Genomic DNA, 59,749 nt, shown 5'->3' on the forward strand with positions numbered 1-59,749 from the left:
AGCAGGGTTGGAAGAGAGAGGGAGAGGAAGAAAGGACGGTGGAGGGCCGTCGGAGACCGCGGTCGGATCCACTTAAAAATCACGAAATTTTTTTAGAGGTCGGACTCCTACTTTGAACGAAACAAGGGATCCAGACGCAGCCTCCGCCTACTGCCCGAGCGCATGCCTCCGACGGCCCTTTGCTACCTGTCGTCAGTCTCCCTTCCTTTATTTTCCTCTCTCTTTTATTCGCTCTCTTCCTTGCTTCCTCTATCATGTCAGTATTGACTCGGGACGGCATAGTGCGACCCCATATCAACCCGTGCTTGGGCAATCGGTCCGATGTCTGGTACCGGTACAGCAGATCATGGTATAATCTCTTGATTTCAAATAACATAGAAGTGTCAGATCGGCAAAAGCATGCAGCAGAGAGATACCTACCTATGAACAAATTACACCGTACGTTACATGCACCAACGTGGCCATGCACCCAACAATGACTACTCATTCTTTCTATGGTCTAATTATGGAGATGAGTACATGATGAATGAGATTAATGAAAAGAGACAGAGATGACTGGTATAGGACACGGTCATACAGTATATATGGTGTAGGGTGTAATTTCTCATACTTGTAGCTATCCTCTAAACTTTCTCTTGATGGAGGCTCTATGTTACTGCAAAGGTAACACGTGTAGATCCGACACCTTACCTCTTACTATACCCAAAAAAATTCGTGTAGATTAAGCAATGTTATTTTTTTGGTTTGAATTTAGAATTAGTTTTTAAAATATGACAAACCACCTAATCAATAGAAAACATTTTACGGATGGGAATGTGGCTGGGGATAGACTCCAACTCAATTATTAAAATACTGATATAATAATATATCCCTTGACAAAGCTATTTCGTCCATTCTTGCATGGGGTGCTCCACTAACATTGTAATAAGGTAGCAAAACCCCCTTTAATGCTCTTCTGTCTCCATCGGAACTCTACCTGCTAACATCGGCAATCAACACCCATCCATAAAGATTGCGGAGAAAGCAAATCTAACGCCCTATATTCTAATCTACTGTCATCCTGGGCCCTTAATGTTGTCTATCTAAGATAGGGAAGTTAGTTGTTCAATCCTAGGCATAATCTGAGCATGATTCATCGGGTCGGGTTGCATCTTTTGCACGAAAGAATGATTCATCTTTTTTTCACATTGCGAACAAAAAAGAAATTCGGATGCTTTTAAGTCTATGTAATGTGCCATCCGCTGATTAATGTCGTAAAAAAAAACCAATCATTTTTTCGCATGAAAGATACAACCTGAATCCCGATTCAGGCCGCTTTCTCTTGAGCATACCTATATAGGGCCCATTTGGTTCGCGGAAAAAGAAGGGGGAAAAGTGTGGTCAACATGAATGTAATGAGATGCTTCTTGTTTGGTTGGAGTTTTCAAATGAGAGAGGAGGAAAAGTTATATTCCAATAGGAATATGATTTCCACATTTTATGGAAAAGTTTTTTTCTTGAGAAACATGAGAAACAAGCAGTCTATGTGCCGGTGATTCAAAATTTATTGCCTTTACCTGTGCTCCCGGCTTACCTACCTTCGTTTTGATCTGGTTGAGATCTTACCAACCAGTGGGCCATAGAAGGAGGATTGAGTGCTATTAATGTCACTGGTGCGAAATTATTGAGCCTCCATCCAATAAATAAGTAACATGTTCTTTTTTCCCTTCGTTGCAAGAGGCCAACATGTAATAAATGTACAAGTGAAGATATGGACCCTCGTCAATTGCTGCAGTAACCATTCTTTCAATCCCTGCATTCATAACTTGTGTGCTGTGTCGCTCTCCGAATGCATGAGAAATCTGATGTATATGGAAACAAAAATGCTGCATGAAGCTATTTTATGTATTTAGAAATAAGTCTTGAAAATTTCACAACTCATCGATCAATTGGTCTCATCCTAAAGCACAAATCTGATACATATGGATCCATAATTGGATGTCAGGAAGGGGTCCAAGCGACCTTAAACCTCTCTTTTTTTAATTTTTCTTGTTCTATTTAGTCAGGAGGTTAATTTCACTGAGGAATAGAATGAGATTAGCATGGTAGTGGGTCATTAGCGACTTGGGCAGCATGTTGCTAGTCATATCCCCAAGTTAAATCATAATAGCCAATTGCTTCTAATTAGACTTTGATTTCCAACAGTTTTCTAAAGTTCAAGAACAAGCTGCTAATTTTTGGTTCAAATTTAAAAAACAAATGTTGCTTCTTAGTTTTGACATGAAAGTAGCTGGGTGCGAATCATAATTGCTACTCTATTGCCCCTAAAAGCAACCTTCTCTAGTGTAACATAAAACAACTCTTATCTACATTGTGAAGTGTTTCTACGCAGCTGCCTTCCTTTGGGATGACATGAAGCAAGGCTACATGTTTTACATTCTTTTTCAAGAATAGAAAGAACTATTTCCCACCTACGTACTATGCTGTACCTATTCCATATCCTGAATGCTAATTTCAACCAGAATCAAGTTCCTGTTCTTTGTTCAAGTAAAGATTATACCATCCGAATAAATACTACTCAAAAAAGAAAAACTAATAATACCGCAGATTAGATGGCAAGTTATGTAGCTGATTATTCTAAAACTACTCTTTAAAATTTTTGTAAAAAATATTTTATTTTTTGATTTTGATAGATATATTTATATTCGTATTACTTAATTAATTTATTTTTTTAATGAATGAAACATTATTTAATTTATTTGCCTTATTAAAAAAAAGGCATGGGAGCGATAGGTGGCGGTGCTCCCTAACGTCCGCACAAAAGGAGCGAGCCGTGGTGCCCTTTTATAATTGGTCCAAGGGCATGTTTCATGACGTGACGGGAAGAGAAAGGGCTACGCGATCAAAACCGGCCTCAAGGTGACACGTCCGACCTACGGACGCTTTTCGAGACGGACCAACCCCACAGGAAGCCATCATCTCATATATTTCTTTTTTTGGTCATCGTTACGTGTTCGTCATGGCCCTTTGGAGGCTACGTGTTACAAAAAACATGGAACTTTGGAGGCTACGTGTTACAAAAAACATGGAACTTTGTAGGCTACGTGTTACAAAAAAAAAAAAAAAATCAAGCATGCCCCCCTTTCTCGTCTTCTATATTTTTGCCTATTGTTTAAAAGTATATTATTGGAATGGATTGATGACAACAGGCAATGAGATTCTGGGGCTTGCAAAGGTCATTCTCCTTGATTTCTTGCGTTCAATTGAAGTATGGAATTTGACAGGGACATGTTTTTTTGTCCAAGGATATTTTGTCAAGATCAGACAAATTAAGGTTACCATACAAATGAAAATAGCTCATTTGCTAATCTAACCAATATAGTCAGTGGATCTTTAATAATTTAGATACTTGAAGCATTACTTAAGGAACATGAACATAAGCTTTTTTAAACATACATTTATACTAAGAAGCATATAGCCGATCTTTTTCCCGATAGAATAAATTAGCTTGTCCAACTTCCCTTTCTGGTCAAGAACAAACATCATCCTCTGTATAATGTATTTAACCACAAATAGTTTGAGCCTTTGAGGGCATATTCGAGACATTTCAAATAAACTCGAATATGATGCAATGCTTTAAACATGGCCAGGATCAGAGGTTCAGATGATTTATGAGTGACATCGCCCCGGAGTTGGGACTTCCCGTTAGTAGTAGAACATATACAAATCTCACCAGCTCTCATTCACTTTTTTTTTTTTTTTTTTTTTACTTCTATCTTTTGTTTCTCTAGAAATCTCTGTTAACAGGTTTTGCATTTTCTTTGTGGAATCTGAAGGCCTCGCAGCGTTTGCAGGATTAATGGCTTGTATCTAAACCTAATATATATCTGGTAGATTAAAACGTATTATTTTCTTAATCTTGTATATGTCTGTATAGGTCCTCACATACTCTTTTCATTTTAATTTCGGCTTTTTTACCATGCTAAAAATCCATATCCATTTAAATCTAATCATAAGCACTATGATCGACCCATGGCCAGCCTCAGCGAGCTCATGTTGCAGTGTTCTTAGTCTATATAAATTATAGGTTGAATCTGCTTCGATATTATTTGTAACAATCTATAATTTCATCCAAGAAAAATAGCCCGAATATATTATTTGGGTTTACAAATCCTACATAAGTATTCAAAATCTATCCAGCAAGTAACTGATATGGACTAAGGCCGCGTTTGGGGAAACTGTTGGCAGTAAAGCTTTTGGAAGTAGAGATTTTATAAAAAGCTGTTTGCTGTTTGGTAACTACATTTCTAAGGTGCTGTGTCACTTTAATATTTGTTTAGTAAACAAACTAAGAAAATACTTTTGCTATGACAAAATGGCCATAAAAGACATTGCATAGTATTATACAATAAAGCATAATAAAATATAATATGTATTAATATATAAATATATGATATACTATAATATTACTGTAATATAATATAATATTATTATATGATATACTATAGCATAATAATTTATTATAATATTATTATTATATTATTATTATGCTTTCTTATATAATACTATGCAATGTTCTTTATGATCATTTTGCCATACTAAAAGTATTTTCTTAGTTTGTTTAACAAATACATATTAAAGTGCTACAACTTTTTAGAAATGTAGTTATCAAATAGGAAACAATTTTTTATAAATGCTCTACTTCAAAAAAATTTATTTTAAAAGCTCTATTTCTAAAAGCTGTACTACTAGTAACTCTGTCAAAGGTAGTCTAAAGACATTCTCATAGAAGTTTTCGGTAAATATTACTGTTATTCGCTACACTGATGTATTTGCTTCCAAAATCTAGTTACTTGGGAATGGAAAATGGATCCTGTGAAACTGCTTAGGATAAAGTTCCCTTTGACTGTAGTCCAGCTAGAAGGTAACGTGTCCAATAGGTTAGGTGTTCTGACGCACGCAAGATGTTAATTTCTAGTCTTCTGGACTGCACCTTTGCCCCCTGTACTTCACTAAGAGTGAGGCTATGTGCATCTCCCCCAACCTAAAGTTGATTATAATGGAAGTAATGGTTCACCGCATCCGTGCTCATCCTTGAATGCGAATGAATGCTGGAGGAGTTGAAGTTAATATTTCAGAAAAAAACATACAAAATGCACGATAACAGAAGTAATATTTAGTAGCTTCTATACATAAAAAAATATTTTGTCGAAAACATAGTTCGGTCATTTGAAACTAGAGATTTTGGGTTCCAGCATGGATGATAATTCTCTCTTCTCGAGAGGAAAAAAAAGTTAATGACATAATTATCATCCATTAAAATTGCACACCTCTTTGTAAACTCATCATTTATGCAATAACAGCAAAAAAAAAAACAACACAATGGTCATATACAGCCATCTAGAATTACCTGTCATTCCTAAAAAGGATTCGAGCGACCATGCAAAGTCCTATTAATTGTTATAGAAATAGAACAAGGAAAAAAAGATTGGTTTTAGCTACCATATAAAATGAATATTTCACAACAAAATTATGTCACGGACCTTGGAAACATGCACATCACAAGAATCACATCCGAAAGTTACGTAGATGGCCTAGAAATAGGAAAAAGAGGTGCGGGTACATGGTGCCTGCATGCATGTAGCTGTTTGAAAGTTTGGCGCCGTGACTCCATTGCCGTCGCCGTGTCCCAACGATGACAAAAGTGAGAGTTAGCCACACGAATCCACCGCCCCCTTAAGGTGCGAGATTGAGAAGGCGGCATTCAGAACGCAAAGAACTCCCGTATCTCCTACCGTGGCAAGATCCATCAGGGTCGTCGCTAAAGGTCCACCGATCAGACGGATCCAACGGGCCATTCCCAATGTCCCGTCTTTTTTCCCGTTTGCTTGACGAGATTAACGGCGGGGATGTCGCACGAGAAGCTCCGTATCGGGACCAGCCCAGCCGGCCATCGTACCGCGCGACACGCGTCCACCTAAACCCGTCCGAAACATCCCACCGTTCTCCGTTCCGCTCACCACCCCGTGATTCCACGTGCCTCCACGTGTCCCGCCTTGCGAAACTCCTCCTCTGCGGGCCCCACACGCTCCTCGTTTTCCACATAAAATGTCCCTCATCTCTCTCCCCCACCCCTTTCCGCTCCTGGCTGGACCACCCGTGGGGGCCACGACCAAGTACCAAGCGCCCATCCGCCGAGCCACGTGTGGCCCGTCCTTGCATCTATACCGTCCACGTCTCCACCTCGAAGTATCCACGTCGAGATGCGCCTGGGGGTACGACCCTGCGCGAGGCGGACACAGGTGGCCCGCATCCGTCATCCGCGGACGATCCGACGGTTGTGCGCCCCACACCCGCGGGGGCCTTTGGTCCCAGTGCGGTGTTATTAATGATAATAGTAATAGAGAGGCCCGACCGGCCTTCTCTGTTCGTCTCCCACCGAGATCATGACCGACGAAACGGAGTCCGAATACCCTCCGACTAGAGGAAGAGAAGGAGATGTAGGAGGAAAGAAAGGGGACGGTGAGCGGGTTCTTTGTAAAGACGCTAAAATGGAGGGGGCTTCTGATAACAAGTACCGGACGGCCCGCCGACGGAAGCTGGAGATCCGGCGGTTGAGAGCCGAGGGGCGGGACGGCGTGATCAAGCGGATGCGGAACCGGGTGGAGAATTCGGACTCCTCCGAGCTCTCCGAGTCCACCTCGTCGTCGTCGGCTTCGGCGGCGTCGCCGCCGTCCGATCCCGACGCCGACTTGCCGGCAGCTGTCCTGACCGCCGGAGCCGAGGGCAAGAACGCTTGCGTGTGGCACGGGGCGGTGTCGCTGATCGGGAGGCGGAGGGAGATGGAGGACGCGGTGGTGGTGGCGCCGCCGGGGTTCGCGGTAGCGGCGAGAGGTTACGACTTCTTCGGGGTGTACGATGGGCACGGGGGGGCGTGGGTGGCGCAGGCGTGTAGAGAAAGGCTCCACGTGGTGCTGGCGGAGGTGGTGGCCGCCGCCGGGGAGGAGCGGGGGGAGGGGGAGGGGGAGGAGGGGGAGGAGGGGCGGCGGTGGAAGGAGGCGATGGCGACGAGCTTCTTGAGGGTGGACGGGGAGGTGTCGGAGGCGGCGGCGGGGTCGGGGGCGGAGGCGGCGGAGAGGACGGTGGGGTCGACGGCGGTGGTGGCGGTGGTGGGGTCGAGGCGGATCGTGGTGGCCAACTGCGGGGACTCGAGGGCGGTACTCTCTCGCGGCGGTGTGGCCGTGGCCCTATCCTCGGATCACAAGGTATACTATACTGTAACCCTAGGTTGATTTGCTCGCCTTAATCCATTATTAATTGTACCTAACAATTCCAGTTATGTTTTAAATTCCTTTAATTGCCTATGATTCCTACATGTGTCGCGCGTGGGAAGGTGGGATTCAAAGAAAAGAAGGGAAGAGCCTTGGGCTCCACAACCCACACCTATATTCTATTATTTCTATACCTCTCTAGGATAGCTTTAGTTTGGTCTCTGTGGAATCTTGTTAATTTGATTTACTCTTTCTATTCCCGGAATGCCCTCGCTTTTTTCAGGTTTCAGTTTAGAATTCTGAGAGTCTATTTATTTGGACCATCTCTTAGGTCTTCTGAACCTAATTTAACTTGACAGTCACATATTACAATCAGAGGATTTTTTTTAGAAAAATAATGATGGAATAACCTTTTGGACTGAGTTCAGTTTTAAACCTTTGACCCGTTTAATTTGTTTTGGCCTATTTAATAATTTGGTCGGGTTATGATCCGGCATGTTTAATTTGTTTAAAACCTATTTAACCTGTTTGAAACATGCTTAATCTATTTCTGATCTGTTTAACCCAACCCGCTTAACATGTTTCAATCCATTTAACCCGTTAAAAACATGTCTAACCTGTTTAACCGCTTAACCTGTCATTTAGTATAATGCTCTAAAACATAAATGATAACATATATTTTCTCAAACCGACCAAAGAAGGAAATAAAGAAGCAACTATTTAAACTTCACTAATAAGGATTGCATTGCATCGGAATGTAACATCAAGGTTGTAATTTAAAAAAATTTAGAGTGCAGCAGGTCTATGTGCAACAAGGGAAAAGTTGAAGGGATCAAAATGTAATTCTTTTTAAGTTTAGTTTATGACGTATGCACCTAAAACTGTAATCCAAATCTATTTATGAAAAGATAACAAAGCATGTCAAATTGAACTGAAACTGAGTTTCTCAAAAATATAGAAAAACTAACTAGTTTGTGGAATGATACAGATATAATACATGTATATGCATGATCGTGCGCGAGCATATGTATGCATGAATGCATGGACAGGTGGATGGATGGATGGATAGATGTACACATGCCTACCTGGCTGCCTGCCTCATGATTTTGAAGATTGTTGTCATGGAACTATTTGAGGGCTGATTGATGAAACCTTAAGGACTGCTTGCTTTCTCCCCCCTCCCTATCCTCCCTTTCAACCGCACGTTCCTTGCATCTGACTTCTCTTCTGATTCTAAACCCCGAGAAGAAGTTAGTATGGAACCTTGCTATATCGGATATAATGTTGATAGTGCTTCAAGGTCATTCCCATTGTAATTATTGTTAGGATCATTGTTTTCAAATGGCTCCTCCTCCTTCCTCATCCTCCCTGTCAACTTCTCTTTCCTTGCATCTTCACTTCTGATTTCTAAACACTGACTAAAAGTTAGTATAATGCCTTGTGATATCTGGTGTAATGTAGATAGGTCATCATGATCTTTTCCAAGAATTACTGTTAGGAGTATATCTTAAATTGTTTAGGAAGACATGTATTGGGTAGGAAGGATAAATCCTTATGGGTAGCTTGGATAACTACTGAAGTACTTGGACATCTTGTGTGCCAACAAAAAATTTAAGGAAAGTTATGGGTTTAGAGGAGAGCATTAAACCCAACAGCATCCCTCTGCAACCCTGTGTACACATCTACACCTTGTTAGTAACAATGCATGTGTTAGTGCCTTCATTTATAATGTCCATGGATCCACGATGATTGGCCTTTATTAGTTGCATTGAATATCAGAGATAAAGGTCATGCAGTGGTTGACAATTGTTCATGGAGATGGATAGCAATGAATATGATTTTCCAGTTTCTTAAAGAGATGCTGAACATTTACTGAGATTGAACATCTTTTTTTCTTGATGTTGCTATAATTTTTCTTTCATATGTTCCGCAATAAAATTTCGGCAGATGTTGACAAGCATCTTTTTTTGACAACATTCTTCCACAAGTGGTGGCTTTTTATGAATGGCATTTCCTCCTTAATTTGAAAACCACAAACCAATTAATCTCACATTATGCATAGACATGCAATCATTTGTAATATATAAATAGCAACTATCATGTCAGACTGCATCCTCAACCATCATCATAGATCCTTTCTTTATAACTTACAATTTAGCGAGCAAATCAGAATACATGCTTAACTGATTCTAGTTTGTGAAATGTATGCTCTGTCAGTTCTGCCTGGTTTGATTGTCCTAAGAAATCATGATTTATCACTGGGAAAGTTGCTACTTGCTACGCCCTTAACTGATTCTAGTTTGTGGAACGTGTGCTCCATCGGTTCTGTCTGGTTGGACTATATCCTAAGAAATCATGATTTATGACTGGCAGAGTTGCTACTTGCTAACATTTGAGAACTCGTCAGCAAGGGAAATTGCCTCAGATTGTAGAACGCATGCATCAACTCCTATCTAAGATTGGCAATCGCTGCTTGCAAGACCATATGGGTTGTTGAATATTGATCTGAAATTTTTTACTCACCTGTTAATGCTGAGTCATCTTGGATTTGATTAAATGCATCTTTCATAAAATATGCATGATATTAATTTTTGCAGTTTGTAGACACAGTGGCTTAACAGTGTGAAAATTCACAAGCTCCGTTTCTCATTAGGCTCCTGAATTTCCTGGCACGTGTGATGCAATGCTGGATGCTCTATTTTGATTCTTAACTAAGCTTCTTGTTGGGTTCTAAGACTTGTCTGCAATGTCTTTTGGTTGCTTGTGCATTTAATGTGTCTGCTTACATAGGTACGCTAAAATAATATTGGTGAGAATTTTCTGCTTGTACAGCCTGACAGGCCAGATGAGATGGAAAGAGTGGAAGCAGCTGGAGGGAGGGTCATCAACTGGAACGGTTACCGTGTCTTAGGAGTGCTGGCTACTTCTAGATCTATCGGTATGTGTCTCCTGTGGCAGCCACACTCACGTTGGATTTACTTAATGGTAGTTGGCAGTGATAGTTAAGATAACCTTCAATCAAAACTGAAACTTAGAGTTTACCAGGTTATCTGCAATTATGCTTTATAATGATACAGTAACAGTGATCTGTTGATTTCAATCCATTGTAGCTAATAGACCCAAATTTCATATATTTAAGCTCAGTCGTGTGCCTCCTGTAACTGAAATCACTGTGTAGAATGTAATGTACTTGGTACCGGGCAGACTGTCAATGGGGGGAAGACTTATAGAGTGACTTGTCAACTCGACATGTTTGGGGAACAATTTTAAATTTTCAAGGAATTGGGGTTTCTGAAATTCGTCATGTTTTTAGATCTTAGAGATTAGTTAAGACTCCATGCCTTGTGGGATGTAGTTTGATAAATGTGTTTTTGACATTCTGATAACTCTCATGTATGATGTTCTTGAAGTTGCAGGGTAACATGGTTTCTTTTTTTTTTTCATTAGTTTTAGTCATGCCAATTTAATGAATTAAAATACTGTGAATCAGTACAATATTAGGAATTATTGTTCTTTAATCTAGCACTGCATGAGCCTTTCAAATAGAGTGTATAGAAACTGAACATATATTCATTTCAGACAATGTTGAAGCTGCTTTCTGACTGACTTGTACACACTATGCTGTGTCAAGTCAGTTAGAATTTGAATCTCACTTACATACCCCATTGATCACATTTTGGACTGGAAGTTTCGAAAGTCCTTGTCTGTTCAGCGATCTTGCCTAACTAAATGCTCTTGTTTTGAAGCATTGGAATGAGGAGATTTTAGTGTGTCAGCAAGTGAAAGTGTTTTCTTATTTCATACATGTCTATAAAGGGGTCCATCAAATGAATGGCATGGCAGGAGATCAGTGAGTCACATCAACCATGAAGATCATGCCAGTGTATATTCTGTAATATGTGGTGTATTTGTTGAAGAAATTTTTTTGTGTTCTTATTTTGGCCATTTGTCCCACTGGTGCAGGTGACTACTACCTCAAACCATATGTGACCTCAGAACCAGAGGTCAACGTGATCGATCGAACAGAAAAGGACGAGTTCCTTATATTGGCTAGTGATGGATTGTGGGATGTTGTGTCCAATGAGGTGGCATGCAGGCTCACAAGACGATGTCTCAGTGGTCGGACCGCAAGAATGTTCCCCGAGGCGGTTACCGGGCGTTCTGCTGCCGAGGCTGCTGCTTTGTTGGCTGAGCTCGCAATCTCTCGGGGCAGTAAAGACAACATAAGCGTTGTTGTGGTAGACTTGAAAAGATAGGGGTAGTACCACCTATTTATGCTCGACACCCCTTGTCCCCTGGTCCTTCTTTAGAGTGGGAGCACACTTGCCACTTCTATCAGGGATTTGTTGATGGAGACGGAGACAGAGGGAAGCCAATATCAAATGCTACGGGACACGTGGCCTGGGACGCGTAAGCTGTAACAAATCTCAGATGTCGAAATCCCAGGAAATGTCAATCATGCAGGTGTACTAGTTTTCTGAGGATCTAAGAGATGTGCCCACCTTGTTTATATTAGCAAGCTTAGCTTTTCTTTTCTTTTGCTGGACCAAAAGAAGAGGGGGGAGGGAGGGAGGAAATCTCACCTATTTTTCACCAGAGAATGTTCGATGCCGGTGAAAAGTTTGCTCATATTCTTTTCGATTCGTAGGTTACTTCATGTGTGAATACGTCACTTTAGCATCATTTTAGTGCCAGTTGGATTAAAAGTGTTTCTACTGAATGTGTTCAAGCGGAAGGCATCTGGTCCTTATATTTAATCAAGGCTCTTACGTTTTGAACTTGGACCATTTTGGTGGAAGCAAAGCTCCGTGCTTCCACTTTGATGCAGCGAAAAGGACACAAACTGATCAAATATTGATGTTCGCGCATGTCAGGCTAACTCAAGCCTTCCGTAAAACACCACCTCTCTCAAGCCTGCAGGGGACTCTACATATTCACATCAATCACATGTAACCCTATGTTCGGCAACAGGTTAACTGTTCGACTCGGGAAGAACTAGAAATACAACAACTGAAAAAAAGAATACATTTATTAGATCATGTATGACAAACATCGTCTCCCACCATTGCTTGCAAGATTTCATATGCAAATAGTATCCTGACTACCAGCTTGGACTGTGGGTGATGGGCAGCATCACATTTGGACAATGCGATGAACTCAGAGCTTAAGCATCTTTTTTCCACCTTGAAAACTTAGGCGTCGCACCCAACAATCAATCTTACAGGGGGTCACGGGACCTAACACTTATTAAGGAACCCAATAACTGATGTTTTGCAAGTTATATGGAAACTCCACCGCTAACACATGGAGTCCCACAGGCTAAGCACATTTTCGTTAGTTTATCCCGATGAATAAGCATTGTCCTAATATTGAGAGAACATAATCCCTCATCTGAAAACCTGTTGCATGCTTTATTAAACAAATACTTAAAAGCCAAGATTAGCCAAGATTTACAGGATTTTCAAATAGGGTTGGCCGAATGTCTCCTGTGATGTGCCAGGTGTTGACTTATTGCTTGATATAACTAATCCCCAGCCCGACTTATTGCTTGATATAACTAATCCCCAGCCAGAATTGAAGATTGTGATCCTCAGTATTGATATGGTAATCATCACTTCTCCAAAGCGGATCTGTCCTCTCAATCCTGGGTTCGTTCTAGACCCCAACAACATTTCAGGTTAATTTATTAATAGACGAAACAAACCAAAATGCAATAACCTTCTAATGGCAAAAATTTAAGTTCCACATCTGTAAAGGGGAGACTGCAGAAACAGTAAGTGGTCTTGGTATAAAACATCAGCTTTGATATTCTAAAAGAAAAACCTCTAAAAGCAGATGTCATTAACTCAGCTTCCAGGATGCCTTCAAGTCACCGCACATCACCATACCTAAACATGAAAGAAAACAAGGTATTAGAATCCCAGCAATTGTGAGCATTTGCCATCACAAGAATGAGAACTATAAGGCAATGGGGCATTATGAGCATGGTGCGAATATCTTATACATAAGCAGAAACAGAAATAAAGGTTTGGATACAAAATGCTAGCCAGATACACTTGTATGTTTACATGACTTGGATATGTTGTATTCTAAAGAAAAGATTTGTACAATTCTACTTCTCATTTAAGCTTCCCCACCAGCCACATCACAATCAATTGGTCAAACTGCTATCTTGATCACTCACAGCCAGTTTATGTGACAAAAATATAAGGAACTTTTTGGAGCATTCTAACAAAATGAAAGAGAGCATCATAGCATATAAAAGCAATAATATATATATATATATATATATATATATATATATATATATATATATTACCCAAAAGAGTTAAAATATTGCCGTATAAGTTGCAGTTTACTATATATTACGCAAAAGAGTTGAAGCCATGGTCCCTGGAAATGGAAATCTACCATCATATCTAAGCATTTGAATTGAGAAAAAGAAAAGTTGCAACAAAGAACCTCCATATATGTTTCTGATAAAAGAACCGCTTAATGCCCATACAGGGTACATGCAGAGATTATTTATGTATGATAAAAGCCATATTCTGAATCAAGTCAATTATCTACCACAGTATTTACTGGTTTAACGCTTATCTATGAGTGGAATAAGAGCAAATTCTATTTCAATATCTCTTAACTTTGTGCATGCCATTCCCAAGCTTCTTTTTTTTTTCTTTCAAGTATAAACACCTCATGCGGAATGTGCAAGGACAAACATTATAAAGATAAAGTTTCACAAAATTTTCTGAAATTAAATCACTTCTCCAAAATTTCACAAAATTATGATGAGATCCCTTTCAACCATGATTAATTTTTAATGAAAAATTGAGATGTAAAGATAAAGTTGGAAGGTAATTTCTAAAAGTTACGAGATAGCCAATCCATGTCTATCAACAATGGTATCCAGAAGCCAAGGATATGAGAGTGTTTACCCTAAAATCCCATTCCAGTGCAATATATCATTGGCCCGATAGGAACCCTAAAATCTTTGGTACCAACCCCCAAAGACTTTATCTACTACAATAGTCAGCACTCTCAATAGGAACAACTTGATGTTTCCTTTCTTCTGTGTGCGCCTATGTTTGGTGCCAAGGATCAGATGCATCAAACCCTAAAAAGAACAGGTTAATAAATAAAGCACTAACCATGTATTATTTGAAAAATGTTACCTAGATTAATACACTTAAAAAATAAACATATGACTAGACGCTTGGTATAGCATATATTCAGAATCAACCAAGTATATTAAGTTCTTGATAACATCTTTATTAACATATTCACAATTAACAGAAAACGACTAAATGAATAGTGCATAATTAATAATTATAAAATCAGCCAACAAAATAACATAGCAAAGACCAGCTTCAAACCCTAATTAGCAAACGAGGGCAATTAGGTAATCAAAATGAACGTTCAAGAACAAAGAAGTAACGAAAATAATCACCACGGAAACCTAAACGGCATCTTGACGTAGATGTAGCAAACCTTAAACAATCAATAAAGTCTCATCAAAGCCAATCATCAAACAGAACAAACAAAAATAGCATCAAACGACTAATAATCTTCAAATAAATATGTTTTCAATAGTGAGGAAATCGACTGCCATTGAAAGCTAACCTTATATGTTGCTCGGGTACATGAAAACTCGAACCTTCCCACCCTGCAATCAGATAACAAAAACAGTGAGCAAAACACGATCATGCTTGCAAACAGCTTTTAATCCATCAAAGAAGGGGAAGAGAAAAACAAAGGCATCGATCGGATTCAAACCATGGACTTGGGCGGAAGGTTGGACTTAAACTTGGCGCGAACAACACCGCTGTTACCGTGGGGGCGTGTAACCTTGCCCCAGATGCACCGGTACCGGCTCCCGTCCGACTTGGTCTTGGCCTTATAGATATACGCCATCCTCTTGCCGCAGTACCAGGCGACCTCCTCTTTGGTGTTCACCCCCTCGATCTGGATCAACGACGTGTTCTCATACTGGTTCGACTTCGATCTGATCAAAATCCCATACAAAAATGTGAGAAAAGAAGCGACAAATTGGGGGAAAAGCGAAATTGGTTAAGCGAACGGAATCTTGCTTACCTCTTGTATCCAAGGATCGTTCCTCGAACATAGAGCCTGAAAGAGAGAGAGAGAAGATTGGAGGAGATGAGACGATGAGAACAGGAGAGAGGAATAGAGAGAACGAAAGGGGAAGAGGAGAGGAGAGAGTTCTCGAACCTGACACGCTCTCCTTGCCTGCCCTTCACCATTTCTGCCGACGGCTACGGGGTTTGGGGAGCGCGGCGCCGCTGGTGTCGAGTGGGAGAAACCCTAGCCGACGGGTGGGAATGGGGTTTAAGCACGCTTAGCGTCCGAACGCGCGTCAATGGGCTCTGGGATCGGAGGGTCGTCATCGCATCAGAGAACGAAGTTTCTCCCCTCTGCTGGCGCAGGCCGTACACCCAATTGGCCCAAGCCCAGGCCTGTTTCGTGTGGTTCACTTCATTCCTCAGGTTGTTTTTGTTTTCTTTTGGTGTTGTTTTTTGGGTAGTACCAAATGAGAAGAAGAAGAAAGGAAAAACAAGGTACAAATTAGGGAAAATTAATTCCCCACCCTCCGGATGACTCGGCTATAACAAACCGTCCATGTTGACCCAAAATGAATTATCCGGTCCAATGGCTCTCCAAAGTATAATTCGCGGTCTCTGGAAAAATTAATCATTCAAGTTTTTGTACCGAATATGCCCCGACTTTTGCCCACAGTAGTCTTTTGAAGGCAGAAAATTGAGTCTGTTGGAGTTCCATCCCGATATTCCCTGATCGTGTGGCAAACGGAAGGCTTTTGAAGGCGAGAGAATGTGTCCATTGGAATTCCATCCTGATATTCCCTGATCGCATGGCCAACAAAAGACTTTTGAAAGCGAGAAATTGAGTCCTCTCTTTTTTGAGATTCCAAACATTTGTTTCCCGTTCGATCCTTGTTTTTCTGTTTGAATTTGTGTCGTGCGGTTGAGATTCCAAGCGGAAAATTGAGTCCTCTCTTCTTTGATATTCCAAGCAGATTACGCATTTGTTTTCCGTTCGATCTCTGTTTTTCTGTTTAAACTTGTGTCGTGCGGTTGAGATTGCAAGCTGATTATATCCCATCTTCTTCCATTTTGCCTTATGCCGTGGGGAATTAAGATCAGGTTTTCTGTGTTTATGATTGCTCTGTTCTGCTCCACTCTTCCTCTGAGTATGTTATAATAGAGATATTTTGCTGAGCCGCCATTTGAGATCAACTTTTCTCTATTTATGGATGTTCTGTTCTTCTCCACTCTTCGCCTGACTCTATTATAACAGAGACTTTCTGCTAAGCTGCCATTTGGTGTCCAAATAAATTGTGCTGAATATGATTCAGAAGCACTTGTTGATCCCTTCTTTTTCCATTTTCATGGCTTCAAAGAACACTAGTAGGCCGGTTTTCATGGCCATTTGGTCTTATGGTAGCGAGGCTGTTATTATTTCCATCTCTGAGGACACAATTCTTAATCAAATTTTTAATAAAATAGTGGAAAGGTGGAGACATTTATCTTCTACAATAATAAAAGTTAAGTTTTATATTCCAAACAAATTTAGAATGCTTGTTACGCTCATGAGTGATAAGGATGTTCGTAACATGCATCAAATACACGTCAACTTAAATGCGACGGTGATCGAGATGATTGTTACTCATTCTCAAAGCTTGATTGAAGCTGCTGATGTGGTAATCGATACGAGGTATTCCATATTTGAAATTTTAGTTTGTGTATTTTAAGCTGAAAAGACATTATTAAGTGTGCTGAAATTATGTTTATCCTATTGTATGGACAATGGCTCATCCCATTGTGTTGAAATTAGTTGGAGATCTAAAAAATTTTCAAAGGGTAGCTCAAGTAATTTTGGTCAAGTTGTTGAAGAAACAAGAGCAGCAATTAAAGAAAAATGAAATCAAAGAAATTTCTTAGATGCTTGGAAAAGCTGTATAGAGGGCGTTGGTCAGAAATTCAAGGATGTCGAAACTCTTCGTGACACCATTTGCAATTTTTGTATTGTAAATTGCAGAGATTTTGTGTTCGTGAAGAATGATCGTGAGCGAGTTACTGTTGAATGTGCACATGAAGAATGTGAATGTTGTATCCATGCTTCTCGACTTGAGAATGGTGAAAAGTTTGCAATTAAAAAAATGAACGGTAACCATACATGTGGAGGAGGGTACAAGTCCGGTCTCATCTGAAGGCTTCAAAACATTAGGTTTCGAACATTGTTAAAGATAAACTTTAAGATATATCATTATATAAGCCGAGTGATATTGTAAAATATATTCGTCGGAAATATGGTGTTGAATTGTTGTATCATCAAGCTTGGCATGGTAAGGAGGTGGCTATGAAAGAGATTTATGATCGTAGATCACTATCTTATGACCGAATTCGGTAGTATTGCGACGCCATGCTTCAAACCAACCCCGACAGCATTGCAGAGTATGAAATAATTGAAGGTCGATTCAGACGTCTATTCATTTATTTTCATGCTTCACTATTGGGTTTCATAAAGGGATGTCGACCTCTAATTTTTATAGATGGAACATTTATAAATCATAAGAATGGAGGTGTATTGCTTGGCGCCACTTCTAAAGATGACAATGATGATATGTTTCCTATAGCTTATGGTGTGGTAGATATAAAAACTGATAAAAAATGGGATTGGTTTTGCCGGATTTTCAAAGAAGCTATTCATAGTTGCAATGACTATTGTGGTCAACAGTTCACATTTATGACGGATAGACATCAGAAAATTATTAAATCGGTGCCGAAGTACTTTTCTGGTTATTACCACTCATATTGTATCCGTCGTGTGAAAGAAAACTTTAAGAATCATGTTTGTATCATTATATTCTGAATAATTTAAAGTAGAAAGTATCTAAGTAATATAGCATGCGGTATATCTGATATTTAATTATCAATGCAGGTGCTTGTCCATTTTTGTGTAGTTGAGAGAAACAGGCTATTTGATTTACTAAATGTTGTTGCGTATACTCCAAGGCTTAATGTTTTCCAAAAGCTAATTACGAAGCTTACATCAGAAGTTCCTGATGCTACCACCTTTCTCCTACATGCAAACCCCGAGCATTGGGCAAATGCCATTTTTTCAGGTCCATGCTAGGGCACTATGACATATAACGTGGCAGAGTGTTATAATAGTTGGATCATGGAGGCTCGTCATCTGTCCGTCCCGAAGATGGTTGACCATATCAAGCTTCAAATAATGCAGATGATGCATGAACGGCGTAATCGAGGATATAACATTCAAACCCACCTATGTCTAGATGCTGAGAAAGTGTTACATAAAAATGGAGAAGACGGTCGGAGATTATCCATGTTTACGTCTAACATAAGGATATATGACGTAAAGGATACTAACTATTCATGCAAAGTTGACCTCCAGAATTGCAGCTGCTCTTGTGGCGAGTGGCGAATCTTTCACATGCCATGTAAGTAGAGCTGATCAAAACCCGGGCCGGGCCGGGCTCGGGCCGGGCTCTACAGCAGAAATTAGGCCTGATGGCTATGCCCAGACCCGGCCCGGCCCGACTGTCGGGCTTAAATTTTTGTCCAGGCCTGACCCGACCTTATAAATCTGGTCCCAGGCCCGACCCGACAGGCCCGACTCGACAGGCCCGACCCGACAGGCCCGACCCGATAGGCCCGACCCGACAGGCCCGATTTCTTTTTTTTTGGAAATCTAGAAATGGGCCAAAATGGCCTAACAGCTTAATGGGCTCTCTAAAACTGGATGTATTTTTCTATCTTTATTTTGTTTCTCCAATGGTTAATTGGTTAATGTTAACCATATAAGTAGCCTATTTCAAATAGATAGTGTTGGTGGTGGTTTCAAACTTTGTAATTTGGATATATCTACAAATATTAAAAAAGAAAAAATTTGCATCTTCAAGCCAATAGAAAGAAAATAAAATGTATGAAACAACACTATTGTCCAGCTGAGAATTACAACCCAACAATAAAAACTACAAACTTAGACAATTACATATTTAGACAAAATTCAAATTACATTGTCCCATTAACATTATAACAAACATGCATCTTTGTGCATTCAAAAGTAAATGTAATCATAATTCTTGAAGCCACTTCCATAATAGAAAACTGTAGAAGAACATCCTTGCATCTTCTAACTCTCAAAACCTACAAACATAAAATTGAAATATTAGCAATTGTTAATGATTGAACATGAATAATTATTAGAGTTATTAATAGAATATCTAAATGGCCGAACCATGTAATCCCTCTTCCATCTCTTCCTCGTCATCTTCATCCTCACTAGATTCTTCCATGAATAGGTGAACAATCCTCATGCTCATTATCCGCCATAGGAATAGGTGAACTTTCGCTTGCCATTGACATAAGCCTATCAAAAAATTATACAAATAATTATACAAAAAATTCAGTTCATAAGAATTATCCTATCAAAAAATTCAGGAATAGGTGAACTTTCGCTTGCCATTGACTAGGGTGCCCAGTTTTCTGGAGGAGGCAAAAACTTATGTACTTTAAACTAGCTTAAATACATTTTACAAGAAACAAGTTTCGCATAGCATGCTTTGAAACCTATAAGAAATTGGCAGCCTAAATTAGCATGTACCCACAAAAGTACACCTGATCAACCTACACCTCCCTGAGTGAATGGTTCATCCATAGGCCTAAATCCTTGACACTGAATTTGGTTGCTAGGCATTTTAAAATTCACATCCTACTCACGGGGAAGACTCGTAGCCACCTCGGCAGTCGGCACCTCCCTCTCCCCCCCACCTCAAAACCCGGCCCGATGGGAAGCTCCGAAGTCCCCACCTCCCTCCCTCTCCGAGTTCCGACTCGGAACTTCCGAGCTCTCCCGCTCCCCCCCCCCCCACCTCTCCCTCTCCGAGTTCCGACTCGGAAGATCCGGGCATCCGGGCTTGACTATAAAGGATTTGGGCAAAATTCATCCGGGATCAAAGAGGAGGAGGAGAAGGAGAAAAAGCTTACCGGTGACTCGGTGACCGGAGCCGCGGAGGTTGCCGTCCGGGGGAGAAGGACGCGAAGAGCTGCCGGTCGGTCGTTGAAGAGGCGACGACACCTAGAGGAGCGGCGGCTACAGGGAAACCGGCAGCAACCGGCTACAGGGGCGGCTATCAGGAAAGGGGGGGCGGCGGCTCTCGGCGAGGGAAGGGGGGGCGGCTCTCGGCGAGGGAAGGGGGGGGGGGGCGGCGGCTCTCAGCGAGGGAAGGGGGGGCGGCGGCTTTCAGCTAGGGAAGGGGTGGCGGCGGCTCTCAGCGACGGAAAGGGGGGGGGGGGGTTTGGGGGGGGGTCGCGGCGGCTCTCAGCGAGGGGAGGGGGAGGGGGGGTTTAGGATTTAGTTTTAGTTTTAGGGTTTCTTTTTTTTTTAAATATTATCAGTATTTTATATTCGGGCCGGGCCGAACCGGGCTTTTTTTAAAGTGTCCAGGCCCGGCCCGGTTTTTTTGGTCGGGCCGCTTTTCCTGCCCAGGCCCGACCAATGGGCCCTTTTTCAATGCCCAAGCCCGAAAAATTTCGGGCCGGGCCGGGCGGGCTGGGCGGGCCAGAAGGCCCGTGATCACCTCTACATGTAAGCATGCATGTGCATACATCGAGAAGGCCAGCAGATCGTTGTACCAATTCACTGACAATTAGTCCCAAGCTGAATTGTATAGAGAAACATATGCCCAAGCAATTAGTCCAATTCTTGAAATTGAGGAGAGATTCACATTCTACCCCTTATGACAAAGACAAGTCTTGGCAGGCCTAAAAAGTAGAGAAGACCTTCTCAAGTGGAGTCAGTACGTGATATGAAATGTGGACGATGCGGGAAGCTTGGGCACAACAGAAGGACTTGTAATGAGATCATAGTGTAAACAATATGGAGAATGTTTGTAATGTTTGGAGATCTGAAACTTCTATTTTTCTCTTAGTCATGTGGTTTGCATATTAAATGGAATTTCTTCTATTGATGTTAATGAAGTGAAATATGAACTTTATTTGACTTTGTGGTTCAATTTGCAATCGTCTATCTCTGATCCAATCCTCTCCATGAATTTCATTAACAGTTCAGTATGCCTCGAACACACTTAATAAATCCTGGGTGACATTTAATTATTCTATGCCCACACATAAATATGATTGGAAGACACTTAATGAAGCTCGACAGTCAATTAAGTCTTACATGGTGTAATATGATCCTTCGATCGGCATGCTAGAATTATTGAAGCTGTGTTTCGATAGAACCCTTGGCACACTTCAAAAGATTGCATATGTTCAAAAATTTGCATAAGTAACCCTTGGCACACCATGGCACATAGTTTCAATCCCATGGCACGCCATGACACTCACTTGTATTCTTATTATACATGGTATTTATAGGCAGGAGACCACATAATTCAGACAACATTACACTTTTTGATGTAGATGTGTGTATGCAGAGATTCATGTTTTTCTAACTGAAATCTAAAAAAGTAACAAAAAAAAATGTATTGTTTATGAAGTCATACATGGTGTAATTTGATCCTTCGACCGGTATGGCAGAATGTCTGAAGTTGTGCTCTGATAGAAATCTTTTTTGGAAGTTGTGGTCCATATGAGATGTCTTCTTTAGCTGAGTGTAGAATAACACTCATTTAATCAATATCTAAAAATAGTTATTTTCTCCACTCACCTGCGGTTGATCTCTAAAAGGTGAAATCATCCTACTGCTGCTTAGTGAAGTAACCCTTGGCATACTTCAGAATATTGGTTCAGTAACCCTACGCATGCATGTTCTTTTGTTCCCTTGCTGATGCACAGTTCATAACAGTGACATAATTTCTAGAACATGCAATATAGTATAGAATAGTGACATAATTTTGAAAAACCACATAATTAAGTAAAAATGGTATACTCTGAAATGAAACTAGCACGCTCTGAAATGAAACTGGAGGAAACTATATGATGTATAACATCAAATTAAGAAACACTATAGGATAAAATTAAAGAAAACAACAACCTTATATGATGTATTCGCAGAAAACTATGCCAATATATCACCTACCATAATTATTGGTTTATCTAATTAAATAATGTATAATTGTATCCTGATTTCAGAGGTCAGATAATTAAACCCTCCCTCACAGTTATAGGATTTTATTGTCCATATAAAACACGTTTCCTTCTTTCCTCTCCCCTTTTGCAAGGCAGGCCATAAAAATCTCCTCCAATATATGTCCATATCAATATATATAATTCATTCCATTATTTTGGTTGTCAAAAAATAAAAACAAATATTCCCTGGGCGAAATTAATAATTCATTTCATAACATTCAAAACCGAAATCAAAAATTTATTCGGAACAAAAAAATGGGAAGCGAGAGAGATTAGGGTTAATCAGAAGCTTAGGGTTTAGCTTTGATTATAGCCAACATTATGGTATCCAGTAGCATTGGGCGAGCAGAACCTTACCTGCGATTCGGTATGCTTATCAAGGCGGACTTGGTCAACAGGAAGAGGACTCCATCGACAGAAAGAGGACTCGGTCAAGAGAAAGAAGAAGGGTTTCTTCCTGAGTCGAGAGGAAGAGGAAGACGAAGAAGGGTTTCTTCATGGATCGAGAGAAAAAAGACAATGAGAGGAAGAGGAGTCGGGCAAGAGGAAAAGCAACAAAAGAAGCCGAATCGCCCAAGGGAGGAATAAAGGGCACTTTTATCTCCAGATACAAATCCAAAATTGCGAAGGACTGGAAACTAAAACACCGGTCAACATGGACTTTTCCTTATGCTCCAGTCCAACACTGGACCGGCCATCAATTTTTCCTACAAATTATGAACATAAAAAATAACTAAAGCCCATTGTACCTATTGAAGCGCCAAATCGGGAGGCACAACATCCCCATCCAAGTAGTCCAATATCATACTTTAACAAGCTGACCAATCTGACCAATCTGTAAGAAAGTTGGCTTTCTTGAGAGCATGTTCAGTATTTAAGTATTCCAAAGTGGCAAAAAAGTGTAGAATGTCCAACAATAAAGGATTATAAGTTATATAAGTTTTCCATTATATCCATCGAGTAATTGTATTAGAATCACCTTCAAGTATAAATCTTCTGCTCTTCGAAGTGATCTCAATTCCATCATACGAATGGAATTAGAGAGGAATTTTTTAGATATAGCATACAAGAGGCAGCTGATGTGGTCCTTAATCATAAAACTCATTGCAATAATATTTTCTCTAAATGAGCCATTAAAGTTGACTTTCGGTGCACCATGGAAAGGGAGCACCCAATGAACCCGTAACAGTGATAAAGAAAGAGAGCTACTAGAGCTATGGATGGCCTAGTGCCATAAAGAACTGATACTAGTTTATGTTGAGACTTTTACAAATTCAAGTGGTTTTATACTGGTATTAGGCATAAATGTTACATGTGCAAAGAAGCATCAAATGGTTTTACTGCATTCTGGAGCTGTAACGTTCCTCCTATGCCTTCTTTTAGAAAAAAATTACGGTTTAACCTCTTCCAGTTTGGGTGATATTCAGACACATCCTCTCATCTTTAAAAATTTTTAAAGTAGCGTTTTGAGTTTTCAAAGTGGTCCAAAGTGGTCCTCCGGCTTGCCCACTAAGAGATGGGAGTTGACTGGTGATGGCTCCGTCATGGGCGTCAATGAGGACTGTGACACAGCAACCGAGAGAGAGAGAAAGAGAGAGAGAGAGAGAGAGAGAGAGAGAGAGAGGTGGAGAGAGAGACTGAGAGAGAGAGAGAGAGAGAGAGAGAGAGGTGGCTTCATGAGGCCGAGACTTCGAGAAAACTAGAAAAGTCTTCAGAATTTAATAAGAATCCATTAAAAGTAATAAGAATAGGAACAAAGTATGTAAGAAGAAAAAAATAAAGCATGCGAACTATGAACACCATAGCTGTTATGGCAGTTGGAGAGAAGAAATATAGCTCAAAGAAACTATTAAGAAGAAAATGGAGCCAACTTTAATAGATTGAGATAAAGAGAGATTAAGGAGAAGGAGTAGTAGTTAATTGACCTCCTTCTTCTTCTCCTTTGGCTCGGGCTTCTCCTCTTTCTTTTTCTCCTGTCCGCCACTCTCCTTCTTCCCTCCTTTCCTCCTTTGCCGCTGTCATCCTTCTTCACTTCCTCCATCTTCACCTTCTCCTTATCTCCACCACCCTCTTCATTTCCTCCGTCTTCACCTCCTCCTCCCCACCATCCTTCTTTTCCCCTTCCATTCTCCTCCACCAACACTGTCATTAATTCTTCGCTTCCTCTATCTTCACTTCATCCTTCTTCCCCTCCCCACTGATAAAAAGTAGGGTGTAATTTAAATTTCGAATCCAAGCTGTTACGGATCTTTTGTTTGAACGGGTAGATAGTTGCGTAGTTACAATCTTTGGCAGAAACTTCTGCCGAGATTTCATCCTTTTAGTTATTTTTTAAAAGCCTTGTAGACCTTTTTTTTCAATATAAATAGAGGAGGTGACTGCAATCTTAAATGGCTGAGTACCTTCGACAGAAAAGTATTGTGAATTCATTTCTAACAGAATGGTATCAGAGCAAGGTTAGACGTGCAAACGGTCAGAGCAAAGGAAGAGATCATCTCCAAAGTTGATTAAAGAGAAGAGATCAAGTGATCTGGGAGTCAAAAAAACAAAAAGATGGCAGGTATTGGTGTAAGTCCACTTCTTCCTATTTTCAAAGGTGACAATTATCAGTTTTGGTCTGTTAAAATGAGGACTTTATTTGTTTTTCACAAGATCTATGGTGAGGATGATAATGTTATTTTGATGATTAACAAGCAATTATCTAGAGTATGCTATAAGTTAAATTGATACTTCATTTATAAGTTCATTACTCTCAGTATATTTGGTTAATTGAAAATAGATACATGACCTTGTTCATTTGAATGAATCTAACCTTGAGAATGCAGCAAAGTGTGGATTGAGTCGACCCAAAGGTTGATTGGGTCAACCTCGGCACATCAAGAAATCATTTGGCACACTCCTGCAAAAATGGCACAAATGAACAGTGAGTTGGGTCGACCCAAGGTAAGCATGAGTCGACCCAACCTTGAAGAACCTCAAAAACACAACTGAAGAATGCTCTCTGGATTTACTGAGAGGGTCGACCCAAACAGTGGTTGAGTCGACCCAAGCTTGAGTCGACCCAAACCCTGAGAGGGTCGACCCAAAGGCAAGACAGAAAGACAGACAGAAATTGGTTCTCTGGAATTACTGAGAGGGTCGACCCAAGAAGAAGTTGAGTCGACCCAAGTGGACTTTGAGTCGACCCAAAGAATGGTTGGGTCGACCCATGGGAAGGAAGGCTGAAATTGAAGTTTCTGTGGTTTCTGAGAGGGTCGACCCAAGGAATGTTTGAGTCGACCCAAGGCAAAGTTGGGTCGACCCAAGGACAGGTTGAGCCGACCCAAACACGGGCTGAACAGTAACGGCTAGTTCTGCAACTGTACTTTTTGTCCTTCCCAAGGTGAGTAACGGCTAGTTTTTCAAATCTAACCATTGGGACTTGTCCTAAGAAGGTGGGAAGCTATTTAAAGGGGCACTATTCATCAGAGAGAACAACTTTTGAGTGGAATATCAAAGAGTACCCAAGAATACAAAAGTGCCCTAATCTTCTTCATCAAGAGCTTCATTCAAGAATCAAAGAAAGGGATTGAGCAGATTCAAAGAGGCATCAAGAGCTCCATCCCCCTTAAAGAGTGAAGCATCCTTGACAAAGAAGAGCAAAGCGACTTCAAAGCGATAAATACTTTCTAACTCTTCCTTGTAGCTTATATTGTTTCATATGCTCATTTAGGAGTTTGAATCTTTCCTTTTGTTTATTAAACACTTTGTAAAGGTTCGTTGGTGAGCCCGCAAAACCAACAAAGGTTTTTGGTGAACCCGGAAAACCAAAGTGTAAAGGTTAGTTGGTGAGCCCGCAAAACCAACAAAGGTTTTTGGTGAACCCGGAAAACCAAAGTGTATAGGTTCGTTGGTGAGCCCGTAAAACCAACAAAGATTTTTGGATTGTGAGCCCGGAAAACAATCCAACTGTAATCCGCGAGATTATAGTGAATTCCCAAGGGGACGCTTGGGGAGTGGACGTAGGTGCTAAGGAGAGCACCGAACCACTATATATTGTTGTGTTTGTGTTGTGCTTGTGTTTTTCATTTACTCTTGCATCATCTTCTACTCTTGCGTTAGTTTAACTCACTCAAATAGCTTAAGAAAGCATCCACCGCACTTAATTAAGAAAACGTTTAAAGCATCAAAATTTAGAAGAAACCAATTCACCCCCCCCCCCCCTCTTGGCTTGTCACCTTGGGCAACAAGTGGTATCAGAGCGAGGTGCTCTAATAGTGCTCATTGATCTAACAATCAAGAGTTAAAGATCATGACAACCCAAGTGGGATGTGCAATGAGTGAGGGGCAATCCACAAATAGACCACCTCTATTTAATGGCACAAACTACACATATTGGAAAGCTAGAATGAGGATATTCATTCAAGCTTCGGACTATGAACTGTGGCAAATCATCACTAGAGGACCTCACATACCCACACTTAACATAGATGGCACTATCATACCCAAACCAGAAATGGATTGGAATGAAAGTGATAGAAGATTAGCACAGTTAAATGCAAAAGCTATAAATACACTTTACTGCTCTTTAGATGTAAATGAATTTAATAGAATATCCACTTGCACCACCGCCAAAGAAATTTGGGATAGACTTGAGGTCACACATGAAGGGACCAATCAAGTTAAGGAGTCCAAGATAAACATATTAGTACACAAGTATGAACTGTTTAAAATGGAATCTACTGAGTCCATAACTGATATGTTTACTCGTTTTACTGATATTATAAATGGGCTTAAAAGTTTAGGAAAGTCTTATTCTAACTCTGATTTGGTGCGTAAAATTCTCAGGTCTCTACCAAGGAATTGGGAGGCCAAGGTAACCGCTATTCAAGAGGCAAAGGACCTCAACACACTGCAGTTAGAGGAGCTCCTAGGATCTCTCATGACCCATGAGTTGACAATGAGGCAAAATTCAGAAGATGAGGTCAAGAGAAGAAAACCCATTGCCCTAAAGACTACCACCCCTAGACAACAAACTGAATCGGAAGATTCAGATGATGATGAAGATATTGATGAAGAAGGGATGGCAGTGCTTGGGAGAAAATTCAGAAGATTCATGAGAGGTAAGAATAAGTTCCATAAAAAGAAACCCTTTCTTAAAGATAACTCAAGCAAAGAAAAGGTTAAGGATAAGGAAAAAGAAAAGGTGACTCCCATTTGCTATGAGTGTAACAAACCCGGGCATTATAAGATAGATTGCCCAGATTTGAAGAGGATGGCAAGAAAGTTGAAAAAGAAGAATTTTATGGTCGATTGGAGTGAAAGTGAGGAATCAAGTTCGGAGGACGAAGATCATCAAGACACGGCCCAAATATGTCATATGGCCAATGACGATGAGGTAGATTCTGAACTTGACTGTGATTTTACTGTTGATGAATTGCATGATGCATTCTTAGAACTCATGGAAGAACATAAGAAAGTAATTAATAAAAATAAAGCTCTAAAAGAAGAAAATCAATCTCTCATTAAAGATAAGATAAAACTGTCTCATAACTATGAAACATTAAGTAGGAAACTTGAAAATGAAACCAAAAATCTAATTGCTGAAAATGTCAAGCTAAAAGAAGATGCTGAAAAATATAAATCTTTGGTAGATAGATTTACTCTTAGTTCTACCAAATTAAACTTGATTCTTGATAGCCAAAAAGCTGTATATGATAAGGCCGGTTTAGGGTATAGAACAAATAGGAAACAAAAACTCTTAAAGAATATTTTTGTAAAAGCTAAAAGGGAAAATATTACTTGTTATTGTTGTAATAAGATAGGACATAGAGCATATGAATGTAATTTTAGAAAGTCTAGTCAAAACAGATCAAGTAATAATCAAAAGATAAAATTCAAGAAAGTTTGGGTTCCAAAAGGAACATGGAGTACTAACCCTAAAGGACCCAACTTAGCTTGGGTACCTAAAGGTTCTTCTTGATCTTGATTGCAGGTGTGTCTTGCAGCTGATAAAATGGAAAAACGATGGTATCTAGATAGTGGCTGTTCAAGACACATGACCGGTGACGAAGATCAATTTGTCACCTTGGAACCAAAGAAAGGTGGAGTAGTGACCTATGGAGACAATGGTAAAGGGTATATCATTGGAAAGGGTAAAATTTTCATTGCTCCATCTATTTTTATAGAAAATGTTTTATTAGTTAAGGATTTGAAACATAACCTTCTTAGCATAAGTCAATTTTGTGATAAAGGATTTAAAGTTACATTTGAAGCATCTGTATGCATAATCACAAATCCTAAAGATAATAGCATTGTACTTGTAGGACAAAGGCAAAGAAATATTTACTTAGTAGATCTTCATGAGTTAGGCAAGAAAAATGGTTTATGCTTAATTACTAATGAAGAAAAGAAAATTGAAACTAGTTGGCTTTGGCATCGAAGATTAGGACATGCTAGTATGGAATTAATATCAAAACTAGTTAAGAAGGAATTAATAAAGGATGTGCCAAAATTGATTTTTGAAAAGGACAAAATATGTGGACCATGTTCATTGGGAAAACAAACTAAGTCATCTTTCAAATCGAAAAACGTAGTATCAACAACTAGACCATTTGAACTCATACACATGGATTTATTTGGACCTACTAGAACTACAAGTCTAGGAGGAAAGAAATATGGACTAGTTATTGTTGATGATTTTTCAAGGTATACATGGGTTTCATTTTTGGCACATAAGAATGAAGCATTTTCAGAATTTTTGAAACTATATAATAAAATCATAAATGAAAAGAAACTCACCTTAGTAGCCATTCGAAGTGATCATGGTACTGAATTTGAAAATCAACACTTCGAGGAATTTTGCACTAAAAATGGAATATCACATCAATTTTCAGCACCTAGAACGCCTCAACAAAATGGGGTTGTTGAAAGGAAAAATAGGACATTGGCAGAAATGGCACGCACAATGTTGTGCGAGTCAAATCTTCCAAAGTACTTTTGGGCTGAAGCTATAAACACCTCTTGCCATATTCTAAATCGAGTTTTAATACGACCTATAACTAAGAAAACTCCTTATGAACTTTGGAAGAATAAGAAACCAACTGCAAAATATTTTAAAGTGTTTGGATGTAGATGTTTTATCTTAAATAATGGCAAGGAGGACTTAAGTAAATTTGATGCCAAGTCAGATGAAGGTATCTTCTTAGGATACTCCACATCTAGCAAGGCATACAGAGTATTCAACAAAAGAACCTTAGTAGTAGAAGAGTCAGTCAATATTATATTTGATGAGTCTGATAGTGAGTCTGCTAGGAAAGAAAATACTATTGATGATGATACAGGAATTATCGACTTTGAAAAGTTGAAAATTGATGACGTGCCAAATCAAGATAAGGGAGATGATTGCGTGCCACCACAACCCCAAGACGTGCCAAAAGAATGGAGGTATGCACATGGACATCCTAAAGATTTAATCATTGGTGATCCATCTCAAGGGGTAAGAACTCGATCATCTCTTAGAAATTTAAATGATTATCTTGCTTTCGAAGAGGCTGAAAAAGATACTAACTGGATAAATGCCATGCAAGAGGAATTAAATCAATTTAAAAGAAGTAATGTATGGACATTAACTGAAAGACCAAAGCATAATTCAGTAATTGGAACAAAATGGGTATTTAGAAATAAATTAGATGAAAATGGATTAGTTATAAGGAATAAGGCTAGACTTGTAGCTAAGAGATACAATCAAGAAGAAGGAATAGATTTTGATGAGACATTTGCTCCTGTAGCTAGATTAGAGGCTATTAGATTGCTTCTGGCATTTGCATGTTTCATGGATTTTAAATTATATCAAATGGATGTGAAGAGTGCATTCTTAAATGGTATTATTGAGGAGGAAGTATATGTAGAACAACCTCCAGGATTTGAAAATCATGAATTGCCAAATTATGTGTTTAAACTACATAAGGCATTATATGGATTAAAGCAAGCACCTAGGGCTTGGTATGATCGACTAAGTAAATTTCTGCTTGAAAATGATTTTTGTAGAGGAAATATAGATAAAACTTTATTCATCAAAAGAAAGGACAAAAATCTATTAGTGGTGCAAATATATGTAGATGACATAATCTTTGGTGCCACTAATGATACTCTATGCAAAGAATTCGCTGATTTAATGCATGGAGAATTTGAGATGAGTTTGATGGGAGAACTAAGCTTCTTTCTAGGATTACAAATCAAACAAACCAAAGAAGGCATTTTCATTCATCAAACTAAGTATACAAAGGAAATACTGAAGAAGTTTGGGAATGAAAATCATAAGGGAATTGGCACTCCAATGAATCCTACTAGTAAGCTAGACAAAGATGAAAAAGGGAAAAGTGTTGATATTAAGCTCTATAGAGGACTAATTGGATCCTTGCTCTATCTTACTGCTAGTAACCCGACATTGTATTTAGTGTAGGGATATGTGCTAGATACCAATCGGATCCTAAGGAGTCACATTTAAGTGCTGTTAAGAGAATCCTTAGATACTTAAGAGAAACTACCACCATTGGATTATGGTACTCGAGAGACTCCTGTCTAGATTTGCTTGCATATTCAGATGCTGACTTTGCTGGATGCAAGTTAGATAGGAAGAGCACAAGTGGCACATGTCAATTCTTAGGAAATAACTTAGTATCATGGTTTAGTAAGAAGCAAAACTCAGTGGCACTGTCCACAGCTGAAGCTGAATACATAGCTGCTGGTAGTTGTTGTGCTCAAGTATTATGGCTCAAGCAACAACTAGAGGATTATGGAGTCAAACTAGATAATATTCCTATTAAGTGTGATAATACTAGTGCTATCAATCTCACTAAAAATCCAGTTCAGCACTCTAAAGCCAAACACATAGAAATAAGGTACCATTTTATTAGGGATCATGTGCAAAATGGAAATGTATGTATTGAGCATATAAGCACGGAAAAATAATTGGCCGATATATTTACCAAACCATTGAGTGAAGATAGATTCTGTATGCTCAGGAGAAAATTAGGCATATGTGATCCTTTTTATTAAAGAAATATAAAAGGGAGATAGTAGTCTCATGATACATTCCTCTAATTTCAAAAATCCCATGAAACATGAGTCAAATTTGTTATCTATAGATTTCTTACTCATGTATCATTGTTCCATAAAGAGTTTATAAGGATTGGAAGCAAGAAAAATTTTTTAGAAGCAAAAAGGAAGAGAAAAGAAAATTTCTGCACTTGGGTCGACCCAACCCAGAACATGGGTCGACCCAACGTTGAGTCGACCCAAGAAAAATCTTGAGTCGACCCAACGTCGGGACCCCACTGTTAATAGGGGGCCCGAGAGCACATCTAGGGCACTGTTTGCCCTTTGTCTTCTTCCGAAAAGACTAGCCCCCACTCTCCAATCTCCACTAAACTCCTCCAAACAGTAGATTTCCTAAGGATCTTGGAGAAATGGGACCCAAACGAGCCGTAGCCAAGAGATCCGAAAGAGTGACCCGGGTCCAACAAGAGGAAAGGCACCCTACCGAGCCTTCTCCCGTGTCTCCAAGACGTGAGGCACGTGCGGAGGTCCCTCCTCCTCCTTCCCCCTCAGTGATCCTTGCAAGATTTGCGGGGAGGCCGGTTACTACCGGGAGAAGGATCCATTCGGAGTTTTTCAATCAAGAAGGGTTTCGGATTTGGGAATGGATCCAAAGACAAGGTTGGGAGTATCTTTGCTCCCTAGATGTGGTCATCTACCCCGGGTTGGTACAAGAGTTCTATGCCTTCCTCAAGACTGGTATGGGAGGGCTTGTGTCGGAAGTTCGAGGGGTTCGGATCCGTGTATCCGAGGAGAGCTTGAGTGAGTTACTACACCTACCCTGCATAGGAGCCACTCCGGAGAGGCCAGAAGACAAAATGAGAGCTCTGCAATTGATCATGGAAAACGAGAACTTCGATTTTTCTCAGAAGGTAATAGCTAGTTCTCTTTCTGCTGAGATGAGGTTATTGCTCAATATGATAAATAGGATTTTATTTCTGAAGACCGGGAGATTTGATCTCATCTCAGAGCGAGATCTAGCAGTTATGGAGTGTATGATTCGGGGGACTCCTCTAAATCTTCCGGCTATGATATTAAGGCAGATGAGGAAGGTGATGTGCAGCAACAGGGTATCACTACCTTATGGTATGATACTTACATTGATCTTCCGTCAGCATGGTTTACCTCTTGAGGAGGAGGCATCCAAGAGTCTGCATCACACGGACACGTACACTGCACGGACACTCATACGCATGGGATATGCGAAAGTGAACGGGCAGTGGATTCACACCGGTGCAGGCATTCAGGGTGAGGCACCAGAGGGAGAGGCACCAGAGGATGAGGATGAGGAGCCTATGGATCATCCTACTGTACCCTCAGAGGCTGGACCATCGTCATCCGCTCCTCCGACAGATACGGATGACTTCTGGAGCAGGATGACAGAGCTCATGACAGCTCAGGCGAGGACTATTACTGACGGGCTCACGAGCCGATTGGACGCCCGGTTGGATGTCATGTCTGCTGAGATCAGTGATCTGAGGCAGCAGATAGGAGCACTCCGGAGAGAGAGAGAGACACATGGACCATCTGTGCCACAGGCTGCTGAGTCAGAAATATCGGCACAGAGTCATCCCGCTCGTCGTGCTCCACGCCAGACACAGTCTCACCAGGCTCGACCTCCCCTCGCCACGTATGCTAGGAGGATGAGGACTAGATCCCAGCCATTAGATTCCCCCTAGGCTGATCTTAGCGTCTATGTTTAGAGCCTAGGCTAGATATCTAGTTCTCACATGTATCTTGCTTTTCTCCTATGTATCTTGTTTTTATCTTATGTATCTTTAAATCTTGATTAAGGAACATTGTATCTGTCTTTGTTTTTTTTTTGACATGAATGTATGAAAATGTTCCTATTTTGATCAATGAAGTTTGAAGTTTATTATTTATTGCATCTTTTCCCATATATATATTTTTGATGATAACAAAAAGGGGGAGAAGAAAAGAAAGAGTATTTAAGAAAAGAAAGAGTATTTAAGAAAAGAAAGAGTATTAAGAAAAGAAAGAGTATTCAATTTAAGTAAAGAAAGAGTATTTTATTTAAGAAGTAAAGAAAGAGTATTAATTTTGGGAGAAGTAAAGAAATATAACAAAAAGGGAAGAAATAAAGATAAAAGTTATGTAAAGAAAAGAGAAATAAATGGGCAAACAGATTGAAAATCATATAAGAAAGCTTATACATCTAAGGGGGAGTAATTTGTAACAATGAAATTGACTAAATCAAAAATTTCCATCAAAGTTCAGAATTTGGCACGCACCTCTCGCACCCCGATACATAATCTGAAACTCAGAGTTTATCTCCAATTTTTGAAGTTTCATTGCTAATGAATTATAAATAAAAGGGGGAGCAATTCAAAAAGTCAAATTGGCAACATTTGAATGATATAGGGGGAGATTTCACAAGTATATATGAAAAGCTGAAATTCAGCAATTTAATCCCTTTTATAAACTGATTTTAAAGACAAGTATCAATAGACTTATACTCTTTATTTTGTAATCATCAAAAAGGGGGAGATTGAGGATGATAGTGTTATTTTGATGATTAACAAGCAATTATCTAGAGTATGCTATAAGTTAAATTGATACTTCATTTATAAGTTCATTACTCTCAGTATATTTGGTTAATTGAAAATAGATACATGACCTTGTTCATTTGAATGAATCTAACCTTGAGAATGCAGCAAAGTGTGGATTGAGTCGACCCAAAGGTTGATTGGGTCAACCCCGGCACATCAAGAAATCATTTGGCACACTCCTGCAAAAATGGCACAAATGAACAGTGAGTTGGGTCGACCCAAGGTAAGCATGAGTCGACCCAACCTTGAAGAACCTCAAAAACACAACTGAAGAATGCTCTCCGGATTTACTGAGAGGGTCGACCCAAACAGTGGTTGAGTCAACCCAAGCTTGAGTCGACCCAAACCCTGAGAGGGTCGACCCAAAGGCAAGACAGAAAGACAGACAGAAATTGGTTCTCTGGAATTACTGAGAGGGTCGACCCAAGAAGAAGTTGAGTCGACCCAAGTGGACTTTGAGTCGACCCAAAGAATGGTTGGGTCGACCCATGGGAAGGAAGGCTGAAATTGAAGTTTCTGTGGTTTCTGAGAGGGTCGACCCAAGGAATGTTTGAGTCGACCCAAGGCAAAGTTGGGTCGACCCAAGGACAGGTTGAGCCGACCCAAACACGGGCTGAACAGTAACGGCTAGTTCTGCAACTGTACTTTTTGTCCTTCCCAAGGTGAGTAACGGCTAGTTTTTCAAATCTAACCATTGGGACTTGTCCTAAGAAGGTGAGAAGCTATTTAAAGGGGCACTATTCATCAGAGAGAACAACTTTTGAGTGGAATATCAAAGAGTACCCAAGAATACAAAAGTGCCCTAATCTTCTTCATCAAGAGCTTCATTCAAGAATCAAAGAAAGGGATTGAGCAGATTCAAAGAGGCATCAAGAGCTCCATCCCCCTTAAAGAGTGAAGCATCCTTGACAAAGAAGAGCAAAGCGACTTCAAAGCGATAAATACTTTCTAACTCTTCCTTGTAGCTTATATTGTTTCATATGCTCATTTAGGAGTTTGAATCTTTCCTTTTGTTTATTAAACACTTTGTAAAGGTTCGTTGGTGAGCCCGCAAAACCAACAAAGGTTTTTGGTGAACCCAGAAAACCAAAGTGTAAAGGTTAGTTGGTGAGCCCGCAAAACCAACAAAGGTTTTTGGTGAACCCGGAAAACCAAAGTGTATAGGTTCGTTGGTGAGCCCGTAAAACCAACAAAAATTTTTGGATTGTGAGCCCGGAAAACAATCCAACTGTAATCCGCGAGATTATAGTGAATTCCCAAGGGGACGCTTGGAGAGTGGACGTAGGTGCTAAGGAGAGCACCGAACCACTATATATTGTTGTGTTTGTGTTGTGCTCGTGTTTTTCATTTACTCTTGCATCATCTTCTACTCTTGCGTTAGTTTAACTCACTCAAATAGCTTAAGAAAGCATCCACCGCACTTAATTAAGAAAACGTTTAAAGCATCAAAATTTAGAAGAAACCAATTCACCCCCCCCCCCCCCCCCCTCTTGGCTTGTCACCTTGGGCAACATATGGAATTTGGTAGAACATGGTTTTGTAGAATATAATCTTGAGGACCCAGCAATATCAGACGACCAGAAAACTGAAATGAAAGAAAACCAACTGAAGGATGCAAAGGCGCTCTTGTATCTACAGCAAGCAATGGATGAGACCATGTTCCCTCGCATCTTGTCAGCTAAAACATCAAAAGAGGCCTGGGATATCCTAAAAAGTGGATTCAAAGGAACAGACAAGGTAATCACTGTTAAGCTTCAAATTCTTCGACGTGAGTTTGAAACTTTTTTCATGAAAGATTCTGAGTCTATCACTGATTTCTTCACAAGAGTTTCTTCTATTGTAAATCAAATTAGATCTCTGGGTGAAAATTTAAGAGAACAAACAATGATAGAAAAAATTTTGAGAAGTCTGACTACAAAATTTGATATTGTTGCTACTGCTATTGAAGAGTTTAAAGATTTAAGTACCTTGTCTATGAATGAATTAATGGGCTCGCTTTTGGTTCATGAACAAAGAATTAACAGATCTTCAGGTGAAATATTAGAACATGCTTTACAAATGAGGACAAAGCAGAAAAAAGAACAACCAAAAAATCAAGAAAACCGATCTCATGGCAGAGGTCAAAATGGCGGCAGAGGCCGTGGTCGATTCGGCACTCGAGGAAGGGGTCAAGGCCGATCAAATGACAACCAAAGGAATTTCAATGAAGGTAACAAAGAAACTAGACAATGTTTTCTTTGCAAAAAGGTTGGACACATTGAAAAAGACTGTTGGTACAAAAATAAAAATCCCAATGTTCCTTTCTGCGCTCACTGTAAAAAATATGGTCATCTTGATAAAAATTGCTGGCGCAAAAATCAAGCTAATTACCATGAAGAGAGTAGCAGTGAAAAGATGAGGAAAATATTTTTTTCTTGGCCTCTGCTGATGATTGTTCAAGTTGTGTTTGATGCAGTAACCATATGACAGGTGACAGAAAGATATTTCAACAGATTGATACTTCAGTCAGATCCACAGTTCGGATGGGGAATAATAGTGAAGTGGAGGTGCAAGGAAAAGGAACGATTGCTGTAGACACGAAGAATGGTAAAAAACTTATTCATGATGTGATGTTTATTCCTGGTTTAAAACAAAATCTTATTAGTGTTGGACAACTAATGAGAAAAGGTTATTCTGCTATTTTTGATGATGACAAATGTGAGGTTTATGAAAAGAAAACTGGAAAACTGGTAGTCGAAGTAAAAATAACAAAAAATAAAATGTTTTCTTTACAGTTTTCTGAATTATCCTTGCACGCATTAACTGTTACAGCCTCCGATGAATCTTCCTTATGGCATAAAAGATAGGGTCATTTGATTTATGGAGGATTAGAACTGATGAGTCAAAAAAACATGGTAGTTGGCTTACCAAAAATTCAAAATGATGACAGTATTTGTGAATCCTGTGTGTTTGGAAAACATCATAAAAAATTCTTTTCAGACAGAAAATTCTTGGAGAGCCCAAGAGCGCGTAGCACTTGTACATGCAGATATTTGTGGGCCTATGCAAACAACCTCACAGGGTGGTAGCAAATATTTTTTACTGTTTATAGATGACTGCACAAGGATGATGTGGGTGCATTTTTTAAAAGCAAAGTCTGACACATTTTCTGTTTTTAGAACTTTCAAAGCTTTTGTGGAAAAAGAGAGTGGATGATTTATTAAAACTCTACGTATTGATAGAGGGGGTGAATTCACTTCCAAAGAATTCACTATTTTTTGCAAAAATGCAGGTGTCCATAGATTAACTGCCAGCTACACTCCCCAACAAAATGGAGTAGTAGAGCGGAAAAACCGAGTTGTGGTTGAGATAGCCAGATGTATGTTAAAAGAAAAGGCTACACCAAAGGTGTTTCGGGCAGAAGCTGTGGCTACTATAGTTCATTTGCTGAACCGTTTTCCCACCAAAGCAGTACAAGGTAAAACACCTTATGAAGCATGGTATGGAAGAAAGCCTAATGTGAGTTATTTGAAAATATTTGGCTCTGTTATATATGCTCATGTTCCAATTGAAAAAAGAAGCAAACTAGATGACAAAAGTATTAAATGCATATTTGTGGGGTATAGTAATGAAACAAAAGGTTATAGACTATATGATTCTGTAACTAAAAAATTGATCATTAGTCGTGATGTGATTTTTGATGAAAATAGAACTTGGAATTTTAATGTGGCTGAAATTCCTATAGTTCTAATAGAAGAAGGTAATAAAGTTTTGCCTGATGTCAACACCCCGCCCGCATTGTCTGATGAAAATACCTCACTTACATCTCCTAGTCTGCATAACATACCTAGTGATTCTGATATGCATACAAGTGATTCAGATGATTCAGATGCATATGAAAGATGTGATTCTGACTCACCTCCACCAAAATTTCGAAGGATTTCAGATATTTACCGATCTGCTTATTTTGCATGTTTTATGTTTGAGCCTACTTGTTTTGAAGATGCAGTATAGAAAACAGAATGGGTTCAGGCTATGAAAGAAGAAATGCAAGCCATTGAAAAAAATAAGATGTGGAAGCTAGTTGATCTGCCCCCAGGAAAAGAAGCAATTGGACTCAAGTGGATTTACAAGTCCAAGTTCAATGCTGATGGTACACTGCAAAAGCATAAAGCTCGGTTAGTTGCCAAAGGTTATGCTCAGATTCCAGGTATTGATTTCTCAGAAATTTTTTCTCCTGTTGCTAGAATTGATACTATCAGAAGACTTTTAGCCCTGGCAGCTCAGAAAAAATGGCAAGTTTTTCAATTTGATGTGAAATCCGCTTTTCTTAATGAAAAATTGCAAAAGGAGATATATGTAGAACAACCTCAAGGATTTGAAGTAAAAGACCAAGAAGAAAAAGTTTACAAATTGGAGAAAGCTTTGTATGGACTGAAACAGGCTCCAAGGGCTTGGTACAGTAGAATTAATAACTATTTTCTCCAACACAGTTTTAAAAAAAGTGCAAATGAGCCAACTCTATATGTAAAGACCCAAGGTATGAAAATTATCATTGTTTGTCTATATGTGGATAATATGATTTATACCGGAAATTCAATGAGTTTGCTTAAAGAGTTTAAAAAATGCATGATGTCAGAATTTGAAATGATAGATTTGGGACTCTTACGTTATTTTTTAGGGATGGAAATTATTCAAGATTCTAATGGAATTTTTCTGTGTCAAGAAAAATATGCCAAAGATTTATTGAAAAGATTTCATATGTCTGCTTGTAAGCCGGTAAACATTTCGATGAATTCCAATGATAAGCTTGTTTTAGATGATGGTGTTGAAAAAACAGATGAAAAGCAATACAGAAGTTTAATTGGAGGATTAATTTATCTAACTCATTCTAGGCCAGATATTATGTTTTCAGTTAGTCTATTGTCCAGATTCATGCACAATCCCGGCAAGCATCACTATGGAGCAGCAAAAAGAGTTCTCAGATATGTCAAAGGTACTCTTAGTTATGGTATTCGCTATGGACAGGTGGATGTTTTTAAATTATATTCTTATACTGATAGTGATTGGGCTGGTTGTGCCGATAACTGGAAAAGCACTTCTGGATTTGTGCACAGTCTTGGCTTTGGAGTAATATCTTGGGCGACAAAGAAGCAGGAATCTGTTACTCTTTCAAGTTCAAAAGCAGAATACATAGCAGCTACAAGTGCAGCATGTCAAATAATTTGGCTTCGGCGAATTCTAGCAGGTCTCCAAGAAAGGCAAGATGGAGCAACCCAAATCTACCGCGACAACAAATCCACCATTACAATGACAAAAAATCCTATGTTCCATAGTCGCACCAAGCATATCGTAGTTCGGCACCATTTCATCTGAGAGCTGGTGGACAAAGAAGAAATTCAAATGGAGTACTGTAGCACCAATGATCAATTGGCAGATATTTTCACTAAAACTCTGGGAAAAGAAAAATTTTGCAACTTTCAAAGACAACTTGAAGTTTCACTAATTTAAATTAAGGGGGTGTGATAAAGTAGGGTGCAATTTAAATTTCAAATCCAAGCTGTTACTGGATCTTTTGCTTGAACGGGTAGATGGTTGCGTAGTTACAATCTTTGGCAGAAACTTCTGCCGAGATTTCATCCTTTTAGTTGCTTTTTAAAAGCCTTGTAAACCTGTTTTTTTCAATATAAATAGAGGAGGTGACTGCAGTCTTAAATGGCTGAGTACCTTCGACAGAAAAGTATTGCCATCATTCGTCTCTCTTCTCTTACTCCGTTTCTTCTCTTCCTCTATCAATCCAAGGTGCAATGAATTCATTACTAAAACCCACCACCCTTCTATCCCCCATAGCCATCCTTCAGTCCTCCCCCTTCTTCTTCGACCCACCACCCTCTTCATTTTCTCTGCCTTCACATACAGAAAAATTATTTTCATGAAGTTGCTGCTTTTCTTATTTTTTTTCAAAAACTCCAACTTAAATATGAAATATTTTTTTATCTTCTTTTGACAATTCTTAAATCTTCATTCTCCTCTTCATTCAAAACAAACGTGTCCTGCACATTATGTTAGGTTGTCAGAAATGAGACTTAGTGCGTATATCCTGCACTCATAATTAACCTCAATAGATCCATACTATAGTATCCTAGTCCACATATGTTATAGGTTATGGATTGGCCCCACTTTGATATTATTTGTAACAACTTGGAATTTCATCCAAAATAGATAGTCGGAATGTATTATTTAGATTTCTTAATCCTATGTAAATAATCGATATAGAACTAAACACATGTTCGAATGATTTTTTTGCGAGAAAAAAAAATCGAAGCTGCGAGGAAGTCGGCCATCTCATTAGTCACCATTAATGAAATTATACGTCAAAATGATGTTACAACATTTCAGAACTTTGCCATTGATGGGTGCATGAACCATCAACAACCATCTTTTAAGATGCATGATTATCACATGGTGAGTGTAGTTTACAAAAAGAATCTATCCCTCCGGCCCTTTTTTTTCTTTTTGTATAAAGAAGTGTATCTCTTTTCCCACCGAACCTACAAAAAGAACCTATCCCTCCAGCCTTTTTTCTTCTTTTTGTTTAAAAAGAGATAAAGTAAATGATGATGTACTTTACCTTCTTTTTTTTTAATACAGTTCATTTGTGGAATTTCATTGCTCCAGATCCTTATAAAAGAAGAGGAAAAAAAATTGCAAGTTGATATTTTAACTTGGTAGAGATCTCATGCAAAAGCTAAAACCGTGACTACGACTTTTTTATCAGTGTATTTAATTACTAAACCATAAATGATGTCAATGTTTACTACAGAACTAATCAATGATTACTGATGAGAGCACAAAAATATAATCGTCGTACCATCTTAATTAGTATTATAGTTAATCTTTAATGATAAAATTAATTAATTAACGTTGTATTTGTGTTTGAGTGCAAGGAATCCAAGAGACAATAATATTGGGTTTGAGCCCAATGTCCGGCAGCCCAAGCTCAACAAATTTCCCAATTGCCATGCATGCATGAAATTCCGACCGTCCACGTCTCATCCAAACATGCATCCAATAAAACATCACTAGACCATCAACCGTCCGAACCTGCAGCCGTGCATCCCTTCCAAATCCTCCACGCCATCAACGCAATCAAAGCATCTCCCACGTTCGCTCCTCCCAGCAGTCCGCATTCTTCACGCGCGCCCCGTTCTGTGCGATCACGGGAGGCCCCTGCATCGCATCCCCCTCTTGGCCCAAAGAAGGAAGTTTACATCCTTCCTCTTCAGCGCCCCGTATCCCGTCCATCCACGAAAACCTCGTGCGTGCGCCCCATTCCTCTTCAGCCATCAAGGAGCCCGTGAAGCCAGCCATCATCTTCTTCCCCCTTCCGGATCTACAGCTCCTCCTTCCCGTGATCCCGCCTCATAGAGCGCCCCCCTGCTTCGTATGCATTCACAACGCGAGCCATTCTGGACATTCCACCACCAGCTCTAGTGATCCCACGGCATCCTCGTTTTCGGATCAGCTTCTCCATCCCGTGATCAAGATCCAGCGTCTCAGCCTTCCCACGGAGCCGCGTCCGTTCTGAGTCCGCCTCCTTTGAAGCCGGTGATGCATCCCAAGATTGCTCGTCCCAGCATCCCACGCTTCAAGCCTCCGCGTCTGCAAGCGATCACGCGTCCTCCCTTCCCGAATCCGCGCCCGTCCGCCCTCTCGTTCCTCGCGTCTGCCATCATTCACGCCCCAGTCATCATGATCCAATCTTTGGTGGGGATCTATAAGAGGGGAAGAGGCCATCGGCTGAAGGGGTGAGCTCGGGGGGGGGGTGGGGTGGTGGCCGGCGGGTCCAAGAAAGAGGAGGAATCGGCTGGGTGTTGAGCCAAAGAACAGGGGAGAGCTCTGTTTCTTTTGGAGAAGAAAGAAAGAAAAAAAAAAGGGAGGAAGAAGAGCTCTGTTTTCCAAATAATATTTTATGTTATTTTTTTGGGAGCTCTACCGAGGGAGAGAAACAATGCAATTGTTTATTTTTCTTTCTTTGTTTTTATGTTTTATTCTGTAGAAGGAGGAAGCATTAGGCTTCCAATCTTCACTTTATTTTTGCTTGTCCTTTTAATGCAATCCATAAATCTCTTTTTATGCAATTTATATTCTAAGTTTCAGTTTCTGCAATTTATTTTATGTGTACTGAAAATCTTATTTAAATATTTTTTTCTTGCTGTTTGACCGCTACTCTGCATTAGACTTCGATTCTAAGTATCTGTCTTTTCGTTATTTTCAAATAAAAAACATTTTTCGATAGACTAGAGAATCCATCAACATCCTCAAAATAATATTTTTTTCTATAATTCAAAAATCGATTTCGAATCCGGTGGATCGACCTCTTACGACCACTATTCTTCGAGTAGAACAGATAAGAGTAAAATTAATTTAAACTTTATTTGTCGGTTCTAACAACGATCTATTTAGCATATTTTTAGGTAAACAGGAATCGGACAACAATTACTTCACGTATAGGTAAATTACTCCTAGCTCGCTTGGTGAACCATTTTATAAGTCCTATAAGATAGCTAATATGGGAAGCAGCTTCCGTTAACATAATATTAGATGGATTATAAGAAAAAATAAATATTAGTTTTTGAAAATACAATTGATTTTGTGCATATGAAAGATTTGTGACATGTCAATTGTCTAATGGAGCTTATCCCATAAATTTGCCCATTTAGTCTTAGCTCTTATAAAAACATCTTTCGAAGATAAAAGCATTTCTTGAATAAAAAGAAAAGACAAAGCTTAATGATTGGGGGACTATTTTATTAGACAAGCCTCTTAAATCATGTAAGATTCATCTTTCATTAACTTTCTATTAGCTGAACTCTTAAAAATATTTAAATATTATTAATGTTATGTTAATGAAAAATTATATCAAGTCAACTATCCCTTGAAACATGTTTCATAAAATAGAAGTGCTCCACTAGAAGCTTTAGGCCCTGTTTGAAGATCTGTTAGTAGTAGAGCTTTTGAAAGTAGAACTATTGGAAATAGAGCTGTCTAAAGCAGAGCGTTTATAAAATGTTGTTTGCTGTTTGGTAACTACATTTTTAAAGTACTGTAGCATTTTAACATGTGTTTGGTAAACAAATTGAGAAAGTACTTTTGTGTGACAAAATGACTATAAAAGACATTACCAGTATTATATAACACTATAACAGAGCATAATAAAATATAATATGTATTAATACATAAATATATGATATAGTATTGTCAGGGTCAAGCGCTACCATTATACCAAAACCCGCAGGTGTTAGTAAAGGCGCAACTTTATTTCCTTAAACTAGCGCAGAGGCCCATAGCGCTATGAGTCGACTCCAACCAAGCCTCGTCCGACTTCGGACTCCGACAGGGCCTCGCTAGTGGGTTCAGGGACCCCCTAGTGGTATAACCCACCCTACTCCTCCAGTGCATCCACGTTGGCAGGCGGCAGAACTGACTCGGCCCTTCAGGCCTCCGCCAACGTTGACTCGGCCCCTTAAGCCTCCGCCAACAAGTATAATATTAATGTAATGTAATATAATATTATTATAATATAGTACTATAACATTATGTATTATAGAATAATAATTTAATATAATATTAAATTATTTAACATAACATATCAATGTATTATGATATAATGTAATATAATATTATTTATAGTATAATACAATAATAAATATATAAAATATTATAATTATTAGTGTAAATTAATTTTTTATCCTTCTAATGACTATTTATCTCTCTAATAAATTTTCTAGCTAGGTGATAAAATTAGTTAAATAATTACTAATATTTTTATTTATTTATTTATTTAGATCAGATTATTTGCCACTCACTCATTATTTTTATTTATTTATTTATTATTTTATTTCATTGAAATATAGAGGGGTCGCCGGCCATGGGTGGTGGCCGGCATGGTGGCTACCACTGTGGGCAGCCACGAGCTTCCAAAACAAAAAAAAAGAAAAAAAAAGAAGATGAAGAAGAAACAGAGGCGACGACGTTGAGAGGAAGAAGAAGATAGAGAGGGAGAGGGAGAGGATAGGTGAGAGAGGAAGAGGCGGGACGAAGATTTTGGAAGAAAAAAGTGTGATTTAAATGGGGGTATTTTGGTCCAAAAAACAGCTTTCCGACAAAGTTGAAAACAACGTTTTCGGAAAGCTCCAAATTGGAGCTTCTCCCTAAAAGCTGCTTTCAGCTTCCCGCAAAAGCTGAAACAGCTTTCCAAAAATTTTACCAAATACCATTTTTTATCTAAAAGTACTTTTGGAGGGCCAGAAAAGTGCTTTTTGGCCCTCCAAAAGCTCCTCCAAACAGGGCATTATTCTCTTTGTAATACACTACTCTTTTAGTTGCTAGATGAATAATACACGCTATTTCATTCCTTGCAAGAGAAACAATACACCATCGAAGGACTAATGTCGGGTGAATTAACTTATATTTGTTAGTTGATGTGTCATATTTCTTCAATTAGCAGAGAATCCTGAACATTGATCCATGGAGAAGCATCCCTTTGCAAACATATCTTTTCATGAGAAAGTGCTCTTTTTTTCACTGGTGTTACTTCATGGATTGGCCAAGAATGGAGGGGATCTTGGAGGTGTGGTGCACGTTGTTAGGACTAGAATTGCTTTCTTCATTGTTGCATATGGAACACAACTTCACAATACAAATTTGCAGGTGGCGGCGTTGAGAATGGCATGAGAGGGTCTACAATGGGCTCTCTTGGAGCTGAGGTTGTTTGACTTGGGAGTGATTTTTTCTCTATTATGTCTTGAATCTCTAGTTATTATCCCTTTACTCGCATTCACATCAATTCAATATTACCATCATCTAGTTTTTAACCATGTAGCTTAGTCGTTTCAGAGTCACCAATGTTTATTGAGAAGTTAACAATCAAGTCAACCATATTGTGGACTTAGCTGGCATGTATTTGATTTGATGTATCTTAAATACTGACCAACAAAACAAATAGATTTCATATTAAGTTTTAATGTAAGTTCTAGAAGGCTGTCATAGATTAAAAAATGGGACTAAAAGTAGGCCAGATTATATCTAACCGTATTTGTTTCGATATCCGAATCGGATCGAATTCGGATACTATTTTTTTATCACGATCGGATGCGAATACGGAGCTGGATGGTCAGCTCAAAAATCTTCCAAATTTGGATATGGTTGTAAATATACATGATTTTTTTGGATTCCGATGTAGATTCGAATAACCCTAAAAAAGGATAAGTGAAAAAAAAAGTTTATGTTAAATGAGGGAACCAATTAAGTGATTAACCAAACCTAAACTAAAAAAAACTCAGATATCAGATGACCGTCACTTAAGATAATAATCCAAATATGAAATACTCGATTCGAATAAAATTTTTCAAATCACCCTACATGCCCGAAAGGCGCAAATCTCTTGTTCATTCGTTTCATCCCTCTTTCCTCTTTGTCGTCTTCAAGCAACTAGGATTTTAATAATTCCGTCCACTTCTTAGTTTTCATCCGGAGATTACAACCAGCGACAACCATGAGATGTGGTATCATAGATCCTGTCTATTTCAGTAACGAGCAACTTTGAGCAGTATATTCTTTACGAAATTATTAATTTTTATTATTAATAAATACTTTCTAAAATTATATTTTTAATTGAATCTTTCTTTTATGATCATGTCTTTATTGCTGGTTTTCATTATTGAATTTTGCTTAAATTTGATTAACATCCGAAAAAGGTATCCGATTTATATCTATATTCATATAAAAAAAATATGTATATGTCTAATATCTAATTCGTATATATATCCATTTAGAACAAATATAAATATTAATTTCAATATCTGTTTAATATTTGTTTCTATGTTCGTATTCGTTAAAAAATATGGATATATGTATATATATATCCCATCCAAGGCTGATATTAATAGAATATAAGTAGATTTGAAAAAACATGATGTCAAGATCAACAAATTAAGAGACATATAATAGGAAATTTTCTCTTACACCAAATCAAATACTAGCATACATGAAGGATATTCTTTTTTACTTGTTTGTAAAAGAATGTGAGCATATACAATAGAGTGTTTATCCATCATTTCTAGTATTATTTTTCATTAGTATGTCACAGTATTCTCCTTCAAAAGAAAGATCACTATATAGGGATTGCTTGAGTTAGTTCCACAGGTACCTTTTTATGACCTTCCTATGTGTTATATTATATTATATATATATATATATATATATATGTATATATTAAAATGCCAAGTATATCTGTTGAAAGATCTTTTATTATCAGAGTACCAGATGCTGGTGGTAGTCAAACTCATGACATCTCTATGGGGACATAGGAGTTAATTAGATATGCGAGCTGACCATATGTTTTTGGAGGGTGATTCATTGATGGTGATCGGCGATTTTGAGACAGAGGCAGCCACTATTGAATATTGATGGGCTTTTCAAGAATCATGCGCGCCTTATTCAATTCCACGCATCTTTATCATAAGGCTCGGAACTGTGAATTAATTGGTTAGGGTTCCATGGTATTTCGGGTTTTTTTTATTTTATTGAATGCATCCATATTAGAAGGGTACGAACCTTCTGGATTGGCCAAAAAAAAAAAAAAAGAGTGGTGCTCCCCAGCACCACTTAAATTCCCACTCTTAACGCGAGACTTTATCTTTTCTCTCACCTAACTATATATTTTTCACCTAACCATCTGTTTCACCTAATCATATCCTTCCTATCACATGACTATATATTTTAAATATATAGTAAAAAAAATAAATATTTTTTTACATAAATATTTTTCTAAATATTAATTTTGTATGAATATTTTTTCAAAATTGATATATTTATCTTAGTAAAAATACTTATTTTGCTATTCTGTTTATTTTTTATCTTTATTTTTGCATATATAGCTACGTCATCTAGCGCTGTTAAAAAATTAACAGTTTAAAAATAAAATAATTAAAATATTCTTAATGGATAGATATGCCAAAAAAAATATTTATAAAATGATCGTGATGAAAGACAAAATAGTAATTTCAAAATTTTATTTTATTTTAATCAAAATAAATATGGTTTTTATTAATAATGTTAGAAAAATCGTTATATTAGGGATAGTTGTGCAAAAATAGTATTTTATGATGATGCAGAAATAAATATAAATTTTAAGAGGATATTCACTTAAATTTGAAATTTTAAAAGGGTATTCATGTAAAACAATCTAAATAATAATTATAACAAATTTAAATTATTTATTTTTTTAAAATTTTGATTTAGTACTATTAAATTATCAAACTTTTAAATTCAACCGATTCAAATTCTAGCTATAAATTTTGTCACCACCAAATTGCCACCTAACGTCACATAAGGTATGATCCGAATTAAATAAATATAAAAAATTAATAATCTAATTATATTAAATTAAAATTTTAAAATAAAAAATAGAATTTTTTACATGATTACTTCTATGAAAAACCTATAATGACGGTTTCGCCGTTCGGCTTCCGCGTAAAGAGAGCAAAATTCCACCATAAGGCAAGAAAGCAATTGAACGATTTGATCTCTACCAAAAACGGCAAAAAAAAAAAAAAGTAACGGAAAGGATAAAAAAAGCGAAAGGAATAATGCTAAAAGGAAAGAAAGAAGGCCATTAGCACAGCGAGGACAGAATCCGGGCTGCTCCTTCTTCTTCTTCTGCAAGAAGCCATCGGCCGCCTATCTCGCCGCTGTCGTTCGCCTTCTAAACCAGGCAAGCTTAACCGAAACCCTCGCTCTTCTCCCTTCACCCCTCTCTTCTCTGGGCTTTTCTAGGGTTTTGGTGGAGGCATTTCATCCGTCGATCTCACTGCGGTTCTTCTCGTGTGATCGAATCTTTTTCAATCTCCTCGACGGATCTCGTTTCTTGATTTTTCTTTTTTCTTCTTTTTTCCCTTCAAAGAAGTTATTGGGTGATTTCTGGAACGCCGATTGCATTCTTTAATTCAAGAATCTCTATTATGTCTGGAAAAATATGAGGAAATCGTTTCTTTTTTAATATTTTGATTTGAATGGCTTTATTAGAGGCTGGAAACCGCGAGGAGAAACAGGATTCATGGAGGGAGGTGGCGCAGGAAAAGGTTTGGATGGTCCGAAGACGCCGGATTTGAATGGAAATGGGGAGAAGGACTCCTTGGAGAATCTCCCTCCTTGCTGCAAGAAAGCGCGGGCAGCGGTTGCCGAGTCCGAAGCTAGATGCCATGCCACCGTGGTTTCTGGCTGGTTCTCAAAATCTCGGTCGAGCTCTGGTTAGTAGTTACTGAGTTTCTTGTCAAGTATCTCTGTTTTTTTTTTTTTTGATACATCTCTCTGTTTTTTCAATATCACACCGATAGTTTCTTATCTGGATTGCCCCTGTTATATATGTATTGCATTTCTTTTCTTTTGTCCTTCTTTGCAGGTGAAGCCGGAAATTTCTCATACTACAACAACCCTATGTGGCCTGGTACTTCCACATCTGTCTGGGTTCTGTTTTTTTTTAACTCGATTATTTCCTTTTTTTCTAGTTGACTGTGTGTTTGATGTTTGTCACGGCACTAAAAGAAACAAAGAACCTTTCTAAATCCATGCCAGCTCCCTTTGAGTTTTCTGGGATTAAATATTGAGCTGTTATCAGCAAGTCACTAAAGTTGCAGGTGTATTTCTAGAACATAATCATTCATAACCATGCAAAACACAATTTAATTGTACTATTAGCTTTTAAGGACGGGCTATGTGAAGGCACTTTGTACATTTTGTAGATATATATTCTTACGATTGCTGGCAATTGTTGGGTTTTGAAAATTGAACACTGCGACCAACTCTTTAGAGATTGTTGTATTTTTCGAACTCATATTCTAGTGGTTTAGCGTCATTTCTGCCTCTTATGTGTCTTGCAATGAAGATGCAGAAACACATTATTTACAAATCTTCAACACCTCTTAAGTCTCAACTAATTCAATTTTTTCAAAAAGAAGTTTTCATTTTTTCTGTTTTTGGGATTAACCTGGTCAAAGAGGCTGCATTTTGATGGAGGTGTAGTAGCAGTCATGTTTTGAGATAGGAGATGCTTGGACTAATGCATTTTTGAATTGCTATGCACAGGAGAAGCTCACTCCTTGAAGGTAGAACAGGTCTTATATCAGGGGAAATCAGAATATCAAGAGATCCTGGTTTTTGAGGTTCACATTAATCTCAGCTGCAATTTTTTTTTTTTTTTTGTAAAGATGCTTGTTATAGCCTTTGCAGGCCCTTTTAGCTTATATAGTGACTTGGGTATTGCTGCTTGCTTTGTCCCGCAGTCCTCTGTTTATGGAAAAGTACTCGTGCTCGATGGCATTGTGCAGCTAACGGATAAAGATGAATGCGCCTACCAAGAGATGATTGCCCATCTTCCTCTCTGTTCGATTCCATCCCCCAAAACTGTAATTTATTTATTTTATAATATTGCTGTTTACTGTGATTCGGTAGATAATACAAGTCCAAGTCTGCAGAATTTTTGTTGCTTATTTGCCTTCTTATAGTTGTGATCATCACCTATTTTCTATTGAAATCTTATTTTCCCATAATATTGAACTTTAACATACTTGCTCTGATTTAATTCAAAATTTGCTATATTATGTGTTCTAAATCCACAGAGATCCATGATTTTGTACTTGGCCCCCTGAAGTCCATATTTTACTATTTATTTAGCCATTGAAGTCCTTGTTAACTTTATGAGATTCATATTTCCTATGCTGGTAATGGTTGAGTTTCATACCCTTATTATGCATTATACTTCAGAATATAAAGGATTTATGTCTGTGCATAACTCACAGGAGCTTCTGGATGCAGGTCTTGGTCATAGGGGGTGGTGACGGTGGAGTGCTTCGGGAAATTTCTCGACATAGTTCTGTGGAGCGCATAGACATATGTGAAATTGATCAGCTGGTCATAGATGTGTGTATTTATATCCTTACCACCACATACATCACAACATATTTTGTGTTGTTTGCTTATATATGTTTATGTTCTTTGTAGGTTTGCAAGAAGTTCTTCCCAGATTTATCTGTTGGATTTGAGGACCCTCGTGTTCAACTACATATTGGTGATGGTAGTTTCACTACTTCGGCAATTTCATGAACTTTATTATCATTTTCATGAGTTTACTATTATTGTTGATGTTGTAATTGAATGCTCAAATTATTCAGCAGGAATATCTATGCAATATAGAAGCATCTTCATTTTCACTGGGCTGCCTTTTTCTTTCTTAAGAAAATACTTAGTATCGATTGTTTGACATTCTTACAGCGGTTGAATTCTTGCGAAATGTTCCTGAAGGGATGTATGATGCAGTTATTGTCGACTCATCAGACCCAATTGGTGCGTTGCTGGTTTTCTGTTCCAATGAATTTTATATGATGCTTTAGTTCATCTTAGTTGTGTGGAGGGTGCATTAGGAAACTCTTTAATTGTAACAAGAAATCCGTATACTTGATAACTTGTTTTGAGATGCTATAACTTTTACAAACTTGCACCTTGCAAGGTTGCTTCAAATTATGATGGTCTATTTAAATGACAATTTAAGTACATTGCATTGGGCTCTGACACTGCTGTGCCATGCCATGCCATGCCAGTTCTCAACATGCGCTAGCACTGCTGGATGCTAAACATTAGCACTCAACCAGCACAAGGCCCTGCCCCATGCCTGTCCATCACTAACACATTATGTGGTGGGCAGCATAGGTTGACATGGCTGGCACCTACATCTTTGGTTAAGGGGGCTGCTGTGTAATGTTTGCAAACATATAGAGTTGCTATTTATGCTAGTGAAAGTTAAAAACATCTTGAACCACAAGTTGGTTGGCGATCATCATTCAGTGAGCTGGCCTCTCATGGGACAAGATAGGATGCTCTGTAACATGTAATTTGGTTTCCCATAGTTTGTTCTACTAGATAAACATTATATTCACCAATGAATTATATGCTGATAGTTTTTGAACACCATGCTGCATTTTCCAATAGAGCATTCTTTTCTTCTCAGTCAATATCACAAAGCTTATGAATAAGAATAAAACTGTCTGGAGGATCTATATAGCTAAACAAGATTGCTATAATAATTTGTAATAAGAATTAGGTGACCTTCTAGATGCTTTTGAAGATGGTTCAAAATAAGTGATTTTTTTTTAAAGGAAACAGTGTAGTGGCAGATTTCAGTACGTAAAATCTTTTCAGTGGAGCCTTTCAACATCTTGTACATTGTAGGTATATTTTTGTTTAGCAAGTATTAAATTATCTTTAAATAATAGCTGTGGCTAGATAAAGATGACATGGTAGTTAAGAAGCTCTCTAGTGATGACCACTGATTATAATGGCACACATGATGACAGTAAGAGTTTCTATATACAAGTTTCATGGTTTATCTGCTAAGGGAAGAGGCTGCTGGATCAGGATGGATTGGTGAGAACTAATCTTTCGTTTTCATCATGATTTGTTTGGATAATTGCTTCACTGCTCTAGTAAAACCAGCAATGAGCATGTTACTCCATCTATGTGTCGGCACAAAGGATCTAATTGTGCTCCACTAAGTTGTGAAGAAATTGTATAACCGTGAGTTGCCGTGATGGTGATCCTCTTTGAGATGATCATCAATTCCTAGACAAAGCGGTAGCTATCTTGCATCTATAACACAGTTGGCAGTTAGATTTTGGACAGACCTACTTATAGATCATGCGGTTAGACTTATTAAAGAAGGATATGGTTAATTTTTTAAAAATGCAACTAAATACTGTTTAGATAATATGTTTTTCATCAATTGTACTTTTGTAATGTTTTGAGACAACTCTTTGGCTGTTCGCTAATCGGTCATTGTTTGTTAATTTTTTGCTTGCACCTGTATGATTGTCTTTGTACATGTAATAAGAACTAGCAAACTGGCATCTTCTTATGACTCTATTTATGCCTTGCCACAACTTACCACATCTCATTTTGCATCATTGAATCCATTCTTACTTTGTTATTGTCATTTGTCGATTATAGGGCCAGCTCAAGAGCTTGTTGAAAAGTCATTTTTTGAGACAATTGCAAGGGCTCTTAGGCCTGGTGGTGTCCTTTGTAACCAAGCAGAGAGCATGTGGCTTCATACACATCTGATTCAGGATATGCTCTCTATCTGTCGTGCGACCTTCAAGGGTTCTGTCCATTATGCCTGGACAAGTGTTCCTACGTATCCTAGGTATTTACCCTTAAACTCTCCTCTTAGGTTGTATTGCTTGGTGAATCTTTTTATTTACTAGTCTTTCCCAGTAATGCATGGCACATTATTGAGTCCTTAATAGTGCACTTTTCTCTCTTCTCATTTTTATAATATAGTACCAGGTTTTTCTTGATAGGAAGCTCCTGATTTGGCAGGGGAAGCCTACTTCAAGCTGGGCGTAGGTAGATCTATATCTTGGTTTGTTCCTTATTTATTCATAGATGGCACTTTGTGCAATACTTAAAATTGAAAATGACTGTAATCTAGTAAACTTGTTGTGGGAGGGGTGTAGCTATAACAGTATCTTTCATTTTCCTTGATGAGCAAAAAACTATAGCAATTTCATGTCTCCATGATATATCACTTGCCAAGTTATTGGGACTTCAAGAAATTTTATATTTAGCACGAATAGTTTCCAGAATTCCTTTCGACTTCTGCAGGTGTTTTAATTTATTTTGAATCTCTTACTTTCATGACAGTTGCCTTTATGATATCCTTGTGCATAATTATATTATGCATGAAAGAATGTATTTCTAGTTGTGTTGTGTCATGTTGGAAGTGCCTCCCAGGAGTTGTAAGCTTTACTCTATACTGCATTTTGAAGTTTACAAAGTCCATTTTCAGTCATTTAGCCTGCTTAATAGTAGAGAAGATAGAAACAATTAGTTCCTAATTCAGGAGGTTCACATAAACTGCTTTACAATTTTTGTTATTCTTAAGATCTCTCCCAGCGATATACAGATATTGCCTACTTTCTTGTTTCATAATGCTTCTTCAAACTAGTTCTACCAATAACAAAAAGCAGTTATTTATTCCGTTAAAGCGAGTTCTGTCAAAACAAAGATGCATGTACCTGTAGTATGTTCAAAATTTAGAACCACTTCACAACAATGAATTTATCAAATGTCATATACTGTAGGCCTGTTTCAACTAAGGTACTTTATTGATCACATTTGACATGCAGTGGAGTGATTGGATTTTTGTTATGCTCAACGGATGGCCCACCTGTCAATTTCTTGAATCCCATAAACCCAATCGAGAAGCAGGAAGAGGCATTCAAAGGAAAAAGGAAGATCAGATTCTATAATTCAGAGGTACTTTAACTACTATCGTGATTGAGTTGATAATATTATGAACAGAATTTTCCCTCCTTTTAGTTCTCCCTCATTTTATTTAGGTGGCATTCCCAAATGGGCTCACTACGATAATCTTAGATCACTAGTGATCCTTATCCTGGGATAATCTAATCCCCGATGATCTAAGATCACCATAGTATGCTATATTTCAGTGATTAAAGATTCTTGGGTATCCACAGTTAAGCTACCCGTTTGGTATGTCAAGGGAGTCCAAGATTACTGACCATGTAATACAAAAACTATCCTTGGCATATTCTATATAGTTTAATTGGGGTTGGCATGTCCTCAAGGATGGGTTTAATATCACTAGGTTGCGTGGTGATGTTAAGAGTGGGGGCGATTTAGGATCACTGCTACGTCAAATTGCTGGGGTGCAACCAAACATGGTGATCTCATCACCTCCACCCATATCACCATTGATCTTAGGGTCATCACCCATACCAAATACCCTTGTAGCCATTTTACTGTTCCTGATCATCATAGTGACTGTTTTCTTGGCCATTGTTATTTTTGCAAGAGCGTCTGAACTGGGTACTGACAGAGGTAAGTATTACTCTGTTGCAACTGATGACTGGTTGTTTCTCAGTCCCAACAAATGATGTCTAGTATTATTCCATATGATGTTATATATTTGATGCCTTTAACTGATGCTGACTTTCATTTGTCAATTAGAATTAGACTTTCAGAGTAGGATCTACTTTCCACCAGTCAAATTATTGGTTAGTTACAAAAATGCTCAGATCATGATTTTTGCAAAGCTTGTATTTATAGGACTATCTTGCATGTTAACTGAGTCATAGTATGAGGCTTTAATTCATCGAAATCCCATGACATGATGACTTATAATGCAAACATGTCTTTTTTATTATTTTTTTAATCATGCAAACCCATTTTAACATTGTTAGACTGTTATCCAATTAGATTAATCTTCGAGGAGTTCTGCATGATAGCTATGTTGTACCTTTGTAGAAACATGTGGATGTAATTGTCGATACATGGTCCCTTTCTATATCTTTAGTGAAATTTAGAATACGGGAGCTTGCATGCAAAAAATGATTAAGTTGGCTCTTCTTCCTTATTATATTCTATATTTTTAGCTACACTTTCAAGTTCCATTCCGATAAAGATTGCTCTTTGTGTTTGCATACTATCTAGAAAACTTGCCGTTACAGAAGATAAATCATCTTCTTGATGTTTATGTTTGAACCACATGGCAAAGGTTCTCAAGCAGAGAATGCATAACCAAATCCTGCTTATATGTTGGGTAATGGTATGATGATACATGGCTTCTTAGATTGTTAAGGAAGGCAAAATAATCCGTGAGTAATTCAGCTAGGCTTGTGTCTCTACATTGCTACTGCCGGTTTTATGTTCATGACTGGGAGCTGCCAAGCATATGCTGTAATATTATTATTCTAAGGATTTTATAACATGTTAAAATATATGTTCATGGTATTCCTCATGCTGTTTGGCAGATACATAAGGCTGCATTTGTGTTGCCATCATTTGCAAAGAGAGAGTTGAGCTCCTTCTATGGTTCACCAATGGTATAGTATAAATCTTATAACCCTTGTTTTGCAAGTTCGCTACTCTTTTATTTATGGCTGCTTTTCCACTGGAAAGTTTGACAGTATAATTTGCAAAAACCTTGGAGGGCGTGTTTGGCAACATCCCATCAGATCTGGCAGGATAGGTAGAGAGGAAGAGTGGCTGGGGGGAGAGAAGGGAGAGGAGGGAGATCATGGCCTGGTCCTTGTGCGATTAAAAATAAAAAAACCTCTAGAAGTCCTTTTTTTTAAAAAAAAAAATTGATACCATGGGTTTGGGCCTTGCAACATGCGTGTTCATCCTCTCCTGCTTTCCTGCTCTCCTCCTCTTCCTTCTCTGTCACCCACTCTCTCTAACTGATCCCGCATCTGTCAGGAAGTTTCCAAACGGCCCTTGATTGACCCAACTTAACAGGTCAAGGCAATTATGGAATGCATATCACACGCCTGATGTAGTCTAAAGCCCCGAAATTCCCCTGAAATTCTTAAAGGAAATGTGAAAAATTATGCAAATGCATGATTTGTAATTGATATTTATCAACATGCAAGCTTCTAATTGTGTCATTGATGTATATGTTAATTATGCCTTTCTTTTTATTTATTGTTTTAGTGACCATTATATCAGTTATAGCTACAGTGCACATCAGAATAGAATTTTTATGACCTTAATTCTTCGTGTAAAAAAGAGTCATTACTTTCTGTGTTGGCAGGTTCAACCAACACAGACAAATGATGTATTGGAGACGGATGCAGACAAGGAAAATTCTTCTCCTCAGACCTCTCTTAATGGGGCTAAATGATTCTATCACAATATGGACAGCAGGAAAGTTAAAGATTGAAGTTTGCTGAATAAAAAACTTGTAGAAGTGATGCAGGGCGTATTGCATGATGTTGTATCCGATAAGCAGTTGGTTTGGGAAGCATATGGAAACGTTTGGACTACTGGTTCTATGGTGTACAATTAATTTTGATCATTGGCTAGCCAATAGTAAATAAAATGAGGCCATATTGTGTGCGAGTGTGATATTTCTTCGTTTTCTCCTTACCAGTTATCTTCTCATTTAAAATGTCCGGTTGGAAGTTCGGAAATGGCATTTTCTGGATTTTTTTTTTTTTTGGTTGCAAGGAAAGCCAATTAATGACGAGGGAAGGGGTTCCCCAAGCATCCGGTGGAGCAAGATGGGGAAAACCTCCGGTCCGGTTGGACTTCCTCACTGGCTACATTCGCTAAGAAGTCGGCCAGAAGGGGGGAAAACCTCCGGTCTAGTTGGAGTTCCTCGCTGGCTACATTTGCTAAGAAGTCCGCTACCTGGGTTGTTTCCCGTTAAACATGGATACAGCTGAAATATGCCATTGAAGAAGAGTCTTCTGATATTCCTCAAGGTTGGATGTTGAGATGATGCCCTCTAGCCTCTGATCCAAAGCAATCAATCACCTTCTAAAATGATTATATCACTCTACAAAGTTCAGTTCTCATACCATGCGATGCTGCCATGAGCTCTGCGATTGGAACAGTGTTAGTAAATAGGAACGGACGAAAATTGGAGAATTTGACCTTCATGATTCCGAATTACATAGCCAGCTCCAGCTCCAGGAGTGTGCAACAAATTAATCTAGATGAATCCTGGTGGGGGCTTTCAATATCGGCCCCTGGATGCCAGTCCTTCCAAGTTCCAGACATGTCCAACATTCTTTTCCATTCAACAGCGGAGAAGCGAGCTCTTCTGAGAATCTCTGATGGCTCGGTAATTTGGTTCTGAAAGACTTCCTCGTTTCGAAACTGCCAGAGCGGTCCATAACAAATATGCGCAAGAAAGGACTGCTTTAGGAGGCCCATGATTTTTACCCTCTACAGATAATGGGACTGAAGCATTTTACAGTGTCCGGTAATACTGATTAAAAGGGTTTGAATATGTTCATAGTTAGCGTTTTGCAGAATCTGGTAATTCTAATTAATAGGATTTCAGCATGCTCATTAACTATGAAGTGCTGCTCTCCCAATTATCAATACGGTGGGTGTGGTAAGTTCGCTACATTATTGATAGGGGGCAAAACGGATCGTCCTGCTTAGGACACGGGACTACTCCATTCCGGCCAAGCAGACCTCAGCATTGACCAGGCCGAATATCAGTCCCGCTAAGAGCCAGTCCGATCTTGGATTTCGCCAAAGGTCCGGCCGACCTCGTCCGGATCCCTTCGACCTCGTCTGTATCACTCCGCTGCTACAATCTGCAGCAACCTCTTCTGGTGCTTATAATGACGTTCCGGACTCGAGCTCGGGGCGCCCTGCTACATCGACTGCAAGTCGAAGAGCTTTCTCGACTGCAAGGATAAACGACGACACGCCCCGGCCCGAGCCTAGGGCGCCTAATACGACGACGCGCCCCGGCCCGAGCTCGGAGCGCGCCATAAACGATGTGCCTCGGCCAAGTTCGGGGCGCCCCATACGACGATGCGCCCCGACCCGAGCTCAGGGCGCCCTATTGAGCAGACCTCAAAGTCAAGAAGGCTAGGCCGATCTCAGAACCCGCCAAGCCGACTTCACCGAATATTTGTCGTGGCCTCCATGTCAGCCCGACCTTAGCGCCCTGCCAAGTGGGTAAGGCCGACCTCAGCCCCCGTCGAAGGTCGAGCTGACCTCGATCCCCGCCAAAGGCCGAGCTAGTCTTGCCCAGTACGCGCCGCGGCCATGCCCTGCGGCAACCTCACCGCACCATGCTTTGCTTGATGGCCACGCGCGCAGGGACAGCTCAAACCGTGTGCCTCAAGCAAGCCGTGGCCGCACGCCGCCTGACCAGCGCTATCTCCTCCCATGATGAGGACGGGCCATACCTCCGCCACCTGGACATCTCTGCGGGGACTATAAATAGCCCCATCAGGTAACGCCTGAGGATCTTTTGGCCAACAAAAACTCCATGCTAAATTAAGCATCGGAGGGCTCTCACCAGAATCACCGGTGAGGCTTTGTGCAGGTTCGTCAGCGTCCAGCAGGCAGAGTCCCTTCATCGACTCAACCAACAGCTCCCCCGACTCCTCCGGCGTGGCCACCCTCGGGCCAAATATGAACCACAACATCTGGCGCTAGAGAAAATGTTTGAGCCATGATCATGAGGCTAAAGAGTCACGGAGGTTTAAAGACATTAAGGCACTGGGTACCGACTTCCGACAACTCGCTTCAAAGTCCACCCCCTGTGGCACCTGCACCGGCAGACCAAACCCCTCAGGTCCAACAAGAGCAATTTAATCTGCTCGTTCAGCAAGTTTAGATACTCACTGCAGCCGTTCAACACCTCCAGCAGGCAGTAGCCCGGCCTGCACTCCCTCCTCGCGAGCACGAGTCCTCAGGACGGTGCTCGTCACTCCCCTGCCACGCGGCGCACAATGACCGACAAAAAGGAGTGCAACCGACCAAGGAGTAGATCTCCCCGGCACAAGAAAGATCTTCCTCGGCCTAAGAGCCCAACTCGCCCGAGGTCTCCCCTCCAAAAGCTCGAGAAGTACATTCCCCTTCAGAAGTTTGGAAAGTATACTCCCCTCACATCCACCCGGGCAGAGATTCTCATGGAGATCGAGGGTCGCGGCTCCCTCCAACCCCCATCAAAGATGTGACCGTCGGAGTTGCGGAAGTGCTTGGGCCAATTCTATCGCTTCCACAAAGATCACGACCATGATATGGAGGACTGCCAGCTCCGTGATAAGATCGAGGCACTTATCCGCCGAGGCCTGTTGGGTTGGTTTGTCTGTGGTCAAGCCGACCGGAGGGAGCCCGAGGAACAGAGCCCAGAGCCGCGCGAGGGGCAGAACAATAACTGCCCCATTGCGGGCACCATCAACACCGTAGCCATGTATCCTACATGTTGGCTGCTCCTTGACCTCGGAGGGCAGTGGCGGAGGCCTCATCCTTACCAGCCCGAGTCTAGCGGCCCAGGGCACACAAGCTGCAACCCCTCGACGGGACTTTAGTCCCTCGAAGTTAAAGCTCTGGGGATCTCAAAATATATTATCAATAAAAATTATCTTCTGGAACTTCTTTGAAGCGTTTCTGAAATGCCTTAATGGATTTGACATGCTTCGGTTATCCACGACATGAGTTACATATACGACGACACGCCCCGACCAAGTTTGAGGTGCCCTCTACGATGACGCGTCCCAGCAAAGTTCAAGGCGCCCTCTACGACGACGTTCCCCGACCCGAGCTCAGGACGCCAAATATTCTTGAAGACGCGCCCCGACTCGAGCTCGGGACGCCAAATATTCTCGAAGACGTGCCCTGACTCGAGCTCGGGGCACCAAATATTCTCGAAGACGCGCCCCGACTCGAGCTCGTGGTGCCAAATATTCTTCGACGACACGCCCCAAGCTAGGGGCGCCCTGCGTTGTGTTGATCGCGAGCCAAAGAGCTCCCGTGACCGCAGGAGTATACGATGATATACAACGACATACGACGACATGCGACGACATACGACAACACCATCGACCACAAGTGCCTTGATCTGAGTGGGGGCGCCCTGCAGAGTCAATTAAGAGCCGAAGAGGCCCATCGACCGCAGGCGCCTCGAAATAAGTAGGAGCGCCCTACAGAGTCAACTAAGAGCCGAAGAGGCCCATCGACAGCAAACGCCCCGATCTGAGTGGGGGCACCCTGCAGAGTCAACTAAGAGTCGAATAGGCCCATCGACCGCAGGCGCCCCGATCTGAGTGGGGGCGCCCTGTAGTCTCAACTAAGAGCCAAAGAGGCCCCATCGACCGTAGGGAAG

General features: G+C 39.5%; 3 protein-coding genes and 1 long non-coding RNA gene across 13 annotated transcripts; 2 read left to right on the plus strand and 2 right to left on the minus strand.

The window, feature by feature from the left end:
- Positions 1–6,080: 6,080 nt before the first annotated feature.
- On the plus strand, positions 6,081–11,783 carry LOC103723431 (putative protein phosphatase 2C 8). Of its 3 annotated transcripts, none has more exons than XM_088709036.2 (3): positions 6,081–7,244; positions 10,083–10,188; positions 10,830–11,085. In XM_088709036.2, the coding sequence occupies exons 1-3, from the start codon at positions 6,426–6,428 to the stop codon at positions 10,850–10,852; spliced, it is 948 nt and encodes a 315-aa protein (XP_088565162.2). In that variant the 5' UTR covers positions 6,081–6,425; the 3' UTR covers positions 10,853–11,085. The 3 variants fall into 3 exon arrangements, with proteins under 3 accessions (XP_088565162.2, XP_088565171.2, XP_026655882.4); XM_088709045.2 differs by having other exon boundaries at positions 6,084–7,244; positions 10,997–11,106; XM_026800081.4 differs by lacking the exon at positions 10,830–11,085 and adding an exon at positions 11,214–11,783 and having other exon boundaries at positions 6,172–7,244.
- A 1,168-nt stretch (positions 11,784–12,951) lies between these two features.
- On the minus strand, positions 12,952–15,726 carry LOC103723425 (large ribosomal subunit protein eL33w). Of its 3 annotated transcripts, XR_016397909.1 has the most exons (7): positions 15,480–15,632; positions 15,342–15,377; positions 15,024–15,252; positions 14,871–14,913; positions 14,698–14,738; positions 14,186–14,364; positions 12,952–13,138 (listed from the first exon to the last, which is right to left on the minus strand). XR_016397909.1 is itself a non-coding variant. In XM_089926381.1 (5 exons), the coding sequence occupies exons 1-4, from the start codon at positions 15,509–15,511 to the stop codon at positions 14,872–14,874; spliced, it is 339 nt and encodes a 112-aa protein (XP_089782507.1). In that variant the 5' UTR covers positions 15,512–15,726; the 3' UTR covers positions 12,952–13,138; position 14,871. The 3 variants fall into 3 exon arrangements, 1 of the variants encoding a protein (XP_089782507.1); XR_016397904.1 differs by lacking the exon at positions 14,698–14,738; XM_089926381.1 differs by lacking the exons at positions 14,186–14,364; positions 14,698–14,738 and having other exon boundaries at positions 15,480–15,726.
- A 3,543-nt stretch (positions 15,727–19,269) lies between these two features.
- On the minus strand, positions 19,270–22,831 carry LOC149768812 (uncharacterized). 2 transcript variants are annotated; one of them, XR_016398517.1, is made up of 4 exons: positions 22,763–22,831; positions 21,820–21,923; positions 19,551–19,682; positions 19,270–19,459 (listed from the first exon to the last, which is right to left on the minus strand). It is a non-coding gene; the product is annotated as an uncharacterized LOC149768812 (long non-coding RNA). The 2 variants fall into 2 exon arrangements; XR_016398516.1 differs by having other exon boundaries at positions 21,820–22,100.
- Positions 22,832–47,559: 24,728 nt separating this feature from the next.
- Positions 47,560–56,016, plus strand: LOC103696899 (spermine synthase-like). Of its 5 annotated transcripts, none has more exons than XM_008778619.6 (12): positions 47,560–47,809; positions 48,121–48,344; positions 48,497–48,541; positions 49,180–49,256; positions 49,377–49,499; positions 49,909–50,013; positions 50,095–50,167; positions 50,365–50,436; positions 52,093–52,288; positions 53,274–53,403; positions 54,921–54,992; positions 55,703–56,016. In XM_008778619.6, the coding sequence occupies exons 2-12, from the start codon at positions 48,152–48,154 to the stop codon at positions 55,790–55,792; spliced, it is 1,176 nt and encodes a 391-aa protein (XP_008776841.3). In that variant the 5' UTR covers positions 47,560–47,809; positions 48,121–48,151; the 3' UTR covers positions 55,793–56,016. The 5 variants fall into 5 exon arrangements, with proteins under 5 accessions (XP_008776841.3, XP_089782511.1, XP_088565190.1 ...); XM_088709063.2 differs by lacking the exon at positions 47,560–47,809 and adding an exon at positions 47,812–48,008; XM_089926385.1 differs by having other exon boundaries at positions 47,600–47,809; positions 49,180–49,499.
- Positions 56,017–59,749: the final 3,733 nt, after the last annotated feature.

Source organism: Phoenix dactylifera, chromosome 1, assembly GCF_051530095.1.
Source record: "Phoenix dactylifera cultivar Ajwa chromosome 1, Ajwa_hap1_PhDact_Kaust_v1.1, whole genome shotgun sequence".
NCBI classification, from domain to species: Eukaryota; Viridiplantae; Streptophyta; class Magnoliopsida; order Arecales; family Arecaceae; genus Phoenix; species Phoenix dactylifera.

Coding starts and splice junctions, on each gene's coding strand:
- LOC103723425 (XM_089926381.1), bottom strand. CDS start 15,511: ATGGTGAAGGGCAGGCAAGGAGAGCGTGTCAG. Junction 15,253..15,341: donor ACGATCCTTGGATACAAGAG/GTAAGCAAGATT, acceptor GATTTTGATCAG/ATCGAAGTCGAACCAGTATG. Junction 14,914..15,023: donor ACCTTCCGCCCAAGTCCATG/GTTTGAATCCGA, acceptor ATCTGATTGCAG/GGTGGGAAGGTTCGAGTTTT.
- LOC103696899 (XM_089926385.1), top strand. CDS start 48,152: ATGGAGGGAGGTGGCGCAGGAAAAGGTTTGGATGGTCCGAAGACGCCG. Junction 50,014..50,094: donor TTGATCAGCTGGTCATAGAT/GTGTGTATTTAT, acceptor TGTTCTTTGTAG/GTTTGCAAGAAGTTCTTCCC. Junction 50,437..52,092: donor CGACTCATCAGACCCAATTG/GTGCGTTGCTGG, acceptor TGTCGATTATAG/GGCCAGCTCAAGAGCTTGTT.
- LOC103723431 (XM_026800081.4), top strand. CDS start 6,426: ATGACCGACGAAACGGAGTCCGAATACCCTCCGACTAGAGGAAGAGAA. Junction 7,245..10,082: donor CCCTATCCTCGGATCACAAG/GTATACTATACT, acceptor CTGCTTGTACAG/CCTGACAGGCCAGATGAGAT. Junction 10,189..11,213: donor GGCTACTTCTAGATCTATCG/GTATGTGTCTCC, acceptor CCACTGGTGCAG/GTGACTACTACCTCAAACCA.